This window comes from Mus musculus, chromosome 12 (genome assembly GCF_000001635.26).
Source record: "Mus musculus strain C57BL/6J chromosome 12, GRCm38.p6 C57BL/6J".
In the NCBI taxonomy this organism is placed as follows: Eukaryota; Metazoa; Chordata; class Mammalia; order Rodentia; family Muridae; genus Mus; species Mus musculus.
Window position 1 is genome coordinate 10351059 of NC_000078.6, and position 72089 is coordinate 10423147.

Genomic DNA, 72089 nt, shown 5'->3' on the forward strand with positions numbered 1-72089 from the left:
AAGAGTTGCCACAGCAAGCACCACAGAATGGTTGGGGTGGAAATCAGAGGTTTATCTCATTTCCCACAATTCAGGAGACCATGTTGTCCAGGATCACAGCATCAGCAAGTTTGGCTTCTTCTAAGGTATCTCTCTTTGGCTTCTGGATATCCAACCTTTGTCTGTGTTCACATGTTCTTCCCTCTGTGTCTGCGGAGGTCCTAATGTCTTCTTTGCATGTACAAGACACTGAATTTGAGCTGATGATCTCAGGCTATACTGACAGCATTTTGAAAGGTTGTGCCAATATAAAATCTGCTAATGTTTTTCTAAAAAAAAAAAAGAATAGGTGATTTGCCTGCATTTTATCTGTCCACTTCATGTGTGCAGTGCCCATTGTTGCTAAAAGAAGACATCAGATCACTTAGGGCTGGAGTTATATAGTTTTGAGTGGCATGCAGGTGTTGGGAATTGAACCCAGGTCCTCCCTCTGGAAGAACAGCACATGCTCTTAACTGCCAAGCCATCTCTCTAGCCTTTTATGAATAATCTTGTTCTGAGTTCCTGAAGTTAAGACATGAATTTGAAGAGGACAATAGTTTCCAAACATCTACTTCTGTATCATGAAGTACTCTATCTGCTAAAATAAGTTTTTGCATTATACAAGTGCTATATATATTACACAAGTTTCAATATGATTAGTGTACCTGAAAATGTCAATTAGTTGTGGTCCTGCTCCCAATGTGGTGCTACTGAGAACTGATAAGAAGCCACAGACTCACTCTCTCAGTTTTTCTCAGTTGACACCTGTCTATCTTTATGTCTCAACATGGTTTGAGATCAGGGCATTTTGCTTTGACACACATTCCACCAAGGTGTGCCACCATCCATAGAAGAGAGTCACTGAAGACACTATGCCTGTAAACCTCTAAGACTTTGAAGAGTGCCCTCATGTTCTTTGTTGCAGTGATATGAAACTATCTAACACAATGAAGGCTTTCACAATTGTGTGGGGAAGGTCATATTGCAATACGTGGTACCATCTCTTCCAAAACCTAAACACTCTCTGAAGAAAAAAAAAATAGAGCCTGAAAGAATAGCCTCTGAAGAAGAAAGAGATAGAAACAAAGAGCTCAAGAAGACAGACAACAAAGACATTAGCAGGTAACATGCCTAAGAAAGCATTTCTGTTAAATTGTGAGGAACATTCAGAAAAAGAGACAGACTTCCAAGCTTTTAAGGGGGCATGGGTATTATCTCAGTGGTGGCATTCCTTAAGACAACTGACTCTTCCTTACTTGACAGGATCTGATTGTCAATATCTCCCTGTCTAAACCTGAAACTTCATGAGTAGCTCCCCAGTGCATGCTTGAATTTATACAAGTCTTGTGGATGCCATCCTTCTTGCTGTGATTCTGTGTGCAATAGTCTTGTCAGGTTCCATCACAGATTTTGAGTATACTGGGCTCTAATAATCTTACTATATAATGACTCTAGAGCCTTGGGGGGAAAAGTATGAAATATATGTGCCATTTAGAGCTGAATATTGCATACTATCTTATTCTGCACATGGCAGCTGGTTGTGGGTGTCCTGTATATAGACATCTATTGCAAAAAAAGAAGCTTCTATGAGGGCCAAGAGATACACTAATCTATGAGTATAAAGATAAGGACTTGTAGGGAAGTTTATCAATATTTTAACTTCTTTAAAACATGAATTGCCTCCTCTAGGGCTTATAATCCAGCAAGACACAAAGTTTTGGCCCAGTTGAAGGTATCAAGCATGATTTCAATCTTGTTGAGCAAGCCTTAATTCAATCATAAAATAATTGGTTATTCCCAAAATAATCCTGCTTACTCTTGCTCAAGTGTGCATAACTTCTCAGCACAGTTGTTCCTGTAGAGTGTATACCATCTTCTACTACTGTGAAACATAACCAGTAAGGATCTTTCAGTCGATACCTTCCAGGTTTGTACTGGTTTGAATTTTCCATGTTCTTAGAGTCAAAAACAGGGTATCTTATCTATTTCCATGCCTAATTTTGTGTTGTCTTAAGTTTCAAAGGCCTTGAAAATTTAGATTTACCAAGTAAGGACTTTTCTTCCCTCCCTCCCTCCCTCCCTCCCTCCCTCCCTCCCTCCCTCCCTCCCTCCCTCCCTTCCTTCCTTCCTTCTGTTCTCCCTTCTTTCTTGTTTTTATTCTTTCCGTCTTCCTCTTTCATAGCTATGATACTGAAGAACCTAAAAATGCAGGATGACTCTCAAAGTCACAAATACTCAAAGCTCAAACAAAATAAAGCTGAGATCTGTAGCACTCAATTAAACTGTGTTTTGTCTTTGGAGTTACTCAGGATTGTACTAATAGAATTCACTCATGTGTCAGTGAGGCTCATCATGGAACTTGGCCATATTTACAATGTTCAGTTTAGCCTATAGTCTATGCCCCCACTGCAGAAAAAGTTAAAATAAAATAAAATAATAAAGCAATAGTAAAATGCATATAGACTGATTCCAAAACCATTTTTTCAACAACTAAATGATTCTATTCCCAGAAAAGCTATTCACATCTCACCCAAGCCATACCTTCATTAAAAAGATGGAAGTATGACACAGAGGACACTAAATCTTGTATCTAGCAAAGTTTGCACAATGCACACAAGTTGGTGGCCTACTTCTTTAGTGTTGACCATTCACACTGTCAACCTCAAGTTCAATGTCCACACTTCTATACAATAAACACTGCAATGAACTAAGATAATGTTGGATGCACTTAGAAATATAACTCTCTTCATTATGTTACATCATTTGGTCTCTAAATCCCAGTCTCTCTGATCACAACTCAATTTTTCCTAGACAAGCAAGCACATATTTGGTGGGTTGAGTTGCAATAACTAATGATAGCTTTGCTGTCTATTTGGATTTGGGATGCATAGAAATATAACAAATATGATTTTAGAAAAGTAAATACCAAAGTTCAGGTCTATTACTTAAAATCAGAAAAATGATACAACACCTGCCTGTAGTCCTAATACTTGGAAAGAAGAAGCAAGAAGATCACAAGGTGGGCTGGTTATATAGCAGTTTTCAGGTCAACCAGAATTACAAAGCCAGAGTGTTTGCTCTCTCTAAATAGATGATAGATAAAGCCATGATTTATGATATATAGATAAGTAGGTAGGTAGGTAGGTAGGTAGATAGATAGATAGATAGATAGATAGATAGATAGATAGATAGATAGATAGATAGATAGATATTAGTACACACAATGAGTTGCATGAATTGTTTCAATGGAATGTTTCATATACCCTTCAATCTCCAGTTTATTCATTAACAAAAAAAAACAAACAAACAAACAAAAAAAAACAAATAATTTCAGGTATGCCCAGGATTGGAGGTGGGGGAGAGATTGAGATTCAGTGATATTTTATTCCCATCTAAACAAATATAACATGGGAAGAATTGAACAAATTTTTTTGCTCCAGACATGTGCACTAGATAATTCCCATCTACCTCAAGGGAAGGAGAGAATAGAGACAGAGAAATAAAATCTGCAAGGATGTTCCTTCCAGCACAAAACAGGAATGAGAAGTTTAGGAAATATGGGTTGTCATGTACCGGTATTAAAGACTAATGACACAGACTATCAAGAGATTTTACATTTTATAACAAATAACTACATTTTCTGAGATACATCTAAACAAACTTAACCTATACAAATAGATATGGAGTAATATGCTCATTTTTACAGTAGGACAAGAAAATAACAAAGCAGTGAGAGAAAGGAATATTATATGTTCACTAGTACGACTTATAAATGTTTCTAGTGAAATTAAAGCTCAGACTGCAATGGTAATTATTTTAAAGGCACCAAACTTGGATTACAACATAATCACAACAAACTATTTAAATGTTTGTAAAAGCAAAGATTCAAAAAAGTTCATTTGCATTTTTATGATATATCTTCACAATATTCTGCAATAGATGTGCATCATCAATGCAGTTACAAAAATCTTACATTTTCCTGATCCTTTAATTTTTCCACATAATTGAATTCACTCTTTATCTTATATTCTAACTTAATAAGATGAAAATTGCTCATACTCAAGTATCAGTCTCTAATATATTAAATTAAAACAAAGCAAATCTTGGAAGCCTAAACAGCATATTGTTATACACATAAAATTAAATATTCACATCTGTATAGACATACCCACTAATTTTATATCAGTGAGAAAGTAAATATTATCCTATTGTAATTTATCTACAAAATTGAGATAAATGTCTAAAACAGCTATTACTCTATAGAATATTATGGATGATAAAATGAACAAATACTTTTGAAGGATCTAGCAATATTAATTTTTTCAGAAAGAATATAGTGGACTCAATCAGATTTGAAATTCAGATTTGAAACATTTAACTTCTTTTCTTCCCTTTCTCCCCCTCCATTCTTTCCTCCTTCCCCCTCCTTCCCTTTCTCCCTTCCTTTCTTTTTTCCTTTTTTCCTTCCTTTCTTCCTCCTTCCCTCTATTCCTCCCTTCCTCCCTCCATCTCTTCCACTTTTCTCCCTTCCCTTTTTGCTTCTTTTCTTTTTAATAATCCTGCCAATTAATCTGAGAAATGCTAGAAAACTATTCTACCACCCAATTAAACTTACAGTCCACAATATTTTTTAAACCATGTCTTTTGTTTTGAGTGGGCAATATAGTTTTTAGGATCTAAAACTGTTCTATGAAAGTTTTCATATTTATCTGGCATACTAATTTAACCATTGTGTGTGTGTATGTGGTGTGTGTTGTTGTTGTTGCTGCTGTTGTTACCAGGTATAGGCAAATGCTCTACCACTAAGCTATATTCCAACCTCATCATCCTAAATTTTTTAAGTATTAATCTAGCAACCTTATTCATAATTTTTTTAAAACTACATTCTCTGCTCTGAATATCCAACACTTAAGTTCCTGCACAAGACAGAACAATTGAATTAACCAGAAACCAGTTCATCAAGATAAAACTAGAGCTTTCTAATTCAAATGGAAACTCCCAGAGAGGATACTTAAAGTGACTCCATGCTTGTAAAACTTATAGTGTTTGCCACACTGTAATTGCTTTTGTGGGCCTCTCCCAACTCCCATTCCTGTTGCAGTCTCAGATAAACCAAGAGCAGCAGGGAATCCAAGTGTCCTCATTTCCAACTAATCCTAAAAGGGAGGTCTCCATTCCCCACTTGTTTGAGACCAGCCCCAGCTGCGCTGCTATATCGATGGACCAATGAAAGTTGTCAAAAGGCACTAGGAACATGGCTTCCCAGAAGAGCGAAACAAGCAACAACAAAGTATTTGGATTGTGACATTATTTGCAGTGTATAGTAAGGATGTGTACAGGAGAGGCAGTAGCCAGAGAGAAGACACTGTAGATGTGCAAAGGCCATATGGACACTAAGTATCAAGATCATTCAAGGTGAACTGAAGGCAAAGGAAAGTCATAAAATCACTTGGTCTTAGTAATATGAGGCAGGCGTACGAATAAAAGTCAGTGAGACCAGAGGTTAGCAGTAAATCCAAGCAGAAAAACAGCAGCAGAGGAGGGTAAGAGTGGGCAGATTTCTGGGTGTAGTCTAATTGCAGAGATGCCATAACTTGAAATCCCATGGAAAGACACGGACTAGGAGGGTAACTTCTTATTGAGTTTAGGACTGGTACTTACTACAATGTGGAGAAGAACCAAGGTCAAGGGTTGATGCAAAATATTCTTCCTCATAATGCAGTACAAACTAAACCTGCCTTCTCAGACCACCAAAAGTTCTCAGAACAGAGAAAAGTCAGCCCCAGGAGATTCTTCTTGAGGCAAGAGCAAAAGCAGCGATTTGAAAGTAATGCTTTTATCTTGAAACAAGCATTTTAACAACGTGTTAAAGGCACCAAACAGATATGTTACACTGACACAAAGATAGCATGTTGGTATTTTCAGTTTGTTTATTTTATATTTCTTCTAAGGAGGAACACAGTTCTCCTCTCCATAAAAGCCTCTTCCAATCAATAATGTGGTTAGCTTCAACATTAAGGAGGTTTTTAAATTAACACAGGATTCTCCAGTTCATTTGTCCCAGAGAAGTCCCACAGAGTGACTTTCTAAATATTGCTTTTGTCTGGGCCAAATCAACTTGCCATGCCAGAAAGACATTACCACGAGGCTGTATTATGAGACAGCACCATCATAACAAAACAGTGCACAGCAGAGCGGGTTTTTATTAATAACAGCAGAATGTAATTTTGTTGGTTTTAATTTACCATTTTCACATTTTACTATGACATTATCCAGATATAAACTGTTATGATGAGAAGCCATTCACTAGGGACCAAAGAAAGTTACAACTCTGCTTTTGAGAAAAAGACTTTGCATATATCAGTGAAGGACAAACTAATAAAGATTGGTCTGGAACTCCTCTCTTTATGACGATTGACTTATCAGCAATAGTTCTTGCAGCACAGTTGGAAATTAAATAATTGCCAGAAACTGTAGATATTTGACTTGGCAAAAACCCTAGGTTTATCTGATTTATTTTTGTTAGAATTGGGCCCTGTGGATATTTAGAAATGTTTCATGAAAGAACAGTAGAATATAAATGAAACAAGCAAAAATCCTCTTTCAAAGCCTGCCTTTAACTCCATCCCCACTGTTGTGATAACACAAATAAACCAAAGACAAACCTTTGGTGATGGTGTTGGGTAAAAACACTACTCTAAATTAAAACATTATGGGTTACCGACATCTGGATATTTTCTCCCTCTTCGTAATCATTCTCACCCATTCGATGTGTGCTCTTTGTCAGTGGGCACTATGGAATGACACCGAGTCTTGGAACACATGCCTGGTATACAAGGCTCCAAAACAGGAAGAGCCTTAGCCTGGTAGGCAAGCGTTCCTGACCTCTGCATGCACTCTGAGACAAAGCCACCCATTGTCTACTGAGAGCAGGAGACAATTACTCTGCTAAGATCGTGGCTCACTTTAGGAAGGATGAAGGCTTATAGTTATATAAGTTTTGGAATTCTGTGCTTTAAAGTAGACATTGGGGCATATGATGTGCTAAGCACTGTGGGAAATTCAAGGACATGAAGATTCTTGGAATTCTACAGTTTTATTTGAAAAGAGAGAAATCTTGTAAATATTTGTTAGCAATAGAGCTAAGTTTGGAAAACAGTTATAACCTCTATGAAGCATGTAGCACATGTTTAAGTCTTCTATATTAATTTCTCCATGATAGTGTTTGATTTGTAAGTTTTCAAAAGATTTATGTATATCTTATGGGTGCATGTGAGTGCTTACATGAATGTATCCATAGCATATGTGTACCTGGTGCTATACAGGCTAAAGAGGGGGGTCACAGATGGTTGTAAGCTGCCACGTGGATGCTGGGAAATGAACTCAGGTCTCTGCAAAGGCATCAAGGGCACTTAACCTCTCCAGCACTGAATTTATTAACATTTTGAGGAATTTTCTTCACATTCCTAAAAACCACTACCATGTACCCCAGAACTCCATTAGACAAAAGGATTTTGGCATGGAAGTAACCTCATTCTGACCATTCATGGACCTACATGTACTTAGAAATTCCATTGTATTCTTCTGGGCAACTTGAGAACTGTATCAAGACTTTTAAAAAGTCACATCCTTTAAGAATATGATGACATACATGATGAGAATATAAGGTATTAGGCTAAGAGTGTATGGTACTACCTCTACCACCCATGAACCTTTATTCTAGTAATATATGTGTACACACACACACACACACATATATATATTATGTTGTTAGATGGCACTAAGAAAAATAATCCAAGCAGAAGATACTAAGAGCCATGGGAGCCAGAAGCAGGTAATATTTTTTCTTCCTGGAATATACTGCTAAAGGTTTTAGGAGCAGGTAATAATAGAACTATTATTTGGAGGATGAGAGAATAATTCAGGGGAAGGGAGAAAATGCACAAGTTGTAGGTACTCACTGTTGATTGTTCAGAAATGGTGGGAAGTCTGGTAGCCTCAAAACCTAAGTAAAAAAAAAAAAAAAAACCAGAAAGCTTATATTTTGTTAGCAGAGGACCATCACTATAATAAAAGACATGGAGTGCTTTTAAACAGGTGAGTGGCAATGGCAAGACTGAAAGGTTGTTCTGGTGTGCTTGTAGAGGTAAGACACTGGGAAAGATTATAATATATAATATAATATATAATATAATGTATAATATATAATACATAATGTATAATGTATAATATATAATATATAGTACATATATTATATATTAGAGGCAGTGAGAGAAGGGAGTTCTTAGCTTACTCTGAAACAGCTAATGGTACAGATATTCTTATCTCATGTGTGCTTTTGGAGTAAAGCCAAAAGAAGGAAATGAGAAATATGAAAACAAGGAATATCTTAGTGAACCCTGTATAGCTGAACTTCACCTGAAGATAAGTATAAAGTCATGGCTTTTAATGTCACAAACTAATAAGTACACAATAAGACATAGAAATGACAAGAATCTATTTCTCTATGTGTATGTGTGCATGTGTATATGTGTGTGTATGTGTGTGTATGTGTGTTTGATCAGAAAAAGTACATCTGTTTATATATCTACCTACCAATACACCTATCTCAGCATAACTATAGATTTAATAGGATAAAGTATAAACAATAAATATACATAAAATTTTCTAAGAATTTGTTTTACTGTTAGTTTCAAATTATATTTAAAAAAATCAAACTTATTGTGCATGTATTGAATTTCTTGTTCCCAATAGTTCATGGTCATACAAAGAGAAGACATTTAAATAAATATCTAAGACATGATGTGTCAATGAAATTTTACTCACACCACATTAGCCACCCAAAATAATCTGATTGTGAAGTCTGCTCCCTACATAGAAGTCTCTGTTGATGTGATGAAACCTTCCTGTCCCTGCTCAGAGCTCCCTGAGACAACAAACATTGAGCAAAGAGGTTTTTGGGAACCCAAGATAAGTCCATTTGGGCCATACCAATATTCAGGTATCTTCTTCAGTCATGAGACATGCTCATCCTTAAGTTTCTTGAGGATTCTGCTATTCTGAGCACTCTAATCAATTACTGAGGATATTTTAGCTGACAGTTTTTAAAAAGTACAAATGGGCAAATAATAATAAAATAAGATTGAAGGTTTTTTCCAGGTCTGAAAAGTCCTCAAACCTTCATCTGCTCTCTGACACTGACTTTCAAGTGAGAGGCAGAGTATCTCAGAGTATCTAGGTATCTCAGGCTAGGATTCTAGGCATGCACTAGCATGCACATCTTCTCCAATTCTTCTGTTACTTCGGGAGATAATTACATGAAACATTGTACTATAGTCACTTGGGGGTGCAAAGACAGATATCCTGGAGGTTCTATCCTCCAAATCTGAAAACAAAACAATCAGGAAAAATTATTCTAATCTGGAAAGTTTATAGCTTATTGTAGACATTGCCTAGGATATCATGAGAGGGTTCATATATGACACTGGATATGTAATGGGCATATGGCTGGTTTCAAGGAATATCATATAAACCAGACCAAAAGCAGCTCCTAAATGTCAAAGAGAACCATTCAGGAGTCTAAAATCAATCCAGGGACTGTGCCATCTACAGAAACTAAGCAAAAGGGAAATAGTGCTGCCTTTTATTTTACAGGGGAGGTGATAGGTACCCAAAGGCACTAGCTAGAAAAGAGAGGGAAGCTATTTATGTCAAATCCAAAAAACTAAACCATCTCAAAGCCAAAAACTAAAGTACAAAATCCAAGCTGGACCAGATTCGGGACTCTAGCCTGAGATAGGCTGCAGTCAGAGGCATCCATCACAGACTGACACTTTGTAGCTATGCCAGTGGGCAGTAAGGTGACCTCAAGAGTAAGCTGCTTGCTCCTCAAAGAGCAAACACACATTTTCTCACCACGGAGGGGGCTGTTGCTAGGAAATCACACAGACCAAGAATTAAAAACAAGCCAAAGTAAAACAGAGAGAGCATATTCCCTGACTTTTGTCCGTAGGTTACTGGAGTTCAGAGCAGGGCCCTCTGTACATGGCCTTGGGATCCAGAGGAAAACCCAGCCACAGCCCCTGAAACATATTTACACTTCCCTTGTCTACCTTCCCTGCTGAAGTCAGGATCATTATCATTCCTATTTTATAAAGAAGGAAATGGGAGGTGAAAGTGAGAGACTTACCCAGACACATAACAAGAAACAGCATTAGTCTATAACCCCAAGCTATAATGCTGCTTCATTCCTTAGCAACATATCACTCAAGGAGCGGAGCAGTGTCCCCTAGGAGGTCACTCTTCCTAGAAGTGAGGGCTACTGCCATGTAGAAACTAACATAGGAACAGTGAAGACACAGCATGATGGGCCCTGTCCATGTGCTGATGACTCAAATTCTCTGCTTCTGTCTCTGAAAGATGTCTAATATAGAAACCATCTTATCTCCCCCCATTCCTTCTTAGATATTAGGACTTCCCAGCAAGTCAGTATAGTACCAATTGGTCCTTGGCCAGAAAGCATTGCCTTAACATTGTTCTACTGAAAGCTTGGCTTTGAAAAACCAAAACATTAGGGTGTCACACAGAATGGGTCTACACACAGACCAACTTCAATGGCACATGTCTGTCTATATATACTGTATTTCCAGGTATACCTGGTACTGTACAGTTTATATACATACGTTCCATTTAGCACTTGTTCAACTGGCCGTACTGAGAGGGAAACCTCTACCCCTGGATGAGGCATATAGCAAGTTGATTAATGATGTGAGGTAGGACTGGCTGAGGAGGGAAGTTTTTGCATGCTTTTTTGAAGGGAGCTGTAGCTGGTATGAAGAAAGAAAGGTATGCTTTGTAAGTAGGAGGTGGCAGGCAGCACTTAATTAGGGTTTGGTTAAGGCTGTTGGGTGTTGAAAATTCCTGCTTAATGGCTGTTACTAATGGGAGAAATGGGATCATTTGTTAATTTTACTTATGAGAGTGGGTATTGAAGGCAAGATGGAAAGGGGAAAAAGGTGACTATGGACCATTTGGCCTAAACTGAATGACAAGTGGAAAAAACAAGTCAGGATTTTTGTAAAAGGAGCAAAACACCACTTTCACATAGGGACCAAGGTATCTTGTCTTTATGTAAACATGGTTACTGACTTCTATATAGCCAGGCAGATTTCCAAGCCTTTTGGGTACCTTCCAAAGGATCTATAGATAGATTTTAAATACTGCTTGTCTTGGAGGTAAACACCCATGGAAGGAGTTACAGAGACAAAGTTTGGAGCTGAGACGAAAGGATGGACCATCTAGAGACTGCCATACCCGAGGATCCATCCCATAATCAGCCTCCAAACTCTGACACCATTGCATACACTAGCAAGATTTTGTTGAAAGGACCCAGATAGAGCTGTTTCTTGTGAGACTATGCCGGGGCCTAGCAAACACAGAAGTAGATGCTCACAGTCAGCTATTGGATGGGTCACACGGCCCCCAATGGAGGAGCTAGAGAAAGTACCCAAGGAGCTAAAATGTCACCATGATTAAAGAACAGACTGGTATTTACACATTGGCCTTCAGTCAAAATTTTACACAAGGAATCTCCATTTACCAGGTTTTGGCAAGAATATTCTGCAAATGTACTGAAGCAGGGACCACGTGAGAGGCTTCTCCTTAATAGTAGCCTGAGATTTGGAGAGACACAGCAGCATTGAGGAAGCACAGAAATTCAAATAGATATAATCCAATTCTGTAGTGTCTCTAACTGCACTGGATTTCCCATGACTTAGCATAGTGACTGATGTAGAGGACAAGGATACGGAGAAGAGAAAGGATGATTAAGAATGACAACCGTCATAAGTATCAGAGTCCTGTAGGGCAGAAGTAGAATCCTGACTCCACCAATTGTCACTTGGAAAACAATATGAACTATATACAACGTGTCTCCATAGGTTTAAGGTTTCTTGTCTTCATTGTCCATAGTTTCTCAGCCATAAATATTTCAACCCAAACTCAGGGTAACAACATTCCCTGTGGTTAAAGCTCTCAATCACTTACTGTGAAGCCCTAAGGCCTTTAAGAAATCTGGTTAATTCACTCCCTGGAAACCTGTCCAGTTGGATATAATAATGCCCGTTTTATAGAACACAAAGAAACAAGACTCCTAGATTAACCTTGTAGATAGTAGAAGAGTTTTGTTTGTTTGTTTTGTTTTGTTTCTTTGATTTTTTTTTTTACCTCAGAAGCATTTGATTTAAAATGACACAATATTAAATTAGATAAACTGGGCATGGTGGTGTGGACCTATTATCCTGCACATCAGAGTAGGAGAAAGGAGGATAGGGAAACTGAGGTTAACCTGGCCACATACTGAGACCCTGTCTCAAAAAGCAGAGTACAAGGTTTCAGATATTCTTGGAAAGCAAACAGGAGAGGTACCTCCATTTATACAGACAGCAACTAATAAGAGCATATCATTTTTATATTTAATTTTGGAAGTATTTAAAAACTATCTTTGCTATGTAAATTAGGTATAAAGAATTCCTTTAGGTTTAAAGGAACATTTAGGCCTATTTAATTGCAGTCTGGACTACAATGACCTCAGAAGAGACAGGATACAAGAGAAGACATGCAAATAAATCCAAAGACATTCAAATAAAAGAATCAGCCTGGTCTACGAAGTGAGTTCCAGGACAGCCAGGGCTATACAGAGAAACCCTGTCTAGAAAAACCAAAAAATAAATAAAGAAAAGAAAAGAAGAGAAGAGAAGAGAAGAGAAGAGAAGAGAAGAGAAGAGAAGAGAAGAGAAGAGAAGAGCAGAGCAGAGCAGAGCAGAGCAGAGCAGAGCAGAGCAGAGCAGAGCAGAGCAGAGCAGAGCAGAGAAGAGAAGAGAAGAGAAGAGAAGAGAAGAGAAGAGAAGAGAAGAGAAAAGAAAAGAAAAGAAAAGAAAAGAAAAGAAAAGAAAAGAAAAGAAAAGAAAAGAAAAGAAAAGAAAAGAAAAGAATTGAAAAGACTTAAGCATGTGATCCAAAATTTCTGTACATATTTCCTCTCTTAGGCTATCCTCTTACAAAGCAGGACATATCTTCAAATAAAGTACCCAGAATTCTTTCTATTTACTGAATGATCATCATTGATTTCAACCTAAACATTTTTTAAGTAGTTCCCTACTTTAAAAGCTCATAAAGGTAAAGTCAATTGAAGAAGTATGTGGTAACATCTTGTAACAGTGTACAACAATACCACAGTCAGAATATTGACATTGATAGAATCAAGGTACCAAAACCATTCTTCTTTGTTACTTGATTATAGCTACATCCACTTGCCCTGCCTCACTTTTGAATCCTAGCAACTACAAGTCTGGTCTCCATTTCTACTAGGTGTCATGTCAAGAATGGTACTCAAATGTAATCACACAGTCTATTACTTTTAATGATTTATTTTGTCTCTAGAAAGTCATCCAGGTTACTGGCTGTATTGATGGTTTGCTCTTTCAACTGTTATCTAGTATTCTGTGCATAAATATGTCATAGTTAAACTATTAATTAGCATATAACAATCATATTTTATAGGCTCCCCAGGTTAACTCTGATGCCTTCTCTAGTATGATAATGACTAGTCTCTGGATAGCTTGCTTAGAAAAGTAAGTGAGAAGCAAAAACATAGCTAAGTGTGGTAGAAGAGGCAGTTACAAGAGGACCATGAGATCAAGGCCAGCCTGGACTACATACACATGTAGAAACCAGAAAAATTAACTCAGTGATTAAGATCAGTTATCTTCCAAAGGACCAGAGTTTGATCCCCCACACCCATGTCATACAACATATAACCAATTATAACTCAAGATACAGGGAGATCTGATACCTCTGACATCCTGGGTATCATGCACACACACACACACGGTCTTCCCCTCCAAAATATGAACTATAGCAATTCTCTTATTTTATACCCTGTACACTAGTGTCGCTTCTCTGAAGCACAAGAAAATGACGTCTCTTTTTCACGTGCCCCATTACTATTAGCACAGGCCTCTGTTTCTCTTTCATCATTGCTAAATAATGCACTTTCCCAAGAGATCAATGTATCCATTAAACAATCACTTAATAAAGTACCTGCTAATAATTGTTCTGGACTATGAAATAACAACTGTGAGAAAGGTATGTAAGTTAGGTCATTTCTCAAAAGTTGCTTTCACTACCGTGGGACCAGGAAAGGTTATCAATGAATAAAATCTTGTGAAATAGCATCAAGTCAAAATAATTGTTGTGAATAAAGATAAAACAAAGGATTCTAGAATGAATGAAAGAAGGATTCCAATTTTATTCTTTTTAAAACTTTTTATTGGATATTTTGTTTGTTTATATTTCAAATATTTCCCCCTTTCCAGGTCTCCTGTTTAGAAACTCCTTATCCCATCACCCTCCCAGTGTCTCTGTGAGGGTGCTCCCCCACCCAACCACACACTCCTGTCTTTCTGCCCTGGCATTCTCCTACACTGGGGCACCAAACACCCTCAGGCCCAAGGGCCTCTCCTCCCACTGATGCCAACAAGGCCATTCTCTGCCACATATGCAGTTGGAGCCATGGGTCCCTCCATGTGTACTCTTTGATTGGTGGAGGGTTACAATTTTAATGACAAAGACCTGTGTGAGATGTCACAGGTACAGATAGCCAGCTGAAGTGAGCAGTTGAGCCACGCAAATGTATGAAGAGCATTAGCAGACAGTGCAGTAAGTTTAACTGTCTTTACTTAATTTGAGAATACTTTTACTTCATAGGCCTAGAGATGATAAGAAAAAGAGAATACTGTAGAATATGAGATGAGAGCTATCATGGAATGGACTTCAACCTTGCTCATGTGCCTTTGGAGAACTACTGCTTTGAGCACAATTCAATATATTGGATTACTAACTAATTGCTTTTGCTGTCTTAGAGTAGGAAAGAATGCATATGAGAGGCCAGCAACCTAATGAGGCCCCTTTCTAGGTAAGAGCTGATGAAATTAGTTCAAATCAGGTAGCGATATTTATGGTAATGAGCAGCTGAACTGAATATATTTAGAAAGCAAAGTATTCATGATTGACTAAGGATTTAATAGTGAGAGAACAGTAGACTCAAAGATCGCTGTAAGACTTACACTCTTAAAAATGGCTGGGATATCACACATGAAGATGGCAAAGCAAGATGAGAAGATTAAGTCAAACTGGTCTCTGTAATATGCAAAGTTGAAGATGCTGTTGCTACCAGTTGGAGTTACTAGTCCCTGTGGGAATAGACTTCATACTTTAAAATGTTTACTCTAGTTAAACAAAAAAGCAAGGAGGAAATATATAAGGAAGAAATTTTGAGACTCAAAATTCAATGGAAGGAAAATCCTTATGTAAATTATTGTGTCTTCACTCTCTAATGTCATGAGCTCATTAAAAACTATGATTAGTCAAGGGAAATAACAATATGAAAACTAAACTTAATATTATGAAAGAAAAATACTAAATTATGCTATATAATTCTTGTAATATCTAAAAGAAAGGTTAAGTGAGATAACTAAAATCTACTAATTAAATTAATATAGGAAATTAAACATTGTTCTCTTTTCATAGGCCTGATTATTTTGTTATCTCATAGTATTTACTTATGTTCTTTGATTCTTTTTTTTTAAGTAAGCTATTTTTATGACAACTTCATGTGTGTTTATAATGCACTTTGGCTGACCACTCTTTCCATCCACACTTCTTATCTTCACCTGTGCTTCTAGATCTAACTTTAAAAATTGCAACACATTTAAGGTTGTGTTTCCACATCTATGAAAACACTGTAAAATAGCAATGAATACTGTTGACATTTTTTTATGTGTTCCTGTATCTTTAGACTCAATAAAGTGAGTAGACTTGGGACATAAAGACCATTAAAGCAAGAAAGCCATGTCTTAAGATGTTGATTTCTACAAAACTGAATGAAACAGGGTAGTCATGAGAAGAAAATAAGTCTTTGATATCTTCCCTGGATGGCAATTCCTAGTTGTAGGACAAAATCTTTGCCTTGTTCTTTGAAAAGCTCCAGACTAACCAATAGTCTCCTAACATCTCCAAAATTGTCAAGTGATATCACTATTGTCCCTGAAAATAAGAACTAGAGAGAGTATGGCCAAGTGGAAACTATGTCCCAGAAAAATTTTTGAAACACTCTGCTAAGAAGAACAGTGCCAACACAAAGGGTAGATCATCTTTGTAACCATGGCAAGAACTAAAAAAGTATTTTCTCCAAATAGATGAAGAATGAAGATTTACAACTCTCCATATTTGTGGTTTTCCAACATTCCTTTCCAATCCTTTTATGGATCTCTTTTAAAAATTATATACAACTGAAACTGGCAATGGTAATTAAATCATTAAAACCAGTCTGAGATAGTCTTCGAAGGCCACACACACACACAATCATAATGATGTTTCAATTTGCCTTTATGTGTAAGGTCAACCTCTAGAGAAAAGAATCCAAGCCAAGTAAATTACTTACCTCCTATACATGTGTGCTATTCCATGCTCAATAGAGAATTTAAGGAGTAGAGAAGAAGAGGAAATAAATAAAGAAATATGAAAATCAGCATGAAAGAGTTCTTTAATATCACTTTTGGGGCTTGAGACAAAATAACATAGCTATATATTTAGATCTTAACTCATAAAATAATTTTAAATACTTATTAGAATCCTGTTCTCTGCTATACTATGTAATATTGGAAATATTTAATTGCTAGTTTAGGTGATAGAGTATAGAAGAGATCAGACAAGCTGATCCTAGATATGGTTTAGAAAGGTCATTAAGAAAGCAAACTGGTATAAACTCTCGTCTCTATTACATCTTCCTTCTTTATTCTGTAGAATGTAGGTCAGAGCTTTTCCCAGTGTCTGTCCCATGTCAGCTGTCTACTTTACTCTGCTTGTACCAGTAAGTCTACCAAATAGGGAATGGGGGTGGGGGGATGTCACAAGACTGACAGTTGATTGTTCATAAACCTTTATCAACAAGTATCATGCATCTATAAATCCTGTTCTTACAACTATATTTCAGTAGTCGCTAAATTATTTAAAATTACATAAGGAGCAAGGACTATGAATGAGATGAATAGTTAATGTTTATTACTCAGTTATAAATTCAGTTATTTCAACAATTACACTAAATTTGTATGTTGGAGACTTCACTGACAAGTGTAACAGTGAAAACTGAAGGTCATTGTTAGTATGTTTTTATTTTTTCAATTGCTTCTCTACCTTATGTTTTGTTTTGTTTTTATTATTTTCTTGGTCTTGTTTTGGGATTTGTCAACATTGTTGTTGGTTTGGTTTGGTTTGGTTTTTACTTTTCACGGTTTTTAATAATTACATGCAGGAGTCTGGTTCATATCAACTCTTCAGCTGCCAATCCTGGGGGTAGGGACTGCATCAGCTTCTCTGCCTTCTCCTTGTCTGTGATAACCAGGGTGTAAAGATACCTTCTACAGCAAACTTAGAACTTCACATTATCTTTGTTCTTCTTGATCTTAACATATTTGGCATCCTTCTGCCAGGCTGTGAGCAGAAAGTTCACGATTTCCTCAATTTTTGAGACATGGTGACAGGTGCTCAGCTCTGGCACCTGCACAGTGGGGATAACTGAAAAGAATAGAAAAGGCTCCACCTTAGGTTTCGAGACAGGATCTCCTAAAGACCCTGTTGCATTTCACCTGGACAGGCTAACAAGCCCTGAGATAGCACCTGGTTTTGCCCTGCTAAGTGTTAAGGCTAAGGTGTTCCCACCCCAACTGGCTACTTACAATAGTGCTAAAGATGCAAGCTCAGATCTTCATGCTTATCCAGCAAGCACTTCACTCACTTAATTTATCTTGCCAGCACCCACAATAAATCTTAAAATTTTTTCCTATTATTATCTAAATAGTTTCTCCATTTTGTAATGGAGAAAATTAAGATTATTAAAATTAGCCAAACTCGTTGAGGTTGCAGAAGGTATTGTGGTAGAGAGTGGTGGCATAAGGGAATTCAAAAGTAATACCTGAATGATAGATACAGTAAAAGATTATTTAGAAAACTTGTACCAGCAAATTCGACCCTCAGTGATTTCTAGGAAGGTCAGGAACCTCTCTTTCTCTTTATGGTTTCAACAGTTAGGCCTGACAGAACACATGTATCTTACCTATATTGTAATGAAGATTAAAATCAGAACAAAAACATAACAATATGGTTTGACTCTATGAACCAGAATCTGGGGACTGTTTTTGATATAATGCTTTCTCTTTACACAAAAGGGGAAATGTATATCAAAGGATGGGGATTCTGCTAACATGAGGAAAGATAGACAAAGATAGTACAGGCAAAAACCTACTCTGTCCAGGCATAGGGAACAGCCCTGACAATGACAAGGGTCTTTGCCACTGTGAAAGAAATCATACACACACACACACACACACACACACACACACACACACACATACTAAAGCAAAGATCAGAGCCAAACTCTACAACTAGAACCAATTTTCAGCTGTCAGAGTCTCTGAATCTGCAGAAAAAAAACCGAACAAGCAAAAAAAAAATGCCTGAACCCAGAAATGAGTTTGTATTCATTTCAACCAGAATATGGACAAAGCCAAGGAGAACAGGTATGATGTGTGACAGAGTCAGGCTTTAAAAAACATAGGTATAATGAGGTTATAAAATGGATATTGCAGCATAATGGACATCTGAGCAATTTACACATCAATTCCTACAGGTGCAAGAGATGGCAATAAGTAAATATGCTGAAATAGGAATGGCTACTACTCTCTTCACAACAACAACGAAATCTAAGTATATATGTGTGGCATCAGTTAGTTACCATGGAATCACACATGATGTCATAAATTTGACATTCTAAATTCAGAGCTAGACTGAGCCAGCGAAGTGATAGGAAATGGAGCTGGGGAGATGAAGACCATCATAACAACAAACGAATTCCATCAGTTGAAGAAATGAGTCAAACATCCTTGAAACACAAAAAGAAAGTGAGTGAGTGAGTGAGTGAGTGAGTGAGTGAGTGAGTGAGTGAATGAGTGAACTATCCTAAAATCTTACCAGAAAGCTGAGAACATGGAAACATTCATCCATTTTTACTCTCTGAGAATGCTCTGCAACAACAAATAAGTCTAGATCACAGAGACATGGAATAGGGAATGGAAGCAACAAAGAAAGAGGTGGTGTGGGAGAATGTAGGCCAACCTAGTGTGTCAGCCTGTGTTGAACATATGCTCATAGTTAATATGAAGTAAATACAATGACTCTATAGGAGATTTGTACAAAGAACGTTTGCCTCTGATGCTAAACCAAGATTGGAGTGAGCTGAGTTTTGGAGATTATTGAAAAGAAAGTGGCTTACAAAAGGTTACATGGGTGTTGAGCATAGAAATAGGAAGTAGTGGGGCTTCATCCTGATGTTCCTGGTCTGTTTGGGTTGAAGATAGAGTTGACCCAGGAATAAAGCTTAAGTATGCTTACATTCAACAAAAGAGACACCTTTGGAAATGTGAAGGCTTTAAAAGCCATGAGTGATGACCGGAGACCTTAAACAGAGATAAAGAATGGTTAGATTTAAATATTTTGGAAGCTAGAAGTGACAGAATATTATGGAACCTGAAATGGGGCCATGGGAGTTGGTGGGGAGAACTCAAATTAGCTCAATAATTATGCAGCTAGGCCATTCCTTGAAGTCACATTCTCATTCAAACACCATGGAGATGATGTTTCCTGGGCCGGTGCAGGGAGTAAACGGATGAATATAGAAGTTTCTAAAAGGACTTTGGTCTAATTTATGTATGTATTGCACATCATAAAAAGACACTTAACACTAATATTAATGACAGCACACACTTGAATTAGAATGAAACAAGTAGGCTTCGGTATTTCCCACTCAAAATGCAGGCATCAATGTTTGTTTAGGTTTCTACAAAATAAGTGCTCATCCTATCTGTTCTTGATTTTTACCTATTAGTTTGTTAGTAGGTTAGTAGGTAATTCCCTTTTTTAGCTAGATGCTAAGAGAAACTTGACATTAAGAATAGATGTACCAATAAATTTGTAAAATATAAAAGTCTTTGTTTGTAAAAAATCAAATTAATACTGGTTAGGATCAGCTATATGAGTTTCTGTTCTATATAGAAAATGAAAAGTTTCATAATTAGCAGTCTTCAGAAAAACATAGGGGAAGAAACAATTATTCTGCATATGCATCTTTACACTTAAATCCAAATGCTCTCGATCCCTGGGAGATTCTCGTTACATTCCTCATGCTATCATTTTTAATGATAAATACAGCTCATATCCTGAACCCATGGAATGACTGAGTCACATAACAATATGCTTATGTAATATTTTATTTATAAAATGTGTCCTTTTCTTATACTTGTTAGAGTGGGAAAGGAATCATAGCTAAAGTTTACATAAATTTTTGATGCTGGCCAAGGGACAAAGTTTAGGTTTCATTTACCCTGTTTTAATTCCCAAACCCAAGGTTTCTAATGTCTCTGAGAGTAAACATTAATAAACATTCTTTGTTTCCATATTAAGAATGAACCTGGAATGAGGTACTCAAAAGAGAGTCTAGATGCAGAGAAAAGAAAGGATTCTGACAAAACTGGAGCTCGTCTGAGCACTCAGGTGAGCTGCCCTGCATAACACAGCTGAAAGAAAGCAGAAAACACAATGAGAAAAAAAAACAGGGGGGAAGCTCTGGAAGAGACATGTGAGCCCTTCAGGTCTGCACCAATGGATACCCCTAAGGTCCTAGTGAAGAGGTTAAGGGTACACTCAGGAGAAGCTGGCCCTTGCCCTCCCTCCAGTCCACAGCCTCCCTGTTCAGGAAGAATGATAAGTGTAGAAATACAGTCTCCTCTACTCAGCCAACAGGAGGAGACTGGTCCATTCAGATCAGGGAGGGAATGGAAGTCTGGCCATCACATTGACCCATTTTCTGCACAATCTTTCAGATGAGGCGTGCAGGCTACCCGAATCACTCGCTGAGATGTTGCCCCATGCGGTATCACCACTCCTGTAGACGCTGCCTTTGTGCAGCTGAGGGAACTAGCCCCTGTCGCACAATACGTATTTATATTCACATGTGCCTGTTGTGGGAGCAGGGCCGGCAGATCACCATGATCAGGGTGAGCAGAGATCGCATAACTAATTTGGGAGGGGAGCCCCAGTCATCCTGGGTAGGGGAAGGATATGGGACAGAAAATAGTCCACTTGCCTCTCCATGGTGTCATCATGAAACAAAGGTTGGCAGGTTGTATGCACTTATGTGTAGCTGTCACAGAGCCCTGCTGCAGCTGTGGTTTGAGTACCAGCTGCCCTCGATTTATAGCACAGTAAAATCATAGATATATAATTTTGACCTATAGTCATAGGTTTATCTTTAAGGGCAGATGTTGGGGAAAGGAGAAGATATGACTGAAGAGTCACAGGTGGAAGACTCTGAGCTACTACAAGGGTTACGTAATGTTGGGTGCTCAATGCTTTTCTTGGTGAACTTCTACTTTGTTACTTCATGCTGAAGTTAGGATTGAGCCAAAGCAAAAACAGCACAACCAGGACCTAGACTGAATCAAGGGTCGTAGAAACATGGCTGGGGAACATCTTTCCCTTGGTTGCTGCTGTTTTTTGTCTGACATGGTTATCCTGTGGGCACATACATATAAGGAGTAGATAGTTAAGAATTAAATAGTTGGGTCTTTTCTCTTACACAGGGATCCCAAGAATTACCTCTGCATAATACAGACTCCCGAGGTTACGTTGTACGAAATCAGTGGTCCCGAACATCACGGAGCCCATCTACTGGAGCTCCATCAGTGGATGAGCCCAGAAGCAGGAATACTGCCATCAAGGTAGAGGTAATGATGAAAGAGAGTAGTGAGTGATAAATGATAACTTCTATCTATTGGGACTTAATTTTCAAAGTGTTTAGACCCTGTTCTGGGTAAGTGACTTTTTTTTTAATGTTAATTTTTTATTAGATATTTTCTTCACTTACATTTCAAATGCTATCCCCTTTCCTAATTTCCTCTCCAAAAGTCCTCTATACCTTTCCCCCACTCTGCTCCCCAACCCACCCACTCCTGCTTCCTGGCCCTGGCATTTCCCTGTACTGGGACATATATTCTTCTCAAGACCAAGGGCCTTTCCTCCCATTGATGGCCGACTAGGCCATCTTCTGATACATATGCAGCTAGAGACACGAGCTCTGGGAGTACTGGTTAGTTCATATTGTTCCTCCTATAGGGGTGCAGACCCCTTCAGCTCCTTGGGCACTTTCTCTAGCTCCTTCATTGGGGGCCCTGTTTTCCATCCAATAGCTGACTGTGAGCATCCACTTCTGTATTTGCCAGGCACTGGCATAGCCTCACAAGAGATAGCTATATCAGGGTCCTGTCAGCAAATGCAAAATGCAAAAAGATCCTAACTCAAAACATCCAGGAAATCCTGGACACAATGGTAACTGACTTCTTGGTAGTTAATTTAGCTTTTCCAGAAACACCTAGGCCCGCCTAAACTTACCACTGAGAAAACAAAAACACAGAGCGATCTGCCCAGATTTTCATATTACAAAACAGAAGACAATGATTTTAAATACAGTTTTTAGGTCTAGTTGTATATTCTCTGTCCTTCATCCAAATAACAAACACAGTTGAGTACCCATGGCTTTCAAAAGAAGAAAGGGAAGAAAACAATCAAATCAAAAGAGAAAATTTAAATGTCACTGCATGGGCTTTAGACCCTTGACTTGGCCTGACCACATAAGTGAGATTATGAAATTCTTTTCAGATACATAGAAAAGAAGAGATTTCCCTGTTCAAATATATTAACACATTCCATATACCTATATTTTTCTGGGTTTGGTTCAGTAATCTCACCAAGAATGGCCATACATGTGAAACAAACATAAATTGAGTGTTCTATGAATATGTGAATGTTTAGTAACATCTTGCAGAGCTGTGTCAGTAACGCATTCTTTCTCCAGAACTGCCCCTTCTTATTTAGAAAGATAATCAACTCTGATGTTATCTGATAGCATATCAAGACTGTGACTTTGGGAATGGGTGGGTTGGGGAGCAGGGCAGGGGGAGTGTATAGGGGACTTTAGAGATAGCATTTGAAATGTAAATGAAGAAAATATCTAATAAAAATTGTTAAATTAAAAGAAAAAAAAAAGGACTGAAGCCTTCCCAGCAATCACATGCATAGTCACTGGTCAAAGAGAGTCACAGAGGGTTAGGGTAAGTAAGCCTTCTAGTGCCAGTGTCTTACCCAATATGCACATGAAGCTCACTGGAGTCACTGAGGGAGGCAAGGTTACGATTTATTCAAAGCCAAAGACGAGGTGCTGCAATGAGCAAATGTGATACCCATGTGTGAGGTCCAGGTAGAGGGGTTGGTGGATGAGAGTACAGCAAGCAGTCTATTTTAACAGTAATACCCAACGTCTGGAGACTAGACATGCTTGGATGCCTTTCAATCTAGCTAAAGGGGCTAGAATGAACCAGGATTCGTTCTAGGAATAGGCTAGAGCTAGGACGTGCAGTATGGGAGATAAATGTAAATCCTCATGGGCCTAAACTTCAACCTTCATTTCTTCATCAGGCCCCTAACAGCTCCACTACCTCTCGAACTTCCTCTGCCTCCCCCAGTCAACACGAGACCTCACCTCCACCTCAGACATCAGAGAAGTCCTCCATTCAACAGACCCCCCAGAACAGACCTATCACCCAGCTTGAATCACAACCTCCCACACCTCCGGAAACAGAGCCAAACTCGAGACGAACATCGGCGAAGATGTATACGGGCAGTGATCCGTGGGCGCACAGGGAAAACAGAGAGCCTAGAGACTTGCAGCTGAGGGACTATGCATACAGCTGTGACTCACGAGAAGGGATGCCCAAGACCCGAGAGTATCCGCGCACTCCTCCTACTGAGTGGAAGCCCTATGCCCAGCGTCGCCTCCAGTATGGCACCTCTGTGGACATGGAACCGGAATATATATCCGATGGCCCGCAGCAGAGGCAGAGGCAGCAGACAGAGGAAGATGAGGTGGATGAGGCCTACTGGACATCTGTGAGCATGCTGTATGAGAAGATCCCCAGCTGTGCACGGCCCAGGCCGGTGAGGGTGCCTGGCTTCTGGCACCCCTAGGCTCCCTTCTGCCTGTCCCTCAACTCCATCCCATTTATTGTGTAGAGAAGTCCTTCTCAGCCTTACCACCTTAGTCCTCTATCCTGTCTCAGCTGCATCCCTACCCTTATCTATATGTGTTGACTTTCCTTTCCTTGACTTCCACAGCCCAAACCCAAGCATGCCATCACCATTGCCGTCTCTTCTCGGGCACTTTTCAATATGGTAGATGACAGGAAAATCTACGAAGAGGAAGGTCTGGAGAAGTACATGGAGTATCAGCTCACCAACGAGAACGTCATCCTGACGCCAGGGCCAGCGTTCCGGTTTGTCAAGGTACTGTGTGAACTGCCGTTCACTCCCATCAGGGACTCTGCATAAGAAGAAAAAGGACCCAGATGGACCTTTGGGAGTTTACCCGTTCTCCTCAATAACCCCTACACCATCTTTCTAATTCTTGCCCCATTCCAGCTGACCAAGTCCCAAAGATATCTGGAATTGTTGAGAAAAGGATTTTTCATCCTGAATCTGCCATTATGAATCGTGGCTTTCTTCAATGGAGCCCTAGTCACCTGGTCTTTAAACAAAAGCCTGTTTCCTCCAAACAGAATTAGGTAGGAAATAATAAGGAGTTCATGGTCCTGAGTAGTAGAAAGAACATGCCTTATTAAAATGATGGAATTCACTTGAGCTGGTCTGACCCCAAATATATTAAGAGAATCAAGACTATCCTGACATGTACTATCATGAATGTATACTAAAATATGTAGCACTCATAACTTATCTCCTGTATACAATTATTGGATTATTATACAATCAATCATATAACTATGTGAAAGCAAATGTCACCTCTAAGGGTTTGGAGTAAAAGATACTTACATGGCATGTAGAACCATGGAGCTAAACCACCAGCCCATGAAAAACATTTAATTTTTTTTTGTAAAAAGATTAAAGGGCTGGAAAGAAGAGTGTAGTATTTAAAGCTGGCATTGTTCTTGAAGAGGACATGACCTGGTTCCCAATCCCCACATAGGGCAGCTCACAACCATCTGCAGCTTCTAGACATATGGTTCCCAATGTTTGGGCCATGACCCCTTTGGCAACCCTGTCTCTTCAAAATGTTTACCTTACAAATAATAAGAATAGCAATTTTTCAGTTATGAAGTAGCAAGGGAAATAATCTTATGGTTGGGGTCACCATAACATGAGGAACTGTATTAAAGGGTCTCAGCATTAGAAAGGATGAGAACCACTGATCGAGACTCTGGAAGTACTTTCTTTCTTTTACACACACACACACACACAGTTTAAAAGAATGAATTAAATGCCAAAACTAAATTTAAAATAAGTGAGTCACAGCCTATGATGTTCCATAGAACATACAAAAACAAAATGAGATTATCAGTTTGCTTCAATCTGCTTTCTGCATGAGTGACAAGTAGATTCCCAAATCATTCCAAATTTCTTACAATAAAATCAGGATTTAGAAAGTTAAACAAATAGACAAATAAGAAGGCATATCATTAAATGTATCCTTTTCTCTATCTACTGCTGAGATAATTTTTTTGGTTATTTTATTTATACTAAATTTCAAATGTTGCCCCCCCCTTTCCCAGTTTCCCCTCCACAACCATCCTATCCTATCTCCTCTTCCAAGACAATTCTATTAAACAGAATGTTTTAATACCATCCTGTAGACATCCCCATTTGTGCCATGGGCATTAATTGAGACTTATGTGTGGGAGTCAGAAAACATAGGAAAGGTGACATCACCGTGTTTTAAAGGAGCCCTGATTTTTCATTCAGGACTCTGTGAAGCTTGATTCTGACCCTGATGAGGTGTTTTTCTTCTTGCTGCCTAACACCTTGCTTGCCCTTTTTTATACATCCATGTTTGCAACCTGCAGGCACTGCAGCATGTCAACTCTAGACTCCGTGATCTGTATCCTGACGAACAGGACTTATTCGATATAGTACTGATGACTAATAACCATGCCCAAGTGGGAGTAAGGCTTATAAACAGCGTCAATCACTATGGTAAGTAAAATAAATACCATGTGGAAGACCGGCTCTCAGCCCTGCAAAAAAGAAGCCATGCTATTTAGCTAACTGTGGCTTAAACCACTGCAGTGTCTTTGATACCAACACCCCCTTCTGCGTGGGGACTGTTTATTTGCCTATGTCAGAACAAGAAAGACCATGTTCATTTTTAACTTCAGCACAGAGTTGGGCTCAAAGCTCTGGACTTAACTTGTCAAGTGTGAATTTCAAAGTCTTAATTCCAGGTCCTCAATATATTTCTCTGCTTTATGTTTTTCACTTCTGAACTTGACTTCAAGGAGCCGTCAGCCCAGAGGCTTTTTCTATGGGATCAAACTTTTTCCTCACCACAGATCCATGTTACAGGTTGAAAGGTTTAAAGGTTTTCACCTCCCCTTCTAGTTCTTAAAATTGGATGCTCCTGGCTGTTCTCTCCCTCTCTCCCTCCCTCCCTCCCTCTCTCCCTCTCTCCCTCTCTCTCTCTCTCTCTCTCTCTCTCTCTCACACACACACACACACATACACACACACACACAAGTCCATATTTTTACCAGAAAATGTGTCTTTATTATTTTACATAAAGGATTGCATTGGTGCTGATCTTCACAGCATTGCCACCAATATACCTTTCTTGTAAATTTTCCTTTTGTTTTTCTACTATGAAATGACCTAACAGTCTGTTTAAGATGCCTTGGTCTTGTTTTCCAGTAATGGATTTAGTTGTGAGTAAGTCGCATCAAAATCAGGTTTAAATTATGAACATAGAGATTCTAGGTTTAAATTAGGAATATTTATAAATAACCAAGGTGTATTATAAGCTGTTGCGTTTTATTCTACTTCACATGATCCTACTTATAAAATCTGAAATGCATTTTAGTAATTCAACCTTTATAATGTTATGAATTGAAGAGAAAATGTATGGCAAAGGCTCTGAGGGGCATACACTACTCAGCAAATGAAGTTTATTAGGCTCTTGCCATATATAGCACAGGCTAGCTCTAGATAAACTTGCTTCAGCTTCCCAGAATGGGACTTCAGATGTACGGCATCACAATCTCACTGCTTTAGTAAGTGATACTGGTATGTCTGTCCTGAAGCATGATAAACACACCAGGTTTCCAGCCTTTGGAATCAGCTACTTACATATGAATTCTGTTGATTAAACAGTTGGAACACCTTTCCATCTGGTCTTTTCCATGGAATTACAACCTTTTACCTTGGAAGAGTTGGTTATTTCCCTCTTTAGGATACAGAAGACAGTCTTTGCCTACCTCTACTGTGGTCTTCGTTACTCATGCCCGGCTCCTTAGTAATTGGGAATCACTTTGAGAAAAAACAAAACAAACAAACAAAACAAAACAAAACAAAACAAATGTTTTCATTCAGTTTTGAAATCCTGGTACCAACACATATTTTCTAGAACTTTATATTGATGTTATGTAATGGTTTATAAGATCCACTTCTGAGACCCTTAAAGCCAACTTTGTATCAAGTGAAAATTTTATATTTTGTTGACACCAGAGCATTCTACCCACATTGGTGGCCTATGTCCCTTAATTCTTCAGAAAACAGCTGACCAGATTCCATATTTTTCTTTATCTAGCATAGTTACCCAGTTTATCATAAACCTAAACATAATTTTGAATAATCACATAGATTTTTATCATATGCATGAGTCTCACATTGATGAATATATATTTTCAAATATAATCTGGACCTTAGATTTTTATACTTAAATCCTTATAAAATTTTGTAGATTCCTTATAATAATACAGTCAGAAAAGGAATTCTATGTTAAAAGGTATAACTCTCTAAAAACTCTTTTTTTTCATTTTTTATTACGTATTGTCCTCAATTGTATTTCCAATGCTATCCCAAAAGTCCCCCATACCCTCCCCCCCCCACCTCCCCTACCCACCCATTCCCACTTTTTGGCCCTGGCATTCCCCTGTACTGGGGCATATAAAGTTTGCATATCCAACGGGCCTCTCTTTCCAGTGATGGCCGACTAGGCCATCTTTTGATACATATGCAGCTAGAGTCAAGAGCTCCGGGGTACTAGTTAGTTCATAATGTTGTTGCACCTACAGGGTTGCAGATCTCTTTAGCTCCTTAGATACTTTCTCTAGCTCCTCCATTGCGGGCCCTGTGATCCATCCATTAACTGACTGTGAGCATCCACTTACGTGTTTGTTAGGCCCCGGCCTAGTCTCACAAGAGACAGCTATATCAGGGTCCTTTCAGCAAACTCTTGCTAGTGTATGCATTCGTGTCATCGTTTGGATGCTGATTATGGGGTTGATCCCTGGATATGGCAGTCTCTAGATGGTCCATCCTTTCGTCTCTGCTCCAAACTTTGTCTCTGTAACTCCTTCCATGGGTGATTGTTTCCAATTCTAAGAAGGGACAAAGTGTCCACACTTTGGTCTTTGTTCTTCTTCAGTTTCATGTGTTTTGCAAATTGTATCTTATATCTCGGGTATACTAAGTTACTAAAAACTCTTAATAGATACCATTAAATTAATTATTTTGTATATGGATTGCTGTTCAATGGTCAGCCACTGACCTATATCTCTTAGCTCATTAAATATCTTTCAAGACAACTTGTACAAATTCATTCTTTTATTCATTGTATATGTGGGTGCTGGATATACAAGATCTTTTGAACAGTCAATTTTTCTTCTTTTAATTGTTTGGAGGTGTTTAAAAGTATATTAGTTGAAGCCTGATGGCATAGGCTTATCATGCTGACTTTTCAGAAGACTACAGCAAGAGGCAAGAGGGTTATCTTGGATTTGAGACCTACCTAGGTTACACAGAAACACATGAAAGTTGAATACCAGGTTGGGCAACTTAGATATAGCATAATTGATAATTTTTACAAGTTAAATGGATGTTCATTGGTAGAGATCTCAGTTAATATTTCATTTGCTAATAGCTGCAATCAAATATTCTAGTCAAGAAGAAGTGAAATTTTTAGATTATCTTTAGAAAATAATTTAAATCCTGGGTGACTTATTACTATGTATTACATTGAAGAAATGTAGAAATAATATTTAAAATGGGGCCATACCTTAAAAACTCCTTTCAATAAGCAAGGAGGAAGTTGTAATTTAAGGAAAAGAGAGAATTATCCTCATGCAGATGTAGTTAGACATGTGGGCTGAAGACTACCCTATGTCTTTGAACTAGTAGGTTGTGCAAGTCTTTCCAGCATCCTTTTCTATAAGGAGAATCACACATGGCATGCTGTTTTAAGTAAATTGACATGGTCTGTATTAATATGCTCCATAAACTATAGTGTGCCAAACTATGAAGTTTCCTTGATGTTTTATAATATTGGTGCTGTGAAACTCATTTTTAGTTTTCAAAAATTTACAACATACAGTTAGACTTACAGATGAACTCACAAGCATTTACTAATACAACATTTTATTCCTACAGTAAATGCCATTTGGATCAATGTTATATCTTTGATCATAACACAGCTTTTCTCATCTGATAATAGGTCTACTGATTGACCGCTTCTGTTTGACGGGTGGGAAAAGCCCCATTGGATATTTGAAGGCATATCTTACCAACCTGTATCTTTCTGCTGATTCTGAAAAAGTACAAGAAGCAATAAAAGAAGGTAGTGACCTGGGTTTATTCTCCTAGCTCATAAGGTTTGAACTGATGGTCAGTTACCTTGGGTTTCACACAGCTTTAGCTGGCTCTCTTCTTATTGCCTCTTCTGCTGGGGCTTTTACACATATGGCACCCCTTACTTGTGTTCCATAAGGATTTGACCTTACTGGAAGATAACATTTTCTGTGGTTATTGCATAACTCATTTTCACCTCCCATTCCTGTATAAACAGAGTCTGTGTATATTCTGAGATTTGTAGTTGTAGGCAGGGCCAGAAGTATGTGGCAATAACTAAAGAAGAAACATTTCTACGGGGAAATCGACTTTACTTGGAGAAACTAAAACCTATAGGCTTAAGAAGAGTACTAATCTATCTCTATGATGTCAGGTATTGCCTCTGCAACCATGTATGCTGGAGCCAAAGACATGGCTTATTGCGACACACAGCTACGCGTGGCCTTTGATGGGGATGCTGTCCTCTTCTCAGATGAATCTGAACATATTGCCAAGGATCATGGGCTGGACAAATTTTTCCAACATGAAACACTATTTGAGAATAAGCCTCTTGCTCAGGTAAGATAACCAACCTTAATTTTCATCTACTTTTCTTCCAACATGTGAATATAGATGTTGTTCCTTGTGATGACTTTCAACTAATTTTAGATGGCCTCCTCCACTCGGTACATTCTACTCCTTTGCTTGTAAGTTCCTCCTTACTCCTTACTTTGGAACATATATGGTTGCGAATTTTACCATTCTTTTATATATCCTCTTGGAAACACTTCAGTGATCTTCTGTTACTGATGAGGTAACTTACTTCAAGTTATTAGTGACACACAGGACTGTGTACCATTAAGCCATTTCAAAATCTTTAGCCCTCAAAATCATGTCTAATATACTCACCGCTCTGTAAACATTTACTTGGTCTGTCAGACTGTGACTTCAAGTTCAAGAAAGACACTTTAATTGAGAAGAACTTCCAGACTGATATTCTGCTTCCAAATAAATAATTAGCCTTCAACAAACAAGTATTGGAGGATTTTGTGTATCTGTTTGTTTTTGCTTTTTCTTTTTATTAAATCCACTTCATGAAGTATTAAAAATTAAGATCTAGATCTAAAAGGGGATGTTTCAACAGAAGAAAATTGGAAACATGAAAATGGAATCCAAATTGAATCTGAACTGATGGTTGATCCAGTTTTTATTCTGAATCTGATCCATATAATGTTCAGTAGCAACCAAGAGTATGGACCTGTAGGCCTTGCTCCCTGTCCTTCAAAGGATGTTCAGCCTTCCAGTCTTAATTGATGTATCTACAGGATCTTTTCAGATATTCTTTGTCAAGTTAAGGTGCTACCAACCACTATGCATTTTTTAAAGATTTGTGGAATGGATGCTGGGTTTTGATTGATACCTTCATACTATTCATTGAGAAAATCCATTGGTTTGGGAGGACATTCATATGTAAATTCACTGAAGGATCTTAACTTGTTGAGGCAGTAATGCACTGCATGAACACTGGAGAAAGTCATAGAGTATCATCCTTTTTAGACATTCCTGGATTCAGTCTGAGAAGTTGTCTGCCTTCATATATATGTATGTATGTATGTATGTATGTATTATGTATGTATGTATGCATGCATGCGAGTAGTCTAGAGTTTACTTGCTGTATCTCACTTGATTAGTAGAGTAATAATGATTTGTGATTTCATAAAATGCGTGAAAATTATGTAAATGTTTGATAAACCTTTTTAGACAAACTACCTAGACCCAGATATCATTTAAAAAACGTTTTATTATGTATATTATTTTAGTATATACTATATATATATATTAAGTGTGTATGTGTGTGTGTTGTATCTGTGATGAGGTTGGATCAAATGTGCTATGGCATGTATATGGAGGATAAGGGACAACTTTGTGGACTCAATGTTAGCATTCCTTCTAGGTTTCACCCCACAGTTACTTGGCAATAGCCAGGTATGCCCGCCTTACTATAAAAGGGGCTGCTTGCCCCCTCCTGGCTCTCTTATCCTAGTACTCTCTGCTCCTTCTCTTCCTGATCCCTTTCTCCCTCTCTCCCCTTCCCCCTCCCCACCTTTCTCCACTGTTTCCACTTGTTCCTAGCAGACCTCCCTCTCCCTCCCCACCTCCCTCTGACTCTCTGTCTCTCTCTGTCTCTCTCTCTGTCTCTCTCTCTCCTCCCTTCCCCACTCCCTTTCCTATTCCCTAAATAAACTCTATTCCATACTATACCCATTGTATGGCTGGTACCTCAGGGGGAAGGGATGCCTCAGCATGGACCCGTGGAGACACCCACTTCCACCTCACCATACCTGGCTCTATCAAACATATCCTTGGCCCTTCCTTTTTATATAAAACGCAACACTCAGTGCTCTCATTTCACCTTTATATGAGTTCTGGGAATCTAATTCTGGTCTTCAGGCTTATACAAAAAGGGTTTTTTTTATCCTAAACCATCTTGCCAGACCTTGAAAGACTTTTCTCCCATGTAGCCATTTAAATTTTCTTCTTCACTCCATTCCTTTCTTCTGTTTATTGTTTGTGCTTCTCAAAGAAATTTAAAATATCATTATTTCTATAATCATAAACTTATATATGTTTTACTGTGTTTTTAAAAATGTTTTTAGAATAGTAAGTGATGTGCTCCTGATTTCATGTCCAATAATATTAATTATTGTCATTTTCCTTTGTTTTATTTCATTTTTGTGTCACTATGGGTAGTAATTTACCAATTTTATCTTTTCCACAAGGTAACTTTCCTAACATTTTTAGGTCACTGACTTTGTGTAATTTGGTCTCTTTTTTTATTCTAAATTAATATCCCAGATGTTTAAAAGTGATGTCATTTTATTTCAATTCAAAATATATTTGAATTTCTTTATGACTTCCCCTTTATTGGTTGGATTGTTTACAGTTAAGGTAAATTAACTGTGAAACATTTGATGAGGTGTTTTTTTTTTCTTCCACGTAGCTCTGTTACTCTTCACATGTCTTATTCCAGTGTGACCAGAAAATCTATTTTGCATTTTATGTTGTTTGTTGTGGTGTACTTTTTTCTGAGAAAGTTATAACCTGCTGAGTATGTCCTATGCATTGTGAAAATAATGTATTGTTGATGGTCCATTCTACAAGTGTAAATTAGATTAATCACGTTAATTAAAGCCATGTTGCTGACATGAAAGGGTGTGTGTGTGTGTGTGTGTGTGTGTGTGTGTGTGTGTGTGTGTGTGTAGAAGTAAGAGATGGATGTCAACCATTTTTCCCTGTCACCCATATGTTTTGAGACAGTCTCTGAACCTTGAATTCCCAACTAGGTGCACAGCAAACTCTGTCCATCTTCCCATTTCTACCTCCCTAGTGCTAGGATTAAAGTCCTATACTACCACACTTCCCCCGACCCCTTTTTAAATATATACAATGTTCTGCCTCCATGTGTTCCTCCAGGCCAGAAGAGGGCATCAGATCTCATTATAGATGGTTACGAATTACCATATGGTTGCTGGGAATTGAACTCAGGACTTCTGGAAAAGCAGCCAGTGCTCTTAACCTCTTAACCAGCCCCCAACACCTGGTTTTTGATGTGGTTGCTACAGATACAAACTCGGTGCTTGTACTGGAAAGCATTTTACACCACCACTTTAGTTCAGTTGTAAGATGTTCAATTCTTTTTGATTGTTTGCTGTCTTCACAACAAGCAGGCAGTGTTGAAGTACAGAAATATTACTGGGGATTTTTTTTCTTTGATTGACTGAGATAAGATCTAACTATGTGACTGTTTTACTTGCTGTTTCTATTAGTGTGGTGAAAAATCATGACCAAAAAGCAAGTTATGGAAGAATAGATTTATTCAGTTTACACTTCCACAGCACTGTTTATCACTGAGGGAAGTCAGGAAAGGAACTCAAACAGGGCAGGATCCAAGAGGCAGAAGCTGATCAAGAGACCATGGATGGGTTCTGCTTGTTCAACCTGCTTTCCTATAGAACCAGGAACTTCAGCCCAGGAATGACACCATCCACAATAGGCTGGGCCCTGCTATGAAAATGACTAATTAAGAAAATGCCAAAAGAATCTTATGCAGGCATTTTCTCAAGTGAGATTCCCTCCTTTCAGATAATTCTAGCTTCTGTGAAGTTCACATAAGACTAGCCAGCATAACTGACCCCTTGTCAGCTTGACACACAAGCACAAACATCACTATTAAGCCATGACCCTTTTTTTCCTTGTCTCTTAAGATCTCATATTAAAATTATAAGTAACTTTTAAAGTCCCACAGTCTTTATAAATTCAAACACATTAAAATTCCAATCCCATTGAAATAGCCAATTTCCTTTAAAATCCAAAGTCTTAAAATCCAAAGTTTCTCAGCTGTGGATTCCAGTAAAATAAAAAATAAATAATTTCTTTCTTCAAGAGAAAAGATTAGGGGCACAGTCACAATCTGAAAATGCAAAACCAAACTCCAACATTTGCCCAAATGGGCATAAAAGAATGCCCAGTATCTGGGATCCACTGGAGTTTTTCTGACTCCAAAGGGCTTGGGTCACTTCTCCAACTCTGTTCTCTGCAGCACAAATAGCTTGATTTCTAGGCTACATCTGGCTCCACCCCCACTGCTACTGCTATTCTTCTTGCTCAATCCATGGTACTGGTTTCTCCCAAACATAGGGGTCTTCTACTGCAACTGGGCTAAACTTTCACCAGTAGGTTTTATTTATGGTGCCAAGCCACAGCTTCTTTACAATGTCCCTTTCAATCTTGGGCCTTTGATGACCACTGAGGCCGCACCTTCACCAATGACCTCTCCTGCACTCTCTAGAGCCAAGCATTAGCTGCTCTCCATGATCCCTTCATTCCTTCAAAACCATTGCCACCTGGGTGACTCTTAGACTACAAAGTTCGTGACTGCCAGCACGAGATACAATCTTTGCCACCTCTGTAGCACAGCTGATGTGTGATAACTCTCATGAAACACTTTTCCAGAAGATTTTGCCTCAGTAATGCCAGTCTTTTCTTAATTACTGTTAAATGCTCAGCTCTAGAAGACCAGCATGAAGTATCCCAGCAAAGCAAAGATTTCACTTTAGTGGTTCTGGTATCTTGTTAATTACAGCTGATTCTTCAGACCCAGCTAGTCAGAACCACAGGATTAAATCAAAATAGCAAATGGCCATGATAGAGTCTTTAAACTTCCCTCTGAAAACTCCATAGTTGAGACCTCCACCCTCTATACTGCTCCTTTTTCTTAAAGGGTTTTTTTTAAATCTATTTTACATCCCAATCACAGCCCCCCTATCTCCTCTCCTCCTAGTCTACTTACCCTTATACCCTTTCAACTTTCTCATTGCCCACTACTCTTCTCTTCAGAGAAGGGGGAACCTCCCTTGGGTACCACCCCACTCTGGGACAACTAGTCCCAGCAGGACTAGGAACATCCTGTCCCCTGAGACCCTATCAGGCAGAATAGGAATGCAAAGTCAGAGAACAGAGATTGAGACAGCCCCTCTTCCACTTGTTAGGGGTACCACACAAAGACCAAGCTGCACATTTGCTACAAATGTGGGGGACCTAGACCCAGTCCCTGCATACTTCCTATGTGGTGGCCCTGTCTCTGTGAGCCCCATGACTCCAGGTTAATTGACTTTGAAGGTCTTATGGTGTCATCCACCCCGCTCCAGCTTGCTCAGTTCTATGCCCCCACTCTTCCACAAGACTCTCCAAGCTCTGCCTGATGTTTGGTCTTGGGTCTCTGCACCTACCTCCATCTCCTGCTCGATGAGGCCTCTCAGGAATCAGTTATGCTAATTTCTTGTCTGCAAGAACAACAGAGTATCATTAATACTGTCATGGGTTAGCTCTCTCACATGGGATGGGACTCAAGTTGGTGCAGTCATTGGTTAGTTATTCCCTCAGTGTCTGCTCCATTTTTATCCCTGCTCACCTTGTAGGTAAGACAGATTTGAGGTTGAAGGCTTTGTGAGTGGTTTGAACTTGAGAATATCACCACGAGTCAGGTAACCAAGATCCAGAAAGACACATGTGGTATGTACTCATAAGTGGGCATTAGCCATAAAGTGCAGGATAACCATGTTACAGTCTACAGACCCAAATAAACTGGGTAATAAGGAGGCCCCAAAGGAGGATGCATGAATCTCTCTCATAAGGGGAAACTAAATGGCCATCAAAGATGGATGGAAAGAGGGAAATGGGTAGGAGTGAGGAGGGGAAAGGTGATAGTGATCAGGTGGTGGGGGGATATGGGTGGGAATGATAATGGACAAGGTGGGGGGCATCTCTGGGACAAGCTGGAAGTCTGGGACAGGGGAAGATTTTGGGATGGAGGAATATAAGGGGAATCTATGGGGATGAGCCTGAGATTATTACCAGAGGGAGATAATAAGAGACTGACGTGCCTAGCTCTTGTAGCCAGGCAGGACTTCCAGAGGAGGGAGGGGGCACCTGCAATACCCTCTGTGTTGTTCTTATCATTCTTACTTCCAAGCAGCCACAGAACATCCAGCCAAGCTCTCAACATTAAATGGCTTTCCTATTGCAAAGTACTAAGATTCTTCCACAGTTCTCCCCAAAACACGGTCAGGTACCAACTTGTCTTAGTGATTTTTGTTTGTTTGTTTCTTTGATTGGTTGGTTGGTTGGTTGGCTGGGTTTTTTTGTTGTTGTTGTTGTTGTTGTTGTTGTTGTTGTTATCATTGTTTCTTTTTTGATTTTTTTTTTTGGTGGTTGTTTTTGTTCATTTGTTTGCTTGCTTCGAAGAAAGACCATGACCAAAACAACAAGTTGGGGGTGGATGGGTTTATTCACCTTATACATCCATATTACTGGTCATCTTCAAAGGAAGTTAGAATGAGAACTAAAACAGGGTAAAGTCCTGGAGGCAAGAGCTGATAGAGGCCATAATAGGTGCAGCTTACTAGCTTGCTTCCCTCGTCTTGCTCAGCCTGGTGCCCAGGGTATTGGCACTAACCATAATGGACTGGGCCCTCAGTCATCAATCACTAATTAAGAAAATGTTTGCAGTTGGATCTTATGGGGACATTTCCTTATTGGAAGCTCCCTACTCTTAGATAATCTGTGTCAACTTGTGTCATGATGACAAACATCCAGCAGTAACTAGGGCTTTCCTTGAGCTCTGTGATAGCTTGCATATGCTTGGCCCAGAGAAGGGCATTATTAGTAGGTGTGGCCTTGTTGGAGTGGGTGTGTCACTGTGGGTGTGGGCTATAAGACCCTCATCCTAGCTGCCTGGAAGTTAGTATTCTCCTAGCAGCCTTCAGATGAAGATGTAGAACTTTAAGCTCCTCCTGCACCATGACTGCCTGGATGCTGCCATGTTCCCACCCTGATGATAATGGACTGAACCGCGGAACCTGTAAGGCATCTCCAATTAAATATCCTTATAAGAGTTACCTCAGCCGGGCAGTGATGGCACTCACCTTAATCCCAGCACTTGGGAGGCAGAGGCAGGTAGATTTCTGAGTTCGAGCCCAGCCTGGTCTACAGAGTGAGTTCCAGGACAGCCAGGGAAACCCTGTCTTGAAAAACCAAAAATAAATAAATAAAAAGAGTTACCTTATTCATGGTGTCTGTTCATAGCAATAAAACCCTTATTAAGACAAGCTCACTGCCACCTGACTCAGTTTCTCATATGGTGGGATTACAAATGAGTTCTAACATACCTGGCAGTTTTGATCAGTTTTGCATATTTTGAATTCCACATATTTAGGGAAATGGTATATATTCTATATCACATTTATCAACTCCTGTTCCTCATACAATGCCTGTCTGATATTCATATATTCCTGACTTTTAGAATAATGCTGTATGAGTTGTATATTTTTCTGAACTTTTCCCTTCAGCCAGCTATGTCTATTTATCCTGATTGTATATTTAACCATGTGTGTGCCCCTGAACACACACACTAAAATAAACATGGTTTTAAAATGGGCCAGTGAGGTGGCTTAGAGGATAAGAGTGCTTGCTTGTCACCAAGCCTGATGACCTGAGTTCCATCTTATTCAGAGAAAATATGAATCATGGAATCTATTTTTAGGCAAAACCTCACTCAGGTAGAGGGGACAGTGAGCAGTATGATGATAATATACTAAATTGTCAAACAGGATTTCCACAAGCATTTCCTTGAGAAGACAGTACTATGCAACAAATGTTGGCCAGCATGCAAATGGCGGCATGCGCATAAAAGACATAAATGAGTATAAAATAGTTAAGCATGGATGTAAACATAAAACAATGGAAAAGACTAAAATAACATAAAAAGAAACAAATATTATGTCTTAATGTAGAAACTATAAAGCTACATAGCGTTAAGACAAGACAGGGTTGGACTCAGGCCAAACAAACAACTAGTTAAACAAAGTGACAGTAATTTCAAAGGTAAAACGTTCCGCTGACAAACAATGTGGTACAATGGTGGTTTTGGTGGTCAACTGAAACACATCTCCCAGTTACCGGGGATAATTTATGCCTATTGCCCTGGAGTACTACTTATAGAACGTTCTTTCACACTTAAAATATGTTTGTCTGGATGAAAAATGATGTGGTTATCCTAGATTTATTCCAGGCATGCAAGGGATGGTTGTGTATCAGGAAATATCTTCACATAAATGTAGAGAGTTTGGCATCGTACTGTCAGCCCAGAATCACTGCATGCCAGTCAGCAACCTGTGGATTTTAAAGTCTTATAAGACCCTGGTTGGTTGGTTGGTTGGTTGGTTGGTTGGTTGGTTGGTTGGTTGGCTGGTTGGTTTGGTTTGGTTTGGTTTTCAGTAATCACTTCTCTTTTGCTCACCCTTGCACAGCTGAGACTTACGTTCTCTTTTCCAGGGTCCTCTTAAAAGCTTTCTGGAAGATTTAGGGAAACTGCAGAAAAAATTCTATGCCAAAGACGAACGATTGCTTTGCCCCATCAGGACCTACCTGGTTACAGCTCGTAGTGCAGCGAGTTCAGGTGCCCGTGTGCTGAAGACCCTTCGCCGATGGGGTCTAGAGATAGATGAAGCTCTTTTCCTGGCTGGAGCCCCTAAAGGTCCCATCTTAGTGAAGATTCGGCCCCACATCTTCTTCGACGACCAAATGTTCCACATTGAATCAGCACAGAAATTTGGTACCATCACGGCCCATGTGCCTTATGGCATTGCTCAAAAACGCAACTAGGGATGGGGAGGAAAAATAAACAGTCTGGTATTACAAACGGCATGTGTTTTGCATGGCTAGAGTGACTAGTTATTTCTGAGAATTTGACCACAAAACTTAGCTCCTTTGGTGTTTTTCTTTGCTTTTTGGAAAAAATTTTGAACTTTCAAGCTACAGTCAAGCATTCTACTTTTTTAAAGCTAAGGATGTTGGATATCATTGCATCTATCTATAAGTTGTAATGGGTGGCTCTTTAGACAAGTTTAGAACTTTGACACTTAAGTTGTTTCACAAGAAGCTTAATTAATTTTCAAAAAGCATTGCTCACTTTTAGTGTTAGTCAAATGAATGAATCTCTATATGCAGCATCACCTAGAAAAGGTATATTCAGGGTGGAATGAGTCTGATCAATAATACTGCTGATAACTGGGGCTGTGTCTTTTGTTATCCTTGTGTGGCAAGAATTTTACCAAGAAATGTCATTTTGTCTATAGGCATATAACCAATTCTAACACTGTCCACTTCTAAATAAATCCGCTGGGGCTTTCATGTGTACTTCCTGAACGCTAAGTCAAGTCAGCCTTAGGAGCAAAACTACAAGTCCCAGAAAGCCCCGCGCGCAGTAGCCCAGGACAGCAGGCGGCGCCCCAGAGTCCTTCGCGTGTAGGTGGCCCCATAGCACTCCGGAACCTGTGCGCTAGGCCCAGTGCACCGGGCCCGGAAGGTTATGGCAGTGGCTAGTGTGGCCGCAGCGCTCCTGGCCGCACTGGGCGGGGCGCTGTGGCTGGCGGCCCGGCGGTTCTCTGGGCCAAGAAACCAGCGGCAGCAGGGAGGCGGGGACCCGGGCCTCATGCACGGGAAGACAGTGCTGATCACCGGAGCAAACAGCGGCCTGGGCCGTGCCACCGCGGCGGAGCTGCTCCGCCTGGGGGCGCGGGTCATCATGGGATGTCGGGACCGCGCTCGAGCAGAGGAGGCGGCCGGTCAGCTCAGGCAGGAGCTCTGTCAGGCTGGGGGCGCCGGGCCCGACGGCACCGATGGCCAGCTGGTCGTTAAGGAGCTGGACCTTGCCTCGCTGCGCTCAGTGCGAGCTTTCTGCCAAGAACTGCTACAGGTGTGGGTCGAATGGAGCTCGCCACCCTCGGGGAGGGCCCTCTGAAACCTGGTGTGACCTTGAGGGTGGCCATGACCAAACCGGAAAGGCTCCTGCCTGCCTTGGACCCGGCTAGGAGGAGGGGCAGGTCTGAGAAGGAATTCCTGGGAGGTCCTAAGGAGAAGTGCATAAATAAGCCAGTGTCTGGACATTTGGTTTTGTTAGGCTAGGACAGTCACCAGCTGATCTTTGAGTTGTTTTCCCCCTGTCAGAAGTGAAATGTGTGCCAAATCTTACAGTGTCACAAGGCCTGTGAGCACCACAGGAGAAAAGCTAGCCAAAAACTTTCATTAGACCCTTCTTAAAACTTTTCTTTCTGTTTTTTTCCCCTCGTTACCTGGTTTTGTTTGTTTGTTTGTTTTTTCTTTTTTTGTTTTGTTTTGTCCTGCTGAAGTAGGAGGGGGTGTCACTTGCTGACACCCTGCATCATCCCTAAACTTGGAATCCCATTAAGTGTCTGAAAAGGGACAGGAATAAAAATAATTTAATGCTTAGCTTTATGGAAGGTTTTATACATGCCAGGGGATGTGCTAAGGACATTTTTAATATCTTTGGCTATTATCAGATCTTGTAAAGCAAGCAATAATATCTCTACTTCATGATAGGGAACTGAGGCATAGGAAGGCTAAGTGACGTGTCTGTCTTCAGAGTCCTTGCTTTAATCTCCTGTTGTGCATTCCTAGTACTTGAAGGCTGAGGTGTGTGATTTCCTTGGGTGTACAGTAAATATTCTACCGAAGTAGAAAGGCTGTGGCCAAAGTGACTTGCCACAGGTAGATCTAAAGGCAGACACAGGAGGGTGCTTGTCTCTTCTGAAATCTCTTGAATCTAAGGCAGACATTCTAAATGGCCTGTTTTTCTTTTCCGTGATGTACTTAGACCAAAAGAAATATCTGTAAGTTCATTTGTTAACATTTAGATATTTAACTCTGACAATTCTTATTAGTGGGACTGTGGCATGTTGGACACTATACTAACTTTTCCAACCTCCAAGTTAGATGGACACAGCCACCTTCATTCTTGTTCAACATAGACTTCTTTTTTTTTTTTAACTTTTCACTTGCACTGAAAACAGTAGCTAATAACTACTAATAACTGCTAAAAGCACAACTGTACAAAGAAACCATCTCATCAGAAGAGAGACCATATTGAACCACTTGGAGTAGTAGTTATTGAGATAATGAGTAGAGTGTCACTCTTTTGCTCAAACTTTAAGCCATTGTACAAGATACTCCTGTTGTGTTCTGGGACATCATGTTGCTTATTAAGAGCCAGGTAGATAGAGAAGTTGGTATTTTGTTTTGTTGTTAGCATTCCATTTGCATGTAGTAGATCAAGTAATAGTGCTTGTCTCTGGGAGATTTTTGAAAGCATAGGAAGCAAGTTTTCCTGTCTCACTAATGTGTAAATAGAATTGACCATGCTCATTTTTGATACCATTGTTGCTTTGGTGTCTTGAGGTAAAACCAATTAAAAAAAAAAAAGTATGAATACAAAGAGGTACCTAAGTAGTACTGTCCTTTTGTTGCTTGGCTCTGAGGTTCAGTGTTTATAATTAGAAGAAAAGAGAAATAGAAGTTTTAACATTCTACTGTTTGGTATTCTTGGAATTTATGGTATTTATCTCCTAGAATTTAAAAAATAGAAAATGATAAAGTCTTAAACCCAGCAAAGAATGATAGCTCAGAAATGATTAATTCTGGAACCCTTCCCAGAGGATTAGTGAAGATGAACACTCCTTTCTCGCCATATCTATGAACTCGTGCCTTCTTTTTGAAGTTGACTGTTGGAAAACATGAAGTGTTTTTCGACAGGCGAGAATGAGAAACAGTTAACCTGACAGGTAGCCTCTGGTAACAGTTGTAAAATTTAACACATTTTTCTTTCACTTACACTTGGCAAAAAAAAAAAAAAAAAAAAAAAAAAAAAAAAAAAAAGCCATTAAGAGTTGAAATTTGACCTGAAATTAATTTGATGATAGGTCATCACCACAGGTTTACACCTGGAACATGTTGTACATTTGTTTTCCTCTATCATCAGAAGATAGAGGAGCCAGGAAAGAGCTGAGGAAAAACAAATTCTATAAGGAACAAAAAGGCTCTCAGTGAGAACAGTGCAATGTAGGACTTGAATTTTGGAAGATGTGGAGGTATATGATCAAAATACTAAGCTGAGTATATACGTCTTGTAATTTGGGACCCTCTTAGGGTCCTTCCCTCTTGATCCTTAGGGAAGAAAGGACAGTTCTAGAATCACAGTGAAGGTTAATGGTGTCTGTTAATGGTCTCTTCCTGTACTATTGTGACACTTGGGTAACAGTCCCTGTTGTCAGTAATATATTTTTTAAATTAACCATTCAATGATTTTATAACTTTTCTATCTTGATTTAGTCACAATTCTCTCTAATCCAAAGTCTGTACCTATGACTTTCTCTTTGTACCAGTTTTAGGGATGTGCACTCAGTTATTCTGTCTCTGTAGTGACCTTTTACACTTAACAGAATTACAGATGAAAGCATCTTCACTTACTACTCATGGTGATACTAGTAAGGTGGGAGTCACAATATCAGCTCTCTGCTAGATATGGTCGCCCTGCTTACCCTCTCAAGCTCTGTTTTACACGTTGAAACTAGAAGGTTTAGGTTACTAATTATGAGATTAGGTTACTAATTATGAGGATGGCCTTTGGAGTCTAAGAATTTCATCTTCAGGCTGAATTTGACATGCCTCTTAGCTTGTTGACACTGAGCAGTCACCTGGGTTTACCTTGAACTTAGGATATTATTGGAAGTAGATAAGGTTATCTGAGAAAGGGACCAAGTAGGCCTTATTAGTCATGCAACATCACTATAAAGGTATATTTTTTTCATATTTTGAAAGATGTTTTTAAGGTTATCATAGGAACATATAAGTTTAATATGCTATACCAAATTTAACATAACATCAAAACTGGTATTTTTCTAGTTCATCTGAAATTAAGATAAGACATGCAATCCTAGGATTCTCTCATCCCCAAATTTGCTGTATTTGTTTTTTAAGAAAGACCTTGATAATTAACATATAGTCAACATCTGAGTGAAATGTGAACTATACATATTCATAATTACTAAGTTGCAAAGAGCATGACAGTGCTTCAAATAGTTCCCAGATAAACTGACTAAAACTTGAGATTAGTTTTAGTCTCAAATTCTTGTTCTTATTAGTAAACATAGATGAATAAAAGATACGGAAAATGTGTGCTCATAATCCTTCATTCTCTTCCTGGTTTCAAAGGAGGAGCCCAGGCTAGACGTCCTGATCAATAATGCGGGGGTTTTCCACTGCCCGTATACGAAGACTGAAGATGGGTTTGAGATGCAGTTTGGAGTGAACCATCTGGGCCACTTCCTACTCACCAATCTTCTCCTTGGACTCCTCAAAAGTTCAGCTCCCAGCAGGATTGTAGTCGTTTCTTCCAAACTTTATAAATATGGAGAAATCAACTTTGAAGACTTGAACAGTGAGCAAAGCTATAATAAAAGCTTCTGTTATAGTCGAAGCAAACTGGCTAACATTCTTTTCACAAGAGAATTAGCCCGTCGCTTAGAAGGAACAAACGTGACTGTCAATGTGCTGCATCCTGGTATTGTGCGAACAAACCTAGGGAGGCATATTCACATCCCACTGCTGGCAAGACCACTTTTCAATTTGGTATCCTGGGCTTTTTTCAAAACTCCATTAGAAGGTGCCCAGACTTCCATCTATTTAGCCTGTTCACCTGACGTAGAAGGTGTGTCAGGAAGGTACTTTGGAGATTGTAAGGAGGAAGAGCTCTTGCCCAAAGCTATGGATGAGTCAGTGGCAAGAAAACTGTGGGATATCAGTGAAGTGATGGTTGGCATTCTAAAATAGGAGTAAAGAGAACAGGACTATGTATAGGATGATCCATTATACCCCTGGTCAGGAATGGCATGTTGTAAGCATGTGCTACGTGACAACAGTCTAGCCGCAATCATGCTGAGAGGTGCACATGGATATTTCAAAGACACTGCTACTATTTGGGGCTAATACAAAGTTCAGCAAAGATGCTATCAATGTGGATCATAACTAGAATATAACAATTCTGTTATTTATTATAATTGGGCAATTATAACTGTTAAAGATACTGGTAATTTAAAAGCTGTCTTAAGAGGGTTTTCAAAAATTTTGACTTTCATGGCAAATATGTTCAGAATTTTTACTACAATGCTTGTTTTGTGTAAATACTATGCCTAATGTGTGCACATAAATCACTTGGAATAAATGTCTGATGTAGGTTTTTCAGTGTGCATTTCTTTAAAAGCAGCTAGCTGAATGTAGTCCTTTAGTTTTTCCTCATTAGCCTTTCTTGGTCTTGCAGTACCAGGCTCTTCCTGTCACATCTTGCATGTTGCTCTGTTTCTAAATCTGCAGTTTATGACCTGGTGTCCTGACACACTTCCAATCCTGTGATGGTTTTCCAGTTTTCATTTTGTTTGTTTGTTTGTTTTTCTTTTCCAGCTATTCTTTGAATAAAAGAAAAAAATTCTTTTATTTGAAGAATTTAAACACAATGTTAGCTGTATAAATATAGCAGTGATATCAGGGTGGAATCCTCCAAAGGGATATTATAGAATGTTGTAATTGATAAATCATCTTTACTTAAACTTAAGCTCTTTAGTTCACACTAGCGACACTTCATGGACTGTCCACATGCCTCGTACTCGGTGCTGTTGGATGGAAAGAATTCTGTCCCCACAGCCCCAATAGAGTGGACTAGATACATAGAAACAGACTATATGAAAGTTATATTCTTATTTATGCTCTTTAAACCCAAACATTACTCTTTATATTCAAATTTATACCCTTTGAACAGGAATATGTCTAGTGACTACCACTGTCCATCCACAGTGCCCAGCTCTGAATGTAGGAGAGCAGCCCACACCCTTGCCTTTAGATCATTATCTTTTTATATGTCCCTTAAGTCTGGACTACCTACCCTTTTAAGGACACAACTGACCTGTGTCCAATAGCTGTACGTGTAGACAGAATCAATTCTTTCTCCTTCATTTCCTTTGATTTTGGTAGTTTGCTAAAGTGAACTAATTATTAATTTCAGGTTCAGTTAGACAATTTAAAAGCATTATCTAGAGAAAGAAAGTAGTTTTTCTTCTTCAGAATCAGTGTAGGTGACAGGTAGTGGAAATGTGCAACAAAGAATGAAGGGGTGTTCAGGAAAATAATAGATAACTGAGCCAAATGGGCATATTGTTGGCATCTGCCTTGTAACACCAAAAGTATCAGCTTAATAACTTCCATTGTTTTTCTGTCTTGACACCTCAAAATATTGGAAAAAGCAACGAAAACACCAAGTGAGAGGCAGCTCCATTTAGTTTAATAAAACACCAAGTGAGAGGCAGCTCCATTTAGTTTAATAAAACACCAAGTGAGAGGCAGCTCCATTTAGTTTAATGGCCATTTGGTCAGACCTAACTCTTCGTTATTTTTAAGAACATGTCATACCTGGTTACTAATATTGTTTCTTCTTCAGACTGGCAGGCTCTTGGCTGATCATGCAAATGGTATGTTTTCTTTTAGAGCACTGCCTTGTGAATACAATAAATGCGCCTCTCATCACAAGGTGTTTCTATGGTGTAATAGGCAGAGCTATGTTGTGTTCTTTACAATGCATTTTAGAAGGTTATCCTAAGAGACCTGCTAAATTTGGAAATATGGACAGGAAGTACACAAGAATGCAACTTGGAATGGAAGCTAATAAATCTGTCCTACACCTTGACTTCATTAGAAAGGGTCTCCCCTCTTCATTTAATACCATCTTTTTCTGGCTGTGTTATGATACCTGATGCTTTTCAGGGGATTTGGACCCTTTGAGGCTTTCAGAGTTCTTGTTTGTGGCACCACAATAAAATAGGATATATTAATTTATTGTGATGGGGAAAACTACTCATCTGCAAACACCAACTAGTACGGTAAAATGAGCTGCCATTTGGAAGGGAAAGCCCACTACTGTGGCGGATGGAATCAAGGGCCCAGAGCAGCAGCCTACTAGGTACAGTTGGAATATTATTCCAGCTCTTTCTCTCATAGCTCACTTCTGAGCATTCTACCTAAAAAAGAATCAGGGAAATAATTTGGTCACCTTTTATACTTGGCAAATATTGGTAGAGCATCCCCGAGCCAGGTAATAATAAATGAGGTTAACCCCATTTTCTCCATTCTAAATCTTGAATTGGTTTGTATTGTTATCTGTTTGTTTGTTTGTTTTAAACTAACCCATTCAAGCAATTTGGTTCTAGAATCAACATGTGCTGTTTCAACATCATCCACGTTACTTAATCTAGGGGTCTCTTAGTTACCTTATAACTGGGAAAGGGATTTCATTTCGTAGCATACCACTACATTGATTTTAAATAATTATTTCCCAACTAAACTCTCCCAATAATCATGGGAAATTATTTAACCTTTCAAAATGTTTCCCTAGCTCTCATGTTAGGTATGTAATAGCCACTTTAAATTTTAAATTTAAATAGCCATTTTAAATTCTATCGTGTATAAGAGAAAGTGCATATACGTCTAAACCACAGCATATATATGAAGATTGTAGAACAAGTTTGTGGAGTCGGCTCTCTCCTTCCACCTTCCCCTTGGTTCTGGAGACCAAACTCAGGTCATCAGGCATCTGTAGCAAGCACTGAACTATTTTGGTGTCTGATAAATGCCTACGTACATTAAAGGACTGGTCAATGAATGGATGTGACAGAGAAAGCCAAGCCTGTGATGAAATGATAACAGAAACACATCAACTTTTCTTTCAAAAATGTGCCTAATAGTGACATTAGTCGTAATAAGAATCAGTGATAGTGATGGCTCAGTGAGTCCATCTGAAGAAAGGGCTCTAAACCAAGAATCAGTAGCCCAGTTTTGTTTTTTAAGTTAGGTGTACATCTTAAGATGTACATATTTAATGAGTCATTTCCAATTTGTGCTACATAGTCTTAACATCTCTTTTATTTCCTCCAATATTATAAAATTGAAAAATCATTCTTGGCTAGTCCAGAATATTCTAATGTGCTTCAACAATTCGTGCCATCTTCCAAAGCTGGTACATTCACAAACATTCATCTCTATGCAGCAGTTGTAATAATGCAACAACTCTTACTCTATGAAGCTGCTTTTGCTTTTCTATATAATTTTTAATCTTGTATGATTATTTGCTCAAAGACCCAGGAGGTCTAAAGAGTATATTTTTAAATCTATCTCCTGCTATAAATTCTGGTGTGAGGAATAGCAGTTATCTTCCTCCAACTCCTTCCCTGTACAAACCTGCTGGGCCTGGCCAGAGATCTAAGAGAAATCTATATTTAAATATTTAATTGACTCCAAATGTCCCAAGGAACACTAAAGAGAACATGTTACTAATCACCCTTCAGGAGCTGAGCCCCCACAGACAGCTTCAGATGTCCACAAGGCTTCTCTGGACAATGGGGGGTTAAATTAGCTATAGGTCAACATGGAGGAAGGTAGTTAATTCCTAGAGGAAAGTTGGAAGGCATGCCTAGTTTTCTGCAAACAGCAAGGAAGAGGTTTTTGCCAAGCCAGATGTTTAATCAAAGTAGAGTAGATTCAGTCTTCAACAACCACCATGTACAAGCTTACTGTAAGACCTGCATCCCCATTCTTTTTGAGAAACACTCAGACTGATTCTGCCATCTTGTGAAGTGTTAGGTTGATGACCTACTCTTTTAGCAAGTTTGGAAAGATCATGCTGGAATACTGTGAAACTACATTTTAAAATGTACCAAACAAATTGCAATGTTTTAAGTAACTTTGTAGTTTTGTGTTAGACTACATTCACAGGTATCTGGGAGTTCTGTGTCCCACATAACACAGGTTGGACATGACTGTGGACCCTTTGCTCCTTTTTGTCCTATCATCATTAAAACAAGCAAATTTCATACCATTCACTTGCTGAAATTAACAAATATTTGAATATCTTTTATATGTTAGACATTTGTCTAGTGTCTGTCTCCAGGGGATGCAGGAGCCACCAGAGGAAAGACAGCCAAAGTGTATGTGTCCTTGTGTGCTTGTTAGCTGGGTTTGCTGTTAATCACAGTAAAATTTAATAGTCATAACAGAAACTGGTGAACTATCAGGTCTAAGAAAAGTAAATTTCTGTGAAAATTAGCTTGAGTGTTCTCCTACAAGGAAATGAGGGCAGATCACTGGAGTTTACTGATGAATTAAGTTATAAACAACTATCTTTTTCTAAAAATAAATATTGGGCACACACCAATGATATCAGTACTCAGTCCCTTGCAAGTGACTTTTTTTTAACTCTGAGTCCAGTATTTTCTCCTTGTTTCCATTGGGGATTTTTTTATTGTTAAATTTGTAGGCAGACAAAACTATGGGCTTTATTATGGCATTTTTATATGCACCCAGAATTGTACAGTGTTCCTGTTGTTATCCCCTCTACTGTACTGTTTGGTCGTCTTTAAAAAAAAAAAAGACACAAAAGTTGCAAATTATAGTTGTATTCTTTAGTGAATGCCATGTGCAAAGATACAATTCCAAGTGGATTTAAGCTCAAAGAGCAGCAAGAAGGGTGATTAAGCCCTTAGCCTCAAATGAGATGATGGGCTGATGAATGGATGCGCTCTGGTTCACGTGCAGGTAATAGCTTCATGGTGTAGATGACTCACGATTATGGTTTCCGTCTTTCCTAATCCTGCTCATGTAACCGGCCAGATTCAAGTAAGAAGGCTTCTACTGTGCAAAATACAGTAATCGCTGCCATTTCAGAAGAATTCTAGTTCGATGTGATTTGTGATGCATATTTTCTGTGGGTGATTCATAATTTTCCAAAGACTTCTAAATTTGGGGATAACTTTATTTTTTTAATGTACCAACGTGATGAATTGATTATCTGATATAATTAGTGTGGCTCAAACGTGTTTTTGCAGCTGCTGCTTCAGATTTAATTTCATTATCAGCTTTGCCTCTCCCTCATTTAAACAGTGCCTACTAATTATGTTAAATAGCAAAGTTCCTGAATGCTGAAGATTTATTGTTTTAACACGTCATCTTGTATTCAGAAGTTACTGTCTTCTGCATGATTGTTACAGTCCCATTGCTGATATTTGAGTTTGTTGAAGACATCAAAAGAGATATTCATTCTTTCATTTATAAATTCAAACTTACAGAACAGAATCTGTAGCTTTTTTTTTTTGTTGTCACTGTCATTACATCACACAAATCTAATTAATTATCCAATCAGTAGCAGAATGAAATGGAAAGCTCTTCTAACAACTCCCATTCTTTTTTTGCCACCATGAAACTAGTGAAATGTTTAAGTCAAGTATTCTGTAGAAAACAGATTTAATAGATGCAGAGATTTTTATCTGTAAGACTTGCATACATGTTGGCCTTTTAGCTGTACCTGGAAGTTGTATGTATGGTTTGAAGAAATGCTGAGCCCTATCATTATTAGCTTGTTTTAAAAAATATCAAAACTGGTTTCTGCCACCAAGCCATGAAAGCACAGGAAATGGCTTCATGTAGTAAGTGTGCAGGTCTAAGCAATCTATTGCCAGAAGGGGATTCTACCCAAGGGTTTCTTGCTAATGTAATCAAACACTTCAGAGCCTTAGCCCAGCAAGAGCAGGTCCACCCACCTCTGAGTTTATCTTTAGCTCATCTGGAAGAGTTTATTTTAAACATTGAACATTGTTTGCTGCTGTTGAAATGAAAGTGAGAGAGTTACAAGCTTTATTCCACTGCCATCTGGCAGATTTACTGATGGATCGGGTTCTTTAATCCATGTAACCCTGTGTGTGGGAGCTATTGTCTTTGTGTAGATCATGCAGCTGGCTTGGCTGAACTTTCAAATGCTCACACAAAGCTATCAAGAGCCATCCTATAGATAAATGAAGTCAGGGTTGTTGTAAAAGTCACGGCGGCCTTTTGGAGAAAGTGTGGATGTATATTATCTTTATTCTTCTTTGGTTATACACATTTTTGCTCTTGTGTCTCTCTTAGCGAACTGAGAACGATGACTGTATGTGGGTATTTTAGAAAAAAAATAATTGAAAACTACAAAAATCTGACTCTGCTTAAAAAGAAAAGGGAGTAGGAGAGTAGAATAGAAGGGAGTAACAGTCATGTAGGGCTCTTTGCAGTGAAAATGTGTCTGGCTGAGTGTCCACTCCCATTCTTTACATGATGTAGGCTTCTTTAGTGATACGCATATTACATACTTAATCATTGTATGAGCTTAGGGCGTCGTAGTACCCAGAATTCCAAGCAGTACCTTACAGTAAGTACAGTTTATAACCAACTCTGGGGAACACCCACAAATGGAAATGTACATGAGAATCAAGAGTAGTGTGATAGCTCAGCAGATAAGGACACTGACTACCATTGCCCATGGCCTGGGTTCAATTGCTCATATCCACATGGTAGAGAGAACCAGTTCCCACAGGTTGCCCTCTGACTTACACAGGACTGCCATGCCTGTGTACCCACACAAGTAAATAAGTTAATTTAAGACACTGTATTCAAACGAAAGACTTTGTGGAAGATGGACTACCTTGCATGAACATATATAAAGTTTACAGGAACATAGTCAGACATAGAACATTGAACATTGAACACTCAGCTGATTGAACAATCAACAATCAACTGGTATTCCGTTTTATTCTTTTTTTTTTTTTTTTTTTTTTTTTTTTTTTGGTTTCTTGAGACAGGGTTTCTCTGTGTAACCCTGGCTGTCCTGGAACTCGCTCTGTAGACTAGGCTGGCCTCGAACTCAGAAATCAGCCTGCCTCTGCCTCCTAAGTGCTAGGATTAAAGGTGTCCACCACCACCGCCCGGCTCAGTTTTATTCTTACCTAAAAAGACTTTGTGCTTTTTCTTTGGCTATTCATCTTTTCTTCTGTTTGTTTGTTTTGTCCTACTCCAATTTGTTGTTTTTGTCTTATATTGTTAATTTTGTATATTATTAGATGTCTATTTGTACTCTAATGAAAGAAAGAAAGGGTGTAGATTTGGGTGGGTGAGCAAGTAGAGGGATCTGAGAAGAGTTGGAGGAATGGAAAGAATAATCAGAATATATTGTATGGAAAATATATTTTCTGTTAGAAAAATAAAACTGATTTTTAAAAATCTTTCGAACAGCTGCATTTAAAAAATAAAACCAGTGAATGTAGCCCAGTCACTAAACTTGCCTAGCATGCATGAAACCCTAGGTTCTATCTCTAGCCCCACATAAACTGAGCACGGCAATGTCCCAGTACTCTCACCATTTAGGAAGTGGAAGATCAGAAATTCTAGTTCCTCTTTAGCTGTATAGCTATAGTGGGATAGCAGCAGTTAGGTAACCCAGGATAGGCAAGGCCCTCTCATACATGTTTTTATAAAGCCAACCCAGAAAGAACTTCATTGTCTATATTGTGGATAGAAACATGTCATCCCAAATAGATGACACTAAAGAGAGATTGTCACAGGAACACCGAGGAAAAAACCTTCTTCCTTTCACTATTGCATATTTCCTACTGGCAGGAAAGATCATCAAAACAGTCGCTTCCTTTGGCTCAGCTTCGTTTCCTGTGTTTTGTCTGTTTGCTTCGATGACAAGAAGGCCGTAGGGCATACCACTGATGATCCTGGATACTCTCATGAAGAAAGGCGTTGAGAGATAGGGACAGTGTTGGTGATATCCTGATCCCATTTCCTGATCCTGGTACAGAGTTCTGATGATCCAAGCTCTAACTTGTCATTCTAGCAGAAGCCTCCAGCTTCCTTGCCTTCCTCATTATGGCAGAAGTCGTAGCTTTACCTCAATGATCAGTTCTTATAATATTATCTGTAACTTATCCCATTCTTATAGACTTTCCCATTATTTTATTAGTACTTAACTTAATGTATTTTTGTTCCTTTTGTCTTAAAATACTCATGATAAACTCTGCTCCCAACAAACACTATAGGCCACCAGGATTATTGACCTTCTCAATGACTAAATTACCCTGAGATGCCACAAATACAGAAATTGAGTGTTTTCATAGCATGAAGGGGAAAGAGACATTGAGTTGGGGAGAAAGGCAGCTAGCATGCCAATTCTTTGGTGAAATTAAAATTGTGCAATGTATAAACTCCAACTTAGCAGCTTTGAGTTTTTAAATGTGTTGATATTTGTTGATGGTGACAAACAAAAAATGAAAAGGAAAGAGGAGAAAATCTATTTTTAATTCCAATGAGGAAATTTGTTTAGAAAATCAATTGACAAGAATCTTTTAGCTATGAATCAGAGCAGAGAAAGTGAGTTTTTTCTTAACTTTTATAAATATGTATATTTATTTATTCATTGACTGTATTATTTTATCTATTTATATTTTAAATGTTGCCCTTCTTCCTGGTCCCCCCTCTAAGAGTTCTTCACTTCATACCTCCTCCCATTTGCCTCTGAGAGGGTGCTCCCACACCCACTCACCTACCCTCTTTGCCCAGCCCCTCACTTCACCCTCTGTGTCATTCTTCCCTGGGGCATCAAGTTTCTACAAGATTAGGCACTCCATCTCCCACTGAGGACAGTCAAGGCAGTCCTCAGCTACATATGTGCCAGGTGCCACAGGCCATCTCATGCATATTCTTTGGTTGATGGCTTTGTCTCTAGGAGCTCTGAGGGCTCCATGTTAGTTGAAACTGTTATTCTTTCTATGGGGTTGCCATCCCCATAAGCTCCTTCAGTCCTTCCCCTAACTCTTCCATAAGACCTCAGTCCAATGGTTAGGTTTTAGTATTTGCATCTATCTCAGTCAGCTGCCTTTCAGTAGATAGCCATGCTAGGCTTCTGTCTAGGACAGCCATCCTATGCTCTAAGCACAACAATGGCATCAGTAATAGTTTCAGGATTTAATGCTCACCCATGGGATGGATCCCCAGTTGGGTCAGTCATTAGACACCCTTTCTTCAAGTGTGAATGCTTCAATCCCACTTAGAAAGGGGAACAAAATAATCACTGGAGGCAGAGGGAGGGGGGACCTCAGTGGGAGAGGGGACAGGGAGGGAAAGGGGGGCCAGAGTCAGGCATTGGGGGAGACAGAAGAGAAGCCCAGAGAGCCAGGAGAATGAATGAAAGTATGCAGTTGTGGGGGGTAGGGTCAAGGAGGGGGAGTACGCCTACAAAGTCCCAGAGACCTGAGATGTGAGAAGCTCCCAGGACTCAATGGAGATAACCTTAGCCAAAATGCTCAACAGTTGGGAAATAGAACCTGAAGAGACCACCTGCAGTAGATAGACAGGGCCCCCTGGGGAAGGATGGGGTCATTGACCTACCTTCAAATTTTTTGACCCAGAATTGTTACTGTCTAAAAGAAATGCAGACACAAAACTGGAGCAGAGATTGAGGGAAAGGAAGTGAGTTCTGCGTTGAATGTTTGGTGATATAACCGGAATATTTGCATTAGGTGAGTCCTTGACCACAAATTGTGCTCTAGCAGTGGCTCTTCAAGAAGCCCTTGGACTCATGCACACTGCTGTGTTGGCTGTTGCCTTAAAATGACTTTTTTCTCTTTCAATCCTTCTCAACTTACATTTTATCATTCTGTATATGTCTCAGAGACATAAAGGCATCCATATTTTAATAATAGGTAGGACCAGGGATGATATTTACAGTGGGATAGGCTGGCACTTGAAAGAATATCCATGTATACACCTATCTATAGAGCTAAATCCATACCTAAGGTAAGATGTCTGCTTGAACTATTTTCTCACAGCTTCTTTCCATCTAAGAAACATGTGGCATACCACAGGCTTCCCTCACAGTAATGAGGCTGAGATCGTAGAATGACTAGTGGTGGATATTCCCACATAAGTGTTTGAAGTATTGAGAGTCGATAAGAAAGACGTTCATAATGGAATCATCAGGAATATTTTGTTCTTCTTCTCTGCTTCAAATAAAAGCAGAGAAATCAAGGTAAGAAGTGAGTCAAAGGCCAGAAAGAGTGGAACATTGTTACTCCATGAATGTCAGGCACTTGACTGAGTCATTTCTGTCCCCTTATTCTATCACAAGTGACCATAAGTCAATTATAAAACACTGGGTTACGTTTTTTAATATTGAGTTATTTATTAGTTAATCAGTAACCTGAAAGGTAAAATGCACACCACCTCACTGATGCTCAGGAACAAGTTGCCCTGGTAGCAAAGCGGTGTGTTTTATACTCTAAACAATACTTTAGTGTTCAGTACTCAGTGTCTGAAAAGAGTAGAGAGTCCTTCTGGCTGGAATAGGCACAAATGGGTTCTCTGCAACAACCCAATTCAACAGTAGACGGGAACAACCTTCGTCATTTTGGTAACTATTTCAGTGGTAATTGAGAGTTAGCATGAGGGAGGCAGGAATGTATATGGAGAAGTCTTACAAGAGAATTCACACAAGCTGCAAAAGTATTTTGAATCCTTCCACCAATTCCTCTGCATCCTTCTCTGTGTCAGTCAAATTATTGGTTCCCTCCATCTTGTAGTTTCTTGGGATCTAAAGTGTTGCAGGGAGCAGTCTGCTTTTGCTTGATTAAACAGGACGATCGAAGGCCGACATAATTATTTCTACAATAACTAGTGTGCATTTATCCGACCTCTTAATGAATTTCCATATGAAATAATAGATGAAAAATTTGAGGATTTTTTATTCTTCTTACAATAATAACACATTCTTTGTGAACCTCTAGACCAAAGATCCCCACTTAATAACAAAACACCAGCATGTGATCAAACTCACTGGTGAAATCTCTCCCTAATATAAAACCCTTTCTAACAGAGATCTTCCTGTATCAACTCTAATACTAAAAGCAATGTAGTATGCAAGGAATTTCCATTCTTCTGTTGTGAATAAGAAACTGGAATTCAGGAAACTAGTGATTTACCTAACAAAGCTTGATGAGCCAAAGGTTTAACTAAACTCTCAGAATTTACTCTGTGGCTGCTTTAATATATTAGCAGATGCTTCTTCTAGTCACCAAATAAGTTACATAAAATGAATTAAAATGTTCTGTTAATTAAAAACAATAATGTATATTTTATTCTCATGCTTATAACTATTATTTTTCTATCTTCCTCCTCAATATATGCATTTCCTAGAAAATGTATTATTTTAGATAAGATTATTTCTGCCTGGCAAGTCAAGAATGTGTTAATTTTTTCACTAAGTATACTATATTTAGTTTCTCTGTCAACACAAGCTAATTGAAAAGGTTTCTGTATAATATCCCAAGTGTAAATTATTTATCAGAGTGGTTAAATAACCCAGGGCCCAGCATAGTGTTCCTTTGCTGCCAGAGGGAAATATATCATCTTTCATGGCTTCACAGAAACTGAACAAACAATGAAGATGTCTGAACTAAATCATAATGGAATGATCAAAAGAACCATGTTATAGTACTTTATAGTAAATACATCTATTTCTCTTGCAATGAAGCCTTTTTAACTCTCCAACATCTGCAGAGAAGTTGAACATTAGGCATACCCTATTAGTGAAATCCCAACTAATTAAGACCTGCACTTATTTAGAATACCTTTCCTATTCTGTAACTGATAACATACCTGGCATAACAAAATTATGTCACATTAGTTTTCTAAATAAAGTGAAAAGTGACAGAGAAAAGGTTTTCTTTTTGTTCGGTTCTTAAAAAAATAGTTGAAGGGTCATTGGCATTTGGATATAATACAGTAAATTAGACAGACTAATCCTTGTTTAAGGACAAATCTAGATGAATTCTCATGTGTATTTTTTAAACTTCAAAGAGCTGTAAGATAATGAGATTTTTTTTTAAAAATCAAAATCAGGTCAATTTGAATAAATGAATTTATATGGACTGAAGAAAATCACTTTTATCAAGAAGGCCTCTGCCAGTCTGGAAAACAATTTACACAAACTTTTGGCATTTGAAGAACAATAGAAGTGAAAATTTACACAGAAACAGACATCTGCAGAGTTTACATTGAACTGGATTTTGAATAACTATCGGTACCCAACACTAAGAATTCAGACCCAGGAATGGTCCTGTGACCCTCTGCTCAGAGTTCAGACAGAAGAATCATCAGGTGCAAATGGTAAAGAATGACAGTTGCTTTAGCAAAATTAAAGTGTTGAATGAGACAGAAACCTCTGCAAGAGATAGACCTGAGTAATAATGACGTAAGAGCTCTAGACATTAAAACAAAACTGAAAAGGCTCAGAGATGGAGTCAACTCCGCAAAGTAGAAGGAAGAAGTGGCAACTGGCAGGATGATCAGGAGACATTACCAAAATGCCATGAGAGACACAGAGGATGGAAACAGAGGGAAATAGACAGAGAAATATAGCAGGATGAGTGAGTAAAGAAGGCACTGATTATACACACATAAAATGATAGAGAATGAGAACAAGAGGCAACATTTGTAATGACAAAAGACAAATGTTCCAGAAGTGATGAAAGCAGTAACTCAGTTTCAAGAAGACTAATTTGAAACTGGAGCAGTAAAAAGTTCCATCTTAAAACAGTAAACACACATACATACACACACACAGAGAAACACACATACATACACACACACAGAGGTTGGGGAGAGGGCAGGAGAGGGATGGGACAGAGAGAGAGAGAGAGAGAGAGAGAGAGAGAGAAAGAGAGAGAGAGAGAGAATCAACAGGTACTACAGCAGTTTTAATCATGACTTTCCAAACCTGAAACAGTTGAAGTGAACTTGTGAATGAATAGCAAACTGTGTGTGGTATATCTGAGCAATGAACCAGATTTCACTTCTAACAAGATGTGTGCTGCCCAGCCTATGCTGGGGCCATAATATAGACTCAGCAAAAGAAATGCCAGCCCGTATGAACCTGAGGATACTGCGTTCTGTAAAATACAAAACCACAGACACAGACAAATGATCAATGTCACCAGAGACCAGGAAGTATGACTACATGGAGCGCAGGCAAGTTTTCAGATATCTTAGTTTTACATACTAGTCATCTGTCAAAAGCCATGGAAGCCCACCAGGAGTGAATTGCATTAATAGCAATAAGGAAAACATTCATATCTAAATACACAATGAAGAAATGTCCAGAAACAAGAGACAGAGTAAGTCTAAGAAGCTACTGACTGGACTAGACAGATAACCTTTAAAGCATAAGCAGCTACGTTCTCAGCAGCAGTCATTTGAACCAGAGACTGCAGCATACCCAGCAGAAATAGCTGCCAGCCCTATCACCTACTCCTACCAAACTGTGTGCACAGCAGATAGGAAATTAAAAGTTAGCTGGTGTGCCAAAACAGGGCTGGCCACAATTAAACCCAATCAGAATAATCCTCAGCGATTCACTTCCAGCATAAGGAAGACCCCAGGTGTCCAAAATAGAGGACTACGCAGAGAATGCTGAAGCTAAAACTCAGAGGTATATTAAAAAATAAGAATGTAAAATAAGATGTTGGTGTGTGTGTGTGTGTGTGTGTGTGTGTGTGTGCCTGTGTGTAAACTTAAAATGCCTGACAATATTTAAATATAAACAACTTTCTGGATAATAAAAATATTGAGTTCGAGTGTTCTTACCTTTTCCCCATTATCCTGAAATCAGATAAATGAAACTATTGATATTAAAAATTGCATGGTAAAGAAGTAAGTTTGGCAGGAATCTGACATTGGAGCATGACAAAGAAGTAAGTTCAGGCAGGGACCTGACATTGGCTGAGGACAAGGAAATAAGGATCTGGTTTTAGGGTAGAACAAAGAAGTAGGCTCCGATACCTTGATCATCCTTAGAAACAGCTATCACCAGAGTGATCATGGGGCTTTGTGTTTATTGTCTTGCTTGTTCCTTGATTATTGTCTTCCTTGATTCCTTATAGTACTGCTGGCCCTTAATTCTTACATGTAACTAAAATGGTATAAAAAGTGGATTGGGAAAATTAAATTTGCCTTCAGACTCAGAATTGACTGGGGCCATGCTTTAAAAAAATTGCTAAGGGCACACAATGTAATACAGGTACTCACTGCATCAATAACAAGAAGGAACTCTCTCCAGCCGCACAAGCAAAAAATCAAATGATAACATAACCCGAGGAAAAAAGAGAAGTGAGAGAAAAAGAAGAAGCAGGGGATGGGATAGCTTAGTAGCTTTAAATGAAAACATGATAAATGTGTGTGAGAAGACACTACTCTGTAAAAATACCCAGGTGCAGGCAGCCATGGTGCTGGAGGGGCTGAGAGCTGTGCATCCTGATTCAACTGCAACCAAGAGGGACTGTCTCCAGGCAGCTAGGAAGAAGGTCTCCAAGCCCTACTCCCCTCAGGGACTCACTTCCCCCAGCAAGGCCACACCTACTCCAACAAGGCCATACCTCCTAATAGTGTCGTCCAAAAGGCCAAGTGTATTCAAACTACCAGAGTGGTTTGAAATTAGTAGTTAAATGAGAACTCGAATAGCTTTACTAAGGCATACTCAAACCAAGCCCAAAAGCATTACTCTCAGAGATGATATCAGGATAATAAAAATTATAATTTGCTAGTTTCTTTTTTGTTGTTGGTTTTGTTTTGTTTTGTTTTGTTTTTCGAGACAGGGTTTCTCTTTATAGCCCTGGCTGTCCTGGAACTCACTTTGTAGACCAGGCTGGCCTCGAACTCAGAAATCCGCCTGCCTCTGCCTCCCGAGTGCTGGGATTAAAGGAGTGTGCCACCACACCCGGCGACTTTTTCTTTTTTTTTAGATTTATTTATTTATTATATGTAAGTACACTGTAGCTGCCTTCAGACATTCCAGAAGAGGGCGCCAGATCTTGTTACGGATGGTTGTGAGCCACCATGTGGTTGCTGGGAATTGAACTCAGGACCTTCGGAAGAGCAGTAAGTGCTCTTAACCACTGAGCCATCTCTCCAGCCCCTGCTAGTTTCTTAATTGTTTCATACACTTAATTATATAAAAACTTAAAAATAGCTTCAAAACATTAAAAATCCAAGAAAAAACAGTAATTGTACTTACCCAGGGGATTGCTGTATCTACCATCAGAGTGAAATTTTTATGTATCAGTAATTGAGAACTATGACAAAACATGTTATAATAGAGAAGATTTAAGCAATAATTTAACAAAGTTTATTTGATGGACAAAGATAGTTTATTGGATAGACATTACCTATTTTGACTGAAGGATATATTATCTGTCAAGCTCCTGAAAAGACTTCAGAAAGTGTCTTTTTATTGTTTATAGAGCTAGTTTTAACTTATGCCGTGTAAGTTTGGGAGTATATGGAAGGTCTCCTAAATCACAATTCAGCCAAGAAAAACATCAGGAGCTAAATAATAACTAGTCGTGTAACAAGTCTTTTCCTGGAAAGACCTGGCATACATAATCTACTCACTCCAGATAGGGAACCCATGACAGGCCCGTACCAATACCACCATAGTCCAATTTGGTGAACCATTAGTTTTATTGGTGTTACTTTGAGAAACATGAGTGAGAGGTTACTTAACATGAGCAGAAATGACTCCAAAACAGTTGCATTTATCAAGCAGGGCCCAACATGGATGACAGCTCACAAAAGCTGGGAAACTCCAACTAGTTGGAGAATGTCTTCCAAGTGACTCATTGTTCCAATCTTCCAGGCAGCAGGCTGGTCTCTGCTTCATTGGGGTTACTGGTCAAGTCTAGGAGACTTCTTTGCAGCTATCATGTCTGAGAGTGAGTCAATAGCCTTTATTGCCTTTATTGCCTTTATTGCCTTTATTGCTTACTGGGATTTGGGTGTGGGGTGGGGAGGGGCCTGGTGAATCTGGTCAGTTTCAGAGACTCCCTGAAGCTATTTTGAGTTGTTTACCCAGTGTTAAGGAGGCTCCCTAAGAAAGGGAATGTTTCAATCTCAGAGGAAACTGATATACAATATTAGTAAACTTGGAATTTGAAAACAAAGAAACATATTTCTAAATGAATAATGAGCCAAAAGAGAAATAAAAATGGAATCTTAAAGGTATTTTGAAACAAAAATAATAAGACGATAGCCTCAATAAATAAATTAAAAAGAGATTAAGGAGAAATCAATCATGTGTCAGAAGTTAAGTAAAATACAAAAAAACAAAACAAAACAAAAACAAAAAAAACAAAAAACCCCAACCCTTCATGTACAGGAAATTAAAATAACAATTTAAAGAACCAGAATGGTTCATCTAAATTCACAATGGTTCCACTACCAAATTTATAGAGTTGATTTTTCTCACACCAAGCAGTTCCCCCATGCTCTATAGTGTTCAGTGATTCAATACTGAATCAATTTTTCAGGCAGGCCTTCCCCGTTAAGACTGTCCAAAATTGTAGGTCTGAGTCACAAAACATGGGTCACCATATGATTCATACTGTTTCAAAATTGATTACAGATTGGATAGTCATACACTCCCTCCTCAGCTTGCTGTAACATTTCATAGCACTCAGAAACTTTTACCTTTTGCTACAATTTTATTATAAAGGATGTAGTAAAAGACAGAAATGAGGAACCAGGTAGTAGCATACAAGGGCCCTGTGTGTGTGCATGACTATTTCTGTCTAGCTGAGAGTATTAACATCCAAACAGGTAGACATATCACCAACCCAGAAACTCTGAACTCACTTATTTGAAGGACTTATGAAAGCTACATTATATAGTAGGCATACCTGACTCCATTGTTGACTATAGGCCATTGACCTTAGTCTCCATTTCTCCTTCCTTCATCATAGGTTGGAGGGTGGTACTCAATATTCCAGTCTTTAAACCACAGGCTGGTTCCTCTGACTACCAGACTTTCCCTGAGGGGCCGAGGGTGTAAGGGAAGAGGTGGGAGGGAGAGAGCCCGTGTCCTGCCAGAGTTCCGGTGCGCTGGGCAGGCTAATGTGAGAGGACTGCTGGTCGCTCTCCACGTGGCCCCAGGTGGGCATCTGGCTGTGTGAAGCCACTAACCCCACATGGTAGGGGTGGACAAGGGGCAGCCCCTGGTACAAGGTTCTCAGTCTCTGGCATCCCACGCTGGATACAGTGGAGGAGCTGAGAACAGAATAGGGGCCCCAGGGCAGCACTCGGCCCCAGAGATACTGGAAGAGAGGGCAAGGGGATGAAAAGAGACAGTCTATGGTTTTAGAGAGTAGAAAGGGAGGGGTAAAGAGAGAAGGTGGAAAGAGAGAGAAAAAGAGACCAGCCATGACCAAGAGGAGAGAAGGGGGAAGGGAAGGAGAGAAAGAGCATGCAAACAGCCCCTCTTATAGTGGGCTGCTTATCTTGCTGTTGCTAGGTAACTGTGGAGGAGTCTAACCAGAAGGCCAGAAACTTGGAACATTGTCTATGAGACTGAAAGCCACATGCCTCTCTTGTGGGGGCTGTGGGAACAGTAAATTTGATAGGAGCCAGGGGTCCAGGAGACATGAGGGAACACCTACCATCCCATGTAGGCAGAAATTACCACCCATTAGGTCCTACCTGAGTTCAAGACCTCAGCTGGACTGGAGGCCAGGCTGTAGGTTCATAGCCCATTGCCCTCATTTGCATAAACTTGTTTACACTGAATGAGACTTTTAAAAATATTGTAAGCTGTTCTTTTGATTCTTATCAGAAACTTGCAAAAGATAAAAAGCTCAGAGCCATGAGTGATGAAGACCAGATATCTACTTTGTATTAACAACAAGATTACACCCAAAAAAGAAAAAGGCAAATTGTTCATGAAAGAGAAACAAAAGTCAACAGAAATTCAAATAATCGATTCTGCTTTTTGAAAAGGCCAATGAAACCAGAGAAGGCACATTAGCATAATTACTGCCGTCATACCCTTATAGAAACTATCCCTAGAATTGGCCCTGCTTTATCAATTTGCCCTGCTTTACCTTTCACTCCTGCACACTACCTGGTCCCATCTTCAAACTATTCTCTACTTACCCCTGATAGCAAGACAAACCAGTCTATAACTGAGTTGCTTAGAACCATAGCAATGTGTGCTGCTAAGCAACCATGAGTCTGTTATTTGGGTCATCTCTTTTCCCCTAGCATCAGCTGAGGGCTAATATGTGCATCTGCCTGGGCACTCATTCTCGTTGGAGAGACAGTGCTTCTTTTTTGTTTGTTTGTTTGTTTGTTTGGGGTTTTTTTGGTTGTTGTTTTTGTTTTGTTTTGTTTGTTTTGTTTGTTTTTCAAATTAAACTTTTTGTCTTTTTCTTTATTAGATATTTTCTTCATTTACATTTCAAATTCTATCCCCAAAGCCCCCTATACCCTACCCCTGCCCTGCTCCCCAACCCACCCACTCCCACATCCTGGCCCTGGCATTACCCTGTACTGGGGCATATAATCTTCACAAGACCAAGGGCCTCTCCTCCCATTGTTGGCCAACGAGGCCATCCTCTGCTACATATGCAACTAGAGAAACAGCTGGTGGGGGGAGTCACTGGTTAGTTTATATTGTTGTTCCTCCTATAGGGTTGCAGAGCCCTTTAGCTCATTGAGTATTTTCTCTAGCTCCCTCATTAGGAGCCCTGTGTTCCATCCAATAGATGACTGTGAGCATCCACTTCTGTATTTGCCAGGCACTGGCATAGCCTCAAAAAAGAGAGCTATGTCAGGGTTCTGTCAGCAAAATCTTTCTGGCATATACAATAGTGTCTGGGTTTGGAGGTTGTATATGGGATGGATCCCCTGGTGGGGCAGTTTCTGGATGGTCCTTCCTTCCATCTCAGCTCTAAACTTTGTCTCTGTAACTCCTTCCATGGGCATTTTGTTCCCCATTCTAATAAGGAATGAAGTATCCACACTTTGGTCTTCCTTCTTGAGTTTCATGTGTTTTGCAAATTATATCTTGGGTATTCTAAGTTTCTAGGCTAATACCCGCTTATCAGTGAGTGCTTATCATGTGTGTTCTTTTGTGATTGGATTACCTCACTCAGGATGATATCCTCCAGATGCATTCATTTGCCTAAATCAGTCTGACCGTTCCTCAGAAAATTGTACATAGTACAACCAGAAGATCCAGTAATTCCTCTCCAGGGCATATACCCAGAAGATGTTCCAACTCATAATAAGGACACATGCTTCACTATGTTCATAGCATATAATAGCCTGAAGCTGGAAAGAACCCAGATGTCCCTCAACAGAGGAATGCATACAGAAAATGTGGTATATTTACACAATGGAGTACTACTCAGCAGTTAAAAACAGTTCTTGGGTTTTAATGCCCTGCCTGCTCTGTTTTCAATTTCTAACACCTTTACCTTTGACTCTGGGCTTTGCAGTGCAGTCCTGAAGGACAATGGAGCATTCAGTAGAGCTACACAGGGATTCTAGTGTTCTTTTAGGATGGGTTTCTAAATGCCTGGTGCCTGCCTTTACCTTACCATTCCATGACTCCTTAAAGTCCTTCTTAGTCTGTAATCACTTGCCACATATGTCTCTTTGAATTACCAACACTGAAAGTCAAAAGCCTAGCAAACCAATTGAATAGAGACCACAAAGGAAAGGGAAAGGTAACTGAGGCAGGAGAATTATGAGTTTTAGGTCAGTTTAAGATTTGAAGCTCTGACGCCAGTACTCAGGTGAGGTCACCATCTTGTATCCTGGGTCTCTCAGAGACCAGTCCATGCAGGAGAGCATGTGGCTGCAGAAGCAACGAAGATTCTTGGACATGGTCCCTTCTGGCCTTCATCTTCAGCCAGAAGGCAGAGCTAAGCTTCAGACCTCTGTGCACCTTCCCTGCCAGAGGAGAGCTTGCATGCAGATAATGCTCTGACCACTGAGACTCAGGAGAGAGTTGGAATCCCAGAAGTGCTGACAGAGGCTAAGAGCTTGCCCTCAGAGATTACCAGATGGCAAAAGGCAAATTTAAGAATCTTACTAATAGCTTCTGGCTATTACAAATAAGGTTGCTATGAACATAGTTGAGCATGCGTCCTTCTTACCGGTTGGAACATCTTCTGGATATATGCCCAGGAGAGGTATTGCGGGATCCTCCGGTAGTACTATGTCCAATTTTCTGAGGAACCGCCAGCCAGACTGATTTCCAGAGTGGTTGTACAAGCTTTCAATTCCACCAACAATGGAGGAGTGTTCCTCTTTCTCCACATCCTCTCCAGTATCTGCTGTCACCTGAATTTTTGATCTTAGCCATTCTGGCTGGTGTGAGGTGGAATCTCAGGGTTGTTTTGATTTGGATTTCCCTGATGATTAAGGATGCTGAACATTTTTTCAGGTGCTTCTCAGCCATTCGGTATTCCTCAGGTGAGAATTCTTTGTTTAGCTCTGAGCCCCATTTTAATGGGGTTACTTGATTTTCTGTAGTCCACCTTCTTGAGTTCTTTATATATATTGGATATTAGTCCAGATGCCCCTCAACAGAGGAATGGATACAAAAAATGTGGTACATTTACACAATGGAGTACTACTCAGCTATTAAAAAGAATGAATTTATGAAATTCCTAGGCAACTGGATGGGCCTGGAGGGCATCATCCTGAGTGAGGTAACCCCATCACAAAAGAACTCACATGATATGTACTCACTGATAAGTGATATTAGCCCAGAAACTTAGAATACCTAAGATACAAAATACAATTTGCAAAACACATGAAACTCAAGAAGAACGAAAACAAAATTATGTGGACACTTTGCTGCTTCTTAGAATTGGGAACAAAACACCCATGGAAGGAGTTACAGAGACAAAGATTGGAGCTGAGACGAAAGGATGGACCATCTAGAGCCTGCCATACCTGGGGATCCATCCCATAATCAGCCTCCAAACACTGACACCATTGCACACACTAGCAAGATTTTGCTGAAAGGACCCAGATATAGCTGTCTTTTGTGAGGCTATGCCGGGGCCTAGCAAACACAGAAGTGGATGCTCACAGTCAGCTATTGGATGGATCACAGGGCCCCCAATGGAGGAGCTAGAGAAAGTACCCAAGGAACTAAAGGGGTCTGCAACCCTATAGGTGGAACAACAATATGAACTAACCAGTAGCCCCAGGAGCTCGTGTCTCTAGCTGCATATGTATCAGAAGATGACCTAGTCAGACATCAGTGGAAAGAGAGGCCCATTGGTCTTGCAAACTTTATATGCCTCAGTACAGGGGAACAGGAATGCCAAGGCCAAAAAGTGGAAGGGGTGTAGAGGAAAGAGGAGGGAAGGTTTTGGGGGACTTTTGGGGTAGTATTGGAAATGTAAATGAAGAAAATACCTAATTAAAAAAATACCCTAATAAATGCAACTTAAAGGAGAAAAAAAGAAAAGGAAAGGAAAGGGAAGGGAAAAGAAGGGAAGGGAAGGGAAGGGAAGGGAAGGGAAGGGAAGGGAAGGGAAGGGAAGGGAAGGGAAGAGAAGAGAGCTGTCAGGAATGCAATTTTGGTTAAAAATAAAAATCTTACTAATAGAAACCAAGACCACTCAGCATCTTCTGAACCCAGTATTCCCACCACAGCGAGTCTTGGATACACAACATACCTGAAAACTCAGATTCTGATTGAAAATCAAATCTCATGATGCTGGTAAAGGATTTTAAGAAGGGCATTAATAACTCACTTAAAAAAATAAAGGAGAACACTGCTAAACAGGTAGAAGTACTTAGAGAGGAAGCACAAAAATCCTTAAAAGAACGACAGTAAACACAACCAAACAGATGATGGAATTGAGCAAAATCATCCAAGATCTAAAAATGGAAGTAGAAAAAAAATAAAGAAAACTCAAAGGGAGACAACTCTGAATATAGAAATCTTAGGAAAGAAATCAGGAACCATAGATGAAAGCATCAGCAACAGAATACAAGAGATGGAAGAGAGAATCTCAGGTGCAGTAGATTCCATAGAAAACATGGACACAACAATCAAAGAAAATGCAAAATGCAAAAAGATCCTAACTCAAAACATCCAAGAAATCCAGGCTACAATGAGAAGACCAAACCTATGGATAATAGGTATAGATGAGAATGAAGATTTTCAACTTAAAGGGCCAGTAAATATCTTCAACAAAATTATAAAAAAAAACTTCCCTAACCTAAAAAGAGAGAGAGATGCTCATGAACATACAAGAAACCTACAGAACTCCAAATAGACTGGACTAGAAAAGAAATTCCTCCCAACACATAATAATCAAAACAACAAATGCACTAAATAAAGTAGAATATTAAAAGCAGTAAGTGAAAGAGATCAAGTAACATATAAAGGCAGACCTTTTAGAATTAGAATTACACCAGACTTCTCATCAGAGACTTATGAAAGCCAGAAGATCCTAGACAGATGTTATACAGACACTAAGAGAACACAAATGCCAGCCTAGGCTACTATACCCAGCAAAACTCTCAATTACCATAGATGGAGAAAAAAAAGTATTCCATGACAAAACCAAATTCACACAATATCTTTCCATGAATGCAGCCCTCCAAAGGATAATAAAGGAAAACTCCAACACAAGGAGGGAAATGATGGCCTAGAAAAAGCAAGAAAGTAACCCTTCAACAAACCTAAAAAAAAGATAGCCACAAGAACAGATTCCCAACTCTAACAACAAAAATAACAGTAAGCAACCATTACCTTTCCTTAATAAAAAGAACTCAAGAAGCTGGACTCCATAAAATCAAATAGCCCTATTTAAAAATGGGTACAGAGCTAAACAAAGAATTCTCAACTGAGGAATAAATACCGAATGGTTGAGAAGCACTGGAAAAAAATGTCCAACATCCTTAATCATCAGGGAGATGCAAATCAAAACAACCCTGAGATTTCAACTCATACCAGTCAGAATGGCTAAGATCAAAAATTCATGTGACAGCAGATGCTGGCAAGGATGTGGAGAAAGAGGAACACTCCCCAATTGCTGGTGGGATTGAAAGCTGGTACAACCACTCTGGAACTAAATCTGGCAGTTCCTCAGATAATTGGACATAGTACTACCAGAGGATCCAGCAGTACCTCTCCAGGGCATATATCCAGAAGATGTTCCAACTTGTAATAAGCACACATGCTCCACTGTGTTCATAGCAGCCTTATTTATAATACCCAGAAGCTGGAAAGAACCCAGATGTCCCTCAACAGAGTAATGGATACAGAAAATGTGGTACATTTACACAATGGAGTACTACTCAGGTATTAAAAACAATGAAATAATGACATTCTTAGGCAAATGGATGAAGCTGGAGGATCAGGGAGTTTACCTGAATGAGGTAACCCAATCACAAAAGAGCACACATGATATGCACTCACTGATAAGTGGATATTAGCCCAGAAACTTAGAATACCCAAGATACAATTTGCAAAACACATGAAATTCAAGAAGAAGGAAGACCAAAGTGTGGATACTTCATTCCTTCTTAGAATGGGGAACAAAATACCCATGGAAGGAGTTGCAGAGACAAAGTTCAGAGCTGAGATGGAAGGAAGGTCCATCCAGAGACTGCCCCATCCAGGGATCCATCCCATAAACAACCAGCAAACCCAGACACTATTGCGTATGCCAGAAAGATTTTGCTGACAGGACCCTGATATAGCTCTCTTTTTTGAGGCTAGGCCAGTTCCTGGCAAATACAGGAGTGGATGCTTACAGTCATCTATTGGATGGAACACAAGGTCCCCAATGAAGGAGCTAGAGAAAGTACCCAAAGATCTGAAGGGGTCTGCAATCCTATAGGAGGATCAACAATATCACTTTCCAGCCTTTTACTCTGAGCTAGTGTCTGTCTTTTTCACTAATACTTTTTCCTATATGCAGCAAAATGCTGAACATCTCCTCCTCTTTTCTGATGTACAACCCTCTGATAGAGTTCCTATTTTTCAACTCTCAACCATAAAATCATTTTTACTGCTACTTCATTTTTTAACTTTAATTTTGCTACTACTATGTATTACAATGTAAATATCTGTGCTTTCTGATGGTCTTAGGCAACCCTGTGAAAGGGTATTTCTACCTTGAAGGGGTTCATGATCTACAAGTTGAGAATCTTTGGTCTAATGTCAAGGGATAATGAGCAAATGAAACTGCAACAGTGTTTCAGATGACCAAGTAAAATGGTTTTGACCCAAAGCAAAATTCAACATAGGCTCCTAGACCTATCCCCTCTGCCATACTTTCAAAAGAAGGGGTGATAGCAAGCAATTCAGAAGTCGTTAAATATACATATTTTACTATGAACTCTTTTTCCTGTTTTACCCCAATAATATGGCCTTCTCACTCCAAGTCATTGACTTCAGAGTCTTCTCATCACTGTTCACAGGTTACATACATTGTTAATTTAGGATCTTTCCTTCTACACAAGCTCAATCATCAGACACATTGCTGTGAAGGCAGGGGTCTCAAGAGAATCTTGAGGTAGGTTTTGATCTAAATTTCCCTGTCTCATATTCAGACACCGTAACCAAGCAAGCCCCTGAGACTGGCTTAGAGATGTCTCATGCCTGAGCATGCAAACTTTTTGAGACATTTCCCCCTCAGGTCCCAAGTCTGTTTGCTCTACTCACTCTATGTCACCCTTGGGCCTTAGTTGCCATATATTGTTTATTTATATATTGTTAAAGTATCCCTGATTTCCCTGCATCCCCTCAAATCAGAGACTAGTAACCCACAGACTTTAGATCTTTTCCACCTCTCCCCCTCTCTCTTCCACTCCCTTTTTTGCTCTTTCTCCATTTTCCTCTCCCCCCATCCCTTTCCACATATCCACAACACTCAGCAACAGCAGTCTTATTTTAGGGACTTTATAATAACTTCCCACACACTTCTTGAACACCTGAGATATTGCATTTGTCAGTACATTTGCTTCCTATTTTCCCATCCCTATTCTCCAGAAGTAAAACTGTTAACAAATCTGTTGTTGCAGCAGACCACAAACTATCTGTGCTTCACCTACTTCCAATAATAGAATCGTATCGGCCTTGGGAAAGGGGTTTAACCTGGAGCTGGGTGACACCTAACAGGGGTAGTTCCATGGTGAGAATCTCATCTGGGAATATCAGCAAAGTGTGCTATTTCACAGAGCATGTGTTGGCCACAGATTAATGATGACACCAAGGAAGGAGACCAGAGGTAGCTTATCTCAGAACCTGCCACCGTGTATTTCTCATTTTGCTTTATTTTTGTAGTGAGAGTGATGAGAACCAATTCAAAGAGTGAGACATAAAGCTGATGAAAGTTGTCCCTGTAAATCTTCACAGAAATAATAAAGTTCTCTAAAAACAGTTGAATATTATTGTGTTGCATTTACTTGTGATATATTATTATAGTATATTAGTTATGTAATATTTATTTATAATATGTATTTTGGTATATCATTTATACTTACATTCTCTTTTTCGTGTATTCATCTCTGGGGAAGCTAGCTCATGGAAGTAAGAGGATAGCGTACAGGAGGCAGTATTCTCCTTCCAACACGTGGGTTTCTGAGAATTGAACTTAGTCAGACTTGGCAGCAATCATCCTACCTAATGAACTGTCTCAACTTTCCTATGCTTATTTTCAAGATATTTGAAGTGTTTCTCAGGAAGAATGGCTATTCAAAGGGGGATGTGAAGGTTCTGTGTAACAACAATATTGTATAATTCAACTATAGACATGTGCATATGTTGTTCACTATGCATTATATTTTAGTTAAACATTATCATGAGGAAAAATTAGTAAAGGATATATGATATGTCTCTATGTTATTAATTTAAAGTAAAGACTAGTCTGGGAGTCATGATATTTTTATTTCAAAGATGTGTAACTTAATTTGTTATTTATTTATTTACTTTAAAAAGTTTATTTTTATTTACCTTTCAAATGCTATCCTGAAAGTTCCCTATACCCTCCCCATTTATTTACTTATTTATTCCTGTACAAGGTCTCACTTTGTAGCCCTACCTGGCCTGTAACATTATCAAAGTTAACCAGAAGATCAGGGAGTTTACTATAACCTTGTGTTACCTAGTAATGTCCGAAGTTACCCTCATAAAACCTCATGTACATGACTACCTATGAGCAGGATCTGAACAAGGACCACACCAGTGCCCATGACAAAGTGGATAGGGAAAATCCTATGATACCTCAAACCTATACAAGGAACTACAGGAAACTGAGGAAAAGCTGACAGCAAGAGAAATAATCTTTCCAGGAAAAAGCACACCAAGAGTTATACAATGTCAAATAGTTCTGAAAACACTATACAAGTAACACTAAGTAAACTGAGAGAGTTATATTTAAGAATAGATGTAGACACATAAACATGTATAAACAAAGTAACAATTAATTGAAAAACAAGAGTCCATGAACTTAAAATAGGGTTAGGAATGGAATATGGAAGAGTTTAGAAAGAGGAAAGAGAAAAATGTTATAATCATATTACAATATCAATACTTTTAAAGTTAAATCAACAGAACATGCAGATACCTAAGAAATATTCCCCAGTTTTTGAAGAGATGATCTGGAATGCTGTGTATCTTTCACCATTTTGGATTGCAGGCTTTCTCTTCTCATTGCCCCAGGCAGATGAGCATTCAGAGACCAGAGATGGAAGTTCCTTGCTTCTGATTGTCATGGGGAGTAGCTTGTCCTCTCTGGCTTTCTCCCATCCCTTCCTCTCTCAGCCTCTTCCAATCTAGCTTATTTAATGGTATGATGAATTCTGTCAGACATAATTCTGTGTGCCAATCATAGCATCCTCTATTACAGTGATAAATAGTGAGGGACTTGAAGCTTAGAGATAGAGAGATGCATAACTAATTTTTGTGCAGAGGTGTATCCTCAAGTGTGTATCCAAGCAGCCATCACTCTTTAATTACACAGACTTTTATATCTTCCCCTCACTGTGAACATGAATTTTGGTGACTTTGGTCCAATACACTTTAATGTAAGAGCCAGCACCTTCCAGGCTGTTGTAATGTTAAAGGCATTTGAAGAGTCAGCAGACAGATCATCATCTGGTAGATCTTCAAGAATGAGAACATGAAGTTTAACTAGAAAGGTGGGTGGCCACTCTCTGTACTTGAAGGGAAGGCAGATTCTGTACAGGAGAATTGGGTTGTAGTCCATTCTGAGAAGTGGGAAAACTTTTTCAACAGATCACATCATCTTAAGAGACTTCCAAAATTGAATAATACCTCCAGAATTAAATAAATTGCATGTGTGGTTATAAGAAAGCTGAGCACTTATTTATCCACATCATTAGTCACTGAAATTCCTGTAGGGAGGAACAGCCCAGCCCCACAGGTCATCCACTTCATGTTTCCTTAACACTTCCACTGTTTTTTAAACACCCACTTCTTGATTTATGACTGCACTGTGGCCTCAGGCTGGGCCTAATAACGCAGCACGTACCACCCCATCAGAGTGACACACACATTCCCTCACACCAATTTAAGTCATCCCATATGTGAGCTCATAGTTTTTATTCTGCTATCTGGGAGTTCACAAAAACAGGTGACTTATGCGGCAAGCCAAAGTTCTTTACTTTGGTTCACAGTTCTTACTTCTCAGGTTAACTTTAGCCATTCTGTGTTCTTACTCCTTTTCTCCTCATTTATTCAGTTTTCTCCAATTGGCGCACCTTTCCTCAAATCAGGAAATGCTTTTCATTCTCCTTACATGGCATGGTATAAGAGAAAAGTTGCTCTCATACTAGGGTTCTCTAGAGGAACAGAACCCGTGGTACCAATCTAAATTAAAAGGAGATTTATTAGATTGGATTATACAATAAGGCCTGAGTAGTCCTGTCATGGGTGTCTTTACACTGAAGAAGATAAGATCCCAGCGTCTGCATAATCTATGAGTCTGAATGCCTGGCAGTCACAGTCTGGCACTGCAGGATTCCTAGAGAGTCACTGACCATCAGATTACATTAGGAAGTGGGAGAATCTGGGTTCTAATGTCAGTGAAGAA

The 72089-nt window shown here is 39.2% G+C and overlaps 2 protein-coding genes across 18 annotated transcripts; both read left to right on the forward strand.

Annotated features, from left to right (window-relative positions):
• Positions 1–18912: 18912 nt before the first annotated feature.
• Nt5c1b (5'-nucleotidase, cytosolic IB) lies at positions 18913–39116 on the forward strand. Of its 16 annotated transcripts, none has more exons than NM_001373971.1 (10): positions 18915–19037; positions 20596–20685; positions 21015–21188; positions 21774–21917; positions 23665–24183; positions 24361–24528; positions 26100–26229; positions 29741–29863; positions 30248–30432; positions 38746–39112. In NM_001373971.1, the coding sequence occupies exons 1-10, from the start codon at positions 19005–19007 to the stop codon at positions 39073–39075; spliced, it is 1896 nt and encodes a 631-aa protein (NP_001360900.1). In that variant the 5' UTR covers positions 18915–19004; the 3' UTR covers positions 39076–39112. The 16 variants fall into 16 exon arrangements, 8 of the variants coding, with proteins under 8 accessions (NP_081864.2, NP_001297511.1, NP_001360900.1 ...); NM_001373973.1 differs by having other exon boundaries at positions 23665–24135; NM_001373972.1 differs by having other exon boundaries at positions 21774–21911.
• Positions 39117–39689: 573 nt separating this feature from the next.
• Positions 39690–44504, forward strand: Rdh14 (retinol dehydrogenase 14 (all-trans and 9-cis)). Of its 2 annotated transcripts, XM_006514943.4 has the most exons (3): positions 39690–39784; positions 39832–40168; positions 43480–44504. In XM_006514943.4, the coding sequence occupies exons 2-3, from the start codon at positions 39905–39907 to the stop codon at positions 44095–44097; spliced, it is 882 nt and encodes a 293-aa protein (XP_006515006.1). In that variant the 5' UTR covers positions 39690–39784; positions 39832–39904; the 3' UTR covers positions 44098–44504. The 2 variants fall into 2 exon arrangements, with proteins under 2 accessions (XP_006515006.1, NP_076186.1); NM_023697.2 differs by having other exon boundaries at positions 39722–40168.
• The last annotated feature ends 27585 nt before the right edge of the window (positions 44505–72089 follow it).

Coding starts and splice junctions, on each gene's coding strand:
- Nt5c1b (NM_001373971.1), top strand. CDS start 19,005: ATGAGTCAAACATCCTTGAAACACAAAAAGAAA. Junction 26,230..29,740: donor AAACAGCGTCAATCACTATG/GTAAGTAAAATA, acceptor ATCTGATAATAG/GTCTACTGATTGACCGCTTC. Junction 30,433..38,745: donor AGAATAAGCCTCTTGCTCAG/GTAAGATAACCA, acceptor TCTCTTTTCCAG/GGTCCTCTTAAAAGCTTTCT.
- Rdh14 (NM_023697.2), top strand. CDS start 39,782: ATGGCAGTGGCTAGTGTGGCCGCAGCGCTCCTGGCCGCACTGGGCGGG. Junction 40,169..43,479: donor TCTGCCAAGAACTGCTACAG/GTGTGGGTCGAA, acceptor CTGGTTTCAAAG/GAGGAGCCCAGGCTAGACGT.